This window comes from Glycine max, chromosome 15 (assembly GCF_000004515.6).
Source record: "Glycine max cultivar Williams 82 chromosome 15, Glycine_max_v4.0, whole genome shotgun sequence".
In the NCBI taxonomy this organism is placed as follows: Eukaryota; Viridiplantae; Streptophyta; class Magnoliopsida; order Fabales; family Fabaceae; genus Glycine; species Glycine max.
The window spans coordinates 12218605-12290045 of NC_038251.2; the positions used below are offsets into that span (position 1 = coordinate 12218605).

At 35.4% G+C, this 71441-nt stretch overlaps 5 protein-coding genes across 18 annotated transcripts; 3 read left to right on the top strand and 2 right to left on the bottom strand.

The window, feature by feature from the left end:
- Positions 1-6817: 6817 nt before the first annotated feature.
- Positions 6818-12826, top strand: LOC100780703 (ubiquitin-like-specific protease ESD4). Of its 11 annotated transcripts, XR_005888831.1 has the most exons (12): positions 6825-7768; positions 8132-8214; positions 8295-8388; positions 8524-8622; positions 8936-9028; positions 9125-9244; positions 9638-9741; positions 10493-10565; positions 10798-10910; positions 11086-11142; positions 11279-11341; positions 11434-11698. XR_005888831.1 is itself a non-coding variant. In XM_003547329.5 (9 exons), exons 1-9 carry the CDS (start codon positions 7085-7087, stop codon positions 10858-10860), a joined length of 1413 nt encoding a protein of 470 aa, XP_003547377.2. In that variant the 5' UTR covers positions 6818-7084; the 3' UTR covers positions 10861-11698. The 11 variants fall into 11 exon arrangements, 2 of the variants coding, with proteins under 2 accessions (XP_003547377.2, XP_014623710.1); XR_005888828.1 differs by having other exon boundaries at positions 10798-11142; XR_005888829.1 differs by having other exon boundaries at positions 10798-11142; positions 11439-11698.
- Positions 12827-16983: 4157 nt separating this feature from the next.
- Positions 16984-31244, bottom strand: LOC100819897 (kinesin-like protein KIN-13A). 2 transcript variants are annotated; one of them, XM_041010036.1, is made up of 14 exons: positions 31180-31244; positions 30859-31035; positions 30534-30766; positions 29772-29990; positions 28716-28895; positions 27763-27867; positions 27547-27624; positions 27306-27387; positions 26334-26496; positions 25592-25921; positions 18670-18888; positions 17740-18562; positions 17503-17568; positions 16984-17290 (listed from the first exon to the last, which is right to left on the bottom strand). In XM_041010036.1, exons 3-14 carry the CDS (start codon positions 30699-30701, stop codon positions 17105-17107), a joined length of 2619 nt encoding a protein of 872 aa, XP_040865970.1. In that variant the 5' UTR covers positions 30702-30766; positions 30859-31035; positions 31180-31244; the 3' UTR covers positions 16984-17104. The 2 variants fall into 2 exon arrangements, with proteins under 2 accessions (XP_040865970.1, XP_003546359.1); XM_003546311.5 differs by lacking the exon at positions 31180-31244 and having other exon boundaries at positions 30859-31144.
- A 9230-nt stretch (positions 31245-40474) lies between these two features.
- On the bottom strand, positions 40475-42291 carry LOC100499679 (translationally-controlled tumor protein-like). Its single transcript, NM_001251310.2, has 5 exons — positions 42192-42291; positions 41572-41645; positions 41295-41420; positions 41022-41179; positions 40475-40891 (listed from the first exon to the last, which is right to left on the bottom strand). Exons 1-5 carry the CDS (start codon positions 42217-42219, stop codon positions 40774-40776), a joined length of 504 nt encoding a protein of 167 aa, NP_001238239.2. The 5' UTR covers positions 42220-42291; the 3' UTR covers positions 40475-40773.
- On the top strand, positions 42286-49605 carry LOC100781242 (condensin-2 complex subunit D3). The gene is made up of 9 exons (XM_003547330.4): positions 42286-43945; positions 44734-45474; positions 46367-46861; positions 46958-47049; positions 47297-47384; positions 47500-47614; positions 47711-47837; positions 47924-48098; positions 48780-49605. The coding sequence occupies exons 1-9, from the start codon at positions 42494-42496 to the stop codon at positions 49476-49478; spliced, it is 3984 nt and encodes a 1327-aa protein (XP_003547378.2). The 5' UTR covers positions 42286-42493; the 3' UTR covers positions 49479-49605.
- A 10046-nt stretch (positions 49606-59651) lies between these two features.
- On the top strand, positions 59652-65560 carry LOC100820432 (chaperone protein dnaJ 49). 3 transcript variants are annotated; one of them, XR_005888832.1, is made up of 3 exons: positions 59698-61056; positions 64538-64627; positions 65028-65560. XR_005888832.1 is itself a non-coding variant. In XM_003546312.5 (2 exons), the coding sequence occupies exon 1, from the start codon at positions 59969-59971 to the stop codon at positions 61052-61054; it is 1086 nt and encodes a 361-aa protein (XP_003546360.1). In that variant the 5' UTR covers positions 59652-59968; the 3' UTR covers positions 61055-61056; positions 65028-65560. The 3 variants fall into 3 exon arrangements, 2 of the variants coding, with proteins under 2 accessions (XP_003546360.1, XP_040865971.1); XM_003546312.5 differs by lacking the exon at positions 64538-64627 and having other exon boundaries at positions 59652-61056; XM_041010037.1 differs by lacking the exons at positions 64538-64627; positions 65028-65560 and adding an exon at positions 63400-64191.
- Positions 65561-71441: the final 5881 nt, after the last annotated feature.

A 71441-nucleotide genomic window follows, 5' to 3' on the forward strand; every position in this document is an offset into this window, starting at 1 on the left:
TCACGAAACCACTCAAACTAGTTTATGTTGTGACGTAGATCATGTCTAAGGGCAATATGTAGCTTCGCCTAACTTAAGTGCACTCCATCACATTAAAAAAATACATACATGGAACAAATTCTCAAAAGGTGCACCACATCTACTACACGTGGCATTATGCTCAACATGTCTACGAACTAGGAGTTGTTTTGTGGGTTAAGCCTCTTGAAAAAATCTGCCACATAAAAAAAATTATGTTTTCAAGTAGAGATGCCTTCCAAACCCAATTCCAAGAAGCTATACCCAATTTCAAGTAGACGATGTTAGGCAATGAACTATGAAGACAAGGAACAATAGTTTTGATTTTTGCTCGAACATCTCGAGGGATCATCATCTTGAGCCTGTTCAAATCCCATTTTCCATTAGTAAGAACATCACACACACACAAATGAAGATCAGGAATGTGCCCATAATAAGACACTCTAGTGCATGGAGCTGAGATTTTAAACCAAATATCATACCAAAGATTGAGTTCGTAAAAGTCATCCTACCCAGTATATAATTAAGTGTTATGCTTTAGAAAGAAAAAAAAGAAAAGGATAAGGCAATCTAATAGTTTCTGGGGAGGATCATGCCATAAAGGTAGAGGATGTCCTCTTCATAGAACTTAGTTTCCAAACTGTTTTTCTTTTTTTTTTGGATAAAATGCAGACTTATATTATTTCACTATAAATATGAGCAGCAATACAATCTGGTAAAACATCAAAGTAACAGGGACTAGCAAATGAATTTGTCACCTTAGCCAAGCTATGAGCAACAGAATTTGCTTGTCGCCTAATAAAACCAATAGAGACATTTAGTATATCTAGAAGGAACCTACGACACTTGTTAATTAATGATGCTGCCAAATTCCAAATCGTCATTGTTCCAACACTGAAGGTTTCTAACCACCACCTGACTGGCAATTTCCACCAAATTAAAGTGTCATGAAAACCATTATTCTTAAGGTATTCTAAAGTGTGAAGAATTGCCAGCGCCTCATCTTCTTTCATTGTTGGTAAGTAAGGCTTCAAAGTCGTGAATGCATGCACACAGTGTCCTCTATCATCTCGCAAACAAGCACCAATACCCATCCTTCTACCACCTTCCCGAAATGCCGCATCAATGTTACACTTCATCCTCCCCTTCGAAGGAGGCATCCATTTCACTGGCAGTCTGCTTTGAATAGCTTCCTCCGGTCGTCCATCAATTACTACTGCATGCCTCCAATCATTCAAGAATTGACACGCTTGATTTACCACTTGCTCATGAGTACCCACACAACTTCATTTCTTCTAGCCCACAAATTCCACGTAATGAGGAAAATATCTAGAGCCACTTCATATGGGAAATCATTACACACTTTAAAACATAACTGTGGGGATCTTTATAAAATACCAATATAATCACTAGGAACACATTACATTAGATTTAATAAGAGTTTTAAGAATATCTGAATCCGTATTTGATTTCTAATCTATGTACTCTTATTAGGATCTGTTTCGGAATATATAGCCGGCTAACAGCATAACCGGTGACTTCATGATTATTCCTCAATTAAAACCTCTTTATTTTCTGATATATGTGACTACCATAACTTTCTTGTAGCGTATATCCCTTAGTGACCAACACTAACATATGCTTATTTAAGTCCATATCCTTTTATTTAATTGTCACGTAAATAATTAATATAATTATCTTATAATATTAGTCTACAGTAATTATTAGAATAAAAAATTCCAACAAATTGTGCTAGGCCTTCACAGTTGTAGATAAGCCTTTCAATTTTCGATCACAAGCCCACTTTCTTCCATGTAGCATCCTTAAATCCACACCTTACCCGTACATGCCAGGCATTCTCAATATTTGTCTCACAAAGGGGACATATACTTTCACAATGAACTCCACGAGATTGCAACTTAGCTCTGGTTGGTAGACATCCACTACAGACCCGCCAAAGAAACGTTCTTCACTTTGGGGTAGGGATGGGTAAACGGGCCCAGGTTCATGGACTGGCCCACGGGACCCACGATCCGCGCGGGTAACGGATCAATTTTTTTAAACGGTCCATGATTATGTCATATTTTTTATCTCGTCCCGCTTAACCCGCGAATTATACGAGTTTGGCCCACGGGATCCGCAGGTTGCCCGCATTAGGTTTGATTTGTGTGACCAAGTTACAAGCAAGACATTAGAATTTTAAAAAAACAGATAAAGAACTATATTAGATAAGATAAAGATTTAAAGATAAAAATAAAAGGTTTAAATTAAAAGATGATAAAGATAAAAAAGATAAGATAAGTAAAAGATTAAGATAAAAAAGATAAGTGATATTGTTGCGACCTCACATGCTAAAAATCTTCCTTTTTGATATTTTTTCGATCATTTCCTCTTTTAATCTATCATTTTCATATTTGCAAGTCATAAATAATAAAAATATCAATTCTTATCATTTAAATAAAAAATAACTGCTAAATAAATATTTTTAAATATATTTCAATATATTTTTATTATAAAAAATAACTCATATTTAACACTTATCATTGCAGCAGGCTAAGAACACTTTTTCTTCTCCACCACACAGTCATATACGCGTGCAGTCATACGACTCTTTCCCTTACAAGGAAAACAAAACGCGACTCACGCTTATGTAGCCACACGACACACCACAGTGGCACAGTCTCGGCCCACCATTGCGTCACCATGCAAAGTACATCTCTTCTCTCTCTAGAATTTGTTTTTATCCTATTTTTGTTGAGACTGATTCATTGTTGTTGTACTCTTAAAATAAAAGAAAAATGTGAAAAACCTATAACTGTTGTAGAGATACTTGTTGTTTTCACAAACTTACTACACCCATTACACTTCACTTGTCAATTATTTATTTCCTTTATATTTCTACAATATTACATAGAGATCAATTGAATTATACTTAGTTGATTCTTTAATATGTTTTCTATTACTAGTGATTATTTAATTATTATTATATGATAAAATCATGGGATAAGGGAATGAACCACAAAACTCTTGATCTGCAAGTTATGAACATGATGAATTGAGTTTTTGTGTGATTTATTTGAATTTAGAATTGAGTTCATTTAATTTTATTATTTCAGATTTTAAATATGGATTCTTTTGAAGTTAATGTTGATGAGAATGACAATGAGAGTATTGATGTGGATGTGCATAAAAAATGTTATTCATGAAGATGAGCCTATTGAGTCTAAAATGTCAAAAAAGAGGGCTAGAAATTATTCATCACATGTGTGGAATTTTTTTGAGAAACCTGTTATGCATAGTGATGGAAAAGTGAGGAGTAAATGCAAATATTGTTTGAAAGATTATGTGGGCGGTGACAATAGGAATGAGACTTCAACCTTACAACGTCATATGAGGAAATGTGATGTATATTTGAAGACGTGTTCTAATAGTGATGTTGGAAATATTATTCTCGATCATGCTGGGAGATTAAGAAATAAAAAAATAGATCAAAGTGTGGTATATGAGATGATATCTATGATGATTATTGAGCATGATCTTCCATTCTCTTTTGTTGAACATAAAAGGTTTAAAGAATTATTACAATATTTGCATCCTCATGTGAAGGTACCCTTTAGGCGTGTTGCTATCATGAATGTGAACAATCTGTATGAATCTGAAAAGAAAAAAAATGAAATGCATGTTGTCTAAAGTCCCTAGTAGAATAAGCTTGACATCTGATGTGTGGATATCTTGTATTTTTGAGGGTTATATTTCATTAACTGCACATTATGTTGGTGCAAATTGGAAGTTGAATAGTAAAATGCTTAATTTTTCTCATTTTCCTCCTCCACACTCGGGGTGTGAGATGACTAAAGTTATATATGGTTTTTTGGAAGGATGAGGGATTGAGCATAAAATATTTTCATTAACTCTAGATAATGCTTCTTCCAATGATAAAATGCAAGACTATTTGAAGGAAAAACTTCTTTTGCATACTAATGGTTTAGTAAGTGGTGGTGAATTTTTTCATATCCGATGTAGTGCTCACATTTTAAACCTTATTGTTCAAGAGGGGTTGAAAGCAGTCGATCCTACTGGAAACAAAATTAGAGAAAGCATTAAGTATGTTAAGGGGTCAGAGGGTAGAATGAAAGTTTTTAAAGCTTGTGTTGCAAAAGTTGGTGGGATTCATACAAAGATGGATTTGCCCTTAGATGTCATTACTAGGTGGAATTCTACTTTTCTGATGCTTGAGAGTGCCCTTGTATATCGACGTGTTTTTTGTAGTCTTGCATTTGATGATAGGAGCTATTCAAGTTGTCCTACTAATGAAGAATGGGAGAGAGGACACAAAATGTGTGATTTTTTGCGTCCTTTTTTTTGTTCAAATCACTGAGTTGATATCTGGTTCCTCTTACCCAACGTCTAATTTGTATTTCATCTAAGTGTGGAAAATTGAATGTTTATTGTTTCAAAATTTGAGTAATAAAGATGAGTTGATTAGAACAATGGCAATTGATATGAAAACAAAGTTTGATAAATATTGGAGTGATTATAGCAATGTACTTTCCTTTGGGTGCATTCTAGATCCATGCTATAAAATCAAACTTTTGAAGTATTGTTATTCAAAACTTGGTCTTGATCCAATATCTTGTCAAGCAAAGTTGAAAGTTGTGGAGCACAAGTTGTATACTCTATATAATGAGTATGTTCAAATGTATTCCAAAGAAACAAAAAGCAATGTTGGTTTAAGTCAAGGTTCATCACAAGAGACTATAGCTACTACTAGTACTATTAGTATTGCTCAAGTTGATGTTATGGATGTAAGTCAAGGTTTCTCTTAATTTTTTTGACTACCAATCATTTATTCTTATTTACTTTGACTAACTATTTTTTATTTTTGTGGAATTAATGTAGGAGTTTATACAATTTGAAGATGAAGATATGTCACAAGTGGGTAAATCTCAACTAGATACATATTTGGAAGAGGCAAATCTTTCAAATAAATATCATCCCAATCTTGATGTTTTGCAATATTGGAAGTACAATAAAGCTCGATTTCCAGATCTTTTATTGTTGGCTTGTGATATTTTAAGCATTCAAATTACAATGGTGACTTCCGAATCAACATTTAGTATTGGCTCACGGGTGCTTAACAAATATCGAATTAGACTTCTTGTTGACAACGTACAAGCCTTGATATGTACTAAAAATTGGTTACTAGGATTTGATATGCAAGGTAAACAATGTGTAATAATTGTTGTCTTTTAATCACTTAACTTGGCTTTATTTTAATATTTATTATTATTTTGAGTTTTAGGAAAAGAAGATGAAGATGTGGAGATGGAGAAGGTTCAAACTACTTCAAATATAAAATCATTTGTTGTTAGAGATGTTTAAGTTTTATATTTTAGATTTATTACTTGAATTTTTTTGTTAAGAGATTATTTATTTTATTGATGTAATTGACTAATTATTGAGATTTTATTTACATTTGTATTGAACTTAATCTAATTGTGTTGTATTTTTTTATTAAAATTGAAATTCTTTTAAGACTAGGCTTGCGGACCGGCCTATTTGACCCACGGGGTCCGCGGGACGGGGACAGATCAATTTATTTGATCAATATAAGAATGCGGGACAGACTGGTCAGTCCGCTGCCAATGTGACTTATGCATGCGGATCTTACGCAAGGTGAGTCGACCCGCTTACCCACCCCTACTTTGAGAGATGCTCGAATTTTCCAAATACTCATCCGGTCACCTAGCATAACTAAGTGGACATTATTTACAAACAACTTCCTATATAGATTATAGGCATATTTCACATAATACCTTCGATATCAACTTGTCCTCTTAGGCTTATCATCTAATGGAATTCTGAGAATTTCACAAACCTCATCATGATCTATAAGGTTTCCTACCATGATGTCTAGCGGTATACCTTCAGCTCGAGGACGCACATAAAAGGGATTCCTTGTTACGAAGCCACAGGTCCTTCCCACCCTCCACCGTGAACCTTCCATAACAAGAGCTTTTCCTGACCAAAGGCTTCTCCAAGTATAACTTGGGTTATTTCCCATATATCAGAAGCCTTGCCGCTAAGGTATGAGGGCTAGCCATTAGAGACCAACCTTGCTTTCCCAAGAGGGCTTTCAAATCTCTGAACCCGAGACCCCTCCTTCATTGATCCTTACGCATTGTCAGCTTCTCTCACCTCATCCAATTGATCCCACGACTAGCCTCCAGAATTTGTTGAACATGTTCTGGATATCATTTATAAGAGAATCTGGAAGTTAATAAAGGTTCATATAATAGCTAGGAATGAATTGAATCACTGATTTTATCATAACCTCCTTTCCTGCCCAAGATAACCTAATTTCCAAAGTTAACACTTTTAAAATTAGTTTTCAAAAGTATTTAATCTGAAATAATGTTAACAGAGCTTAAATCCAAGACTTTTATATAAGGAGATTGAGGCTGAGATTGCTCAAATCAATTGATGAATTTGATTCCTTTAAAATAAGTAAACTGATAATATTTTAATATTCATCATGCATACAATACGCTTTGTTAATTTTTTATTAACTATTAGAATTATTTATTAAACCGAATTCGTTTTTAAATGTGACTGGGAAAATGAGGATACCTCACCTTTTAAAAGAAAAGAGCCAAAATTTAAATTTTGTGCTAGATTTTCTACAATTTCAAAAACAGCAAAAAAAAAATGTTTCATACATACATACATATATATATATATATATATATATATATATATATATATATATATATATATGTTCTTTTTTTTTTTCCCTTCATTTCAAAAGCCAAAACCTCCTTCATTTTAAAAGAAAAAAAATCTGATTTTTGAAGTTAGTGAAGAGAACAACACTCGCACACCAATTTCTGCACATTCATTCAAACGAACCCACACCACTGCATACTAGTACATAAATACCAAACCCCGCGCAATTTGTGTAGGATTTTAATTTTCTTTCCCCTCGTCGTAACAGAAGAAACCTAATTCCTCAAATTCTCACGCTGGACATGCTTCAATCACTGCGCGTTCTCAATTTGATCAATCAATGGGCGCGATGACCATCAACCGCAAGCGCCCTGAAGAATGCATGAATGTAAACCACACCAATTCCGATTCCCAGAGAAAACGTGCCAAATTCTCGACCAAACCCGTGCCGTCCGCCACCAGCGCCGTCGCGAGACTCTCCCGGTACCCGGAGGTTCACGCGCCTTTGGCGAGGGAGGTCCACGCGCCGTGCCGGCAGCGAAAATTCGAACGCGCTAGGGTTAGTGTTAGCGTCAGTGCCAGCGACGCCATGGGGAACGTTCTGGCCGCGAAGTTTAAGGAGGCGAAGCGTTCGGCGGCGGCGAAATGCAGAATCTTAGTGGAGGAGGGGAAGGAGGTGACTGAAGTGGACGCGGAGACGGAGAGCGAAGGGCGTTACGAGAATTCGAGTGTGGAAGGGGCGGGTGGCGATGGTGACAAGGTTGTTAGGGTTCAGCAGCAGTCACAGTCAACGCTGTCGTTTGATTCGGAGGTGACGAATGCGAAGTTAAAGGTGGCGAGTGGAGAGAAGGTGTGGGGCTATGAGACGCAACGCGATTTGGAAAATGTTCATGTGTATAAGAAGTTGCTTGAGGATGTTGGTAGGAGAAGTGACACGCTTCAGAGGCTGAATTTTGAGATTGATTTGCATGAGAAGCGCAGGGACTATTATAATTTGGTGCGGCCGAAGAAGGAATTGGTTGAGGTGATTATGATGACTTGTTTAGCATTTAGCAATCACTTTGTTGTCTGTTTGGTTGTTTAGGTGTTATTATTGTTGCTTAGTAGTGGTTTGTTCTTCTACGGGGCCGTGTTTTGTTTCTAGACGGCTATGATTTTTTTTGTTTTCGCCATTTTTAGTGTGAATTTGGAAAATGGGAGGAAGTAAAGTGAGAGAATGTGGTATCGTTGTAATTATTAGTGGAAACAGAACAGAGATACACGGAGATGTTTGTTATGTCTAATTTTTAGTGCTAATGGGTAGGGTTGGGTTGATGTGGTTGATTGAGGAATGAGAAACAGGGTAAAAGTTACAGCAGTTTACCCAGTGTGTTGCCATGGATTTCAGGAAGAGGAAGTGCCGCAAGAGCCTTTTGTTGCTCTTACAAGTGAGGAGGAAGATGAGGTTGAACGTGCCTTTTCTGCCAACCGGTATGATTTGATGATCTGGCTATATGTTAGGAGGGAGAGTGCTATCTGTATTGTAGCTCATTGAGTGCTTGCTTATGCAGGTGGAGGATCCTGGTTACCCACAAGAATTCTAACATTGAGATCACGGGAGAGAAGTTTCAGTGCCTTAGACCGGCTGGATGGTTAAATGATGAGGTAAACTTGTTTGCTGATTATTAGTTTACCCCTTTGTTGTTGAGTTGCTGAAGAAATTTAGTACCTAACTGTATCATGATTTGACATTTTTACACCTTGAAATTCAGTGATGGATCATGTACCTTTATTGTGCAGGTTATAAATTTGTACCTGGAATTGCTTAAGGAGAGGGAGCAAAGAGAACCACTGAAATTTCTGAAATGTCATTTTTTCAATACCTTTTTCTACAAAAAGGTAGAATACCCCTTCACATAATTATTTAGTGTTGACTTTGAAAAACCATTCCACCCTCAGATGATTGATAACCATTGTTAAGGAGAGGGGCCATTTTCCTCCTCTTCAAGCATTGGTTTCAGTTGAGCAAGACTTTCTTATCATTTAATATATAAATGAGATACCTCATCCAGGGCACAAATGGAAAAAATTGAATGTCTTACATATGATATACATTTTATTATATTTGTAATTTAGTTTATAACAAAAAATATATGTAATTTAGTCATATTGGTCAGAAACCTATGTTTTTTAATTTTGAATGTTTTTGCAGTTAATAAGTGGTCCGAAAGGTTATGATTTCAAATCTGTCAGAAGATGGACAAGCCAACGGAATTTGGGATACAGTCTACTTGAATGTGATAAAGTAATTATGTTGGAACCAATTTTTCATTTTACTTCTAACCATGTCAATTGATTTTCATACTGATCGATCTTTCACCTGATTTATTGTTATTACCAGATATTTGTACCTATCCATCAAGAGATACATTGGTGCTTGGCAGTTATCAATAAGAAAGATAAGAAATTCCAGTATCTTGACTCAATGAAAGGAGAGGATAGTTTTGTGCTAGAAAAGCTGGTAAATTTTTGTTCTATGTAATTTAACTGTAAATTCCGTAATCCAAGATCTAAAATGCTAATTAAAGATATTGAAAGTAATCAAATTGCCTCGGTGAGGTGCAGGCTTTTGTCTAGCCTTTGGTGCTTAAATGTACCTTACACTTCTTAAAACACCAGAGGTAGCCATTGTGGCCAGTGCTGTTTCTTCTTAGTTTAAGTTATAGTGACAAACTTTTGAAGCTTTGAAATTTCATAATTATGTCATTATTTTGTTTCACCAATGGCCTGAGTATTAATACAATAACACATTTCTTGTTGAAATTTATTTTATAATAACTGAGGAAAGATATACAAGTGTTTACATGTTGTAACGTGTAAGGTCTATTTAATGTTTTCCATTGATGTCTCTCAGGCTAAATATTTTGCGGATGAAGTAAATGACAAGACTGGAAAACATATTGATGTAAATACCTGGAAAAAAGAATTTGTGAAAGACCTTCCTCAGCAGAAAAATGGGTTTGTATTCTATTCTGCAAATCATTTAGTTTAGTATTTTTTGCATCAGTTTTTCAAAACAGAAGAAATATGCAATTAATAATGAGTTGTAGCTCTTACAACATTTTTGAAAATAAAACACCCATAAGTATGTTTTCCCTCACACATAAATGAACCTAATAGAATTTTGCAAAAAAAGTATCCTGAAGCATATAAATTTATTTCTTACAAATATGTTTCCCTTGTATAATGAATCTATTTTCCTTACAATTTTAAATTTAATCTTTAAGTTTATTGTGGAGATAAGAAATATATATTTAATAAAGGGACTGATTTGATTAATAAGAGGGAGAAACAGTTCTTTATTGAATGGCTCTAAGCAAATTATTAAGTGAAATATATATTTTAAGCATTGGCCTTTTGAACTTATATCAAGCTCTGTTTGACCTTGTCTATGAATTTCTTGACTGATTGTCGTTGAGATATTGCTTTTAAGAGTTATTCCCTTTTCTTACTTCATGAATATATGAAATATATTGCAACTTTATCTGCACTTTCTTGGAAGTACTTCTCAAATTTAACTTTGAAATGAATGAATATGAAACGTTTTGACATTAATAGTTTTCCAATACTTGCTCTATTTTTATTCCTTATTTTTCCCCTATGCCTTTGCACGCCCAAATTTCCGGATTTGTTGCAGGTCTGAACAGTCGAGCTAGCAGCAGTTTTTGGTGAATTATTTTCTAAACAAAAAGTTTTTTTGTCTGAACAGGTATGATTGTGGGGTGTTTATGATAAAATATGCAGACTTTTATAGCAGGGGTCTGGAGTTGTGTTTTAACCAGGTAGGACATGGAGCCTTAGATTTATAGCAGAAAAATTATGTCTTTATTTTCTATATATTTGGTTATGTTGAAATTTTTTTCTTTTACTCCATGTCTATCTCTAGACATTCTCGTTTTCAGTAAGTATGGAACTTACGCGTTTCAAATCTCTTTGAATCAATAACTCTGTAGTCACTTTCAAGAAATATTTTTTATTGTTTCACAATTGAATTATTACTCTCTTCAATTCTAGGAAAACATGTCTTACTTCCGGTGTAGGACAGCTAAGGAGATCTTGAGATTGAAAGCTGAATGAGGAAAGAAATGACAGAGCAGCATTCCAATATATTGCTGTCGATTTTTGGTGTAAGATATTTTGAAAGGTCGTTATTATTTTTTTGGCAGCACTTGGCGAAAGGATACAGCTGAAAGGATCCTTCACATTTGGCAATGTCTTAACAATAACCATCATACAGTTGGAGCATTTGTTAGCTTGGATACTAAATTGACTATACATATATGGTTGTGTTGAATGTTGTAGGTTGTATATTGCTATACGAGAGTTGATTATTAGACGAGGCATAGTTTAACGGTTAAGGTGTTATTTCTTTCTCCTCAATCCCATTCTTTCTATTCAGTTTGATCAATAATGTTCGTCCCTGATGTCCTGTGAATTAAGAGGAACGTATTGGTAGTTATTAATAATGTTTGTCCCTGATGTCATGTGAATTAAGAGGAAGTAGAGTTATGCAATTCTGGTGTATTCGTTGTGTAATGTTGGTTTCACGCCTAAACTGGTACATCTTGTTCCAATTTTGGTGTTTAATAATATTATCTCATGCTTGTTCCAAAAGAAAAGTTATTATGACAGACTCCTTTTATATGATAGGACAGTGGAACTTAGCATTCTATAACTATCTGTATTAGAGGGAGGGAGTTTTTGGGTTTTGAATCAAGAGTATCCATGGCTTCAAAGGTTTGATGGCAAATCTGTAAGATCTGGTCAGGAACAGAAAGTGGCTTGGCGATTGGACCACCTACATCCTTATTATTTTCTTTTCTTGGGTCCTCATTCTCTGTAAGGCGGTGCTCATTTTGCTGTATCTTTCTTCTTTTTTTATTTTTTCTTAAATGAAATTGAATTATGGGTCTTTGATTGTTGCCTTGTTGATTTAGCTTCTTTTCTTTCATGATTTATCCCAACCGGTGATAACCCTTTTGGACACCTTGTAACTAAGGCTTTAGGGTTATGCGGGTTGTTTGCCTTGTCTTGGTTGAATCTTAGAGTTTCACTTGCCATTAGCCTAGGAAGATGGGAGAGACTGTATCTGAGTTGCTATTCCATGTGGCTTAATAATAAATTGTTTTAATATTCGGAAACCTTGATGATTTTAAGCTTTATTTTCCATGGTTGAGCTAATCAACAGTAGCTAGCAGAAAGAAAAAGCATGCTACAACAACGGTCCTCAGAATACATACACAGTAGTGTAGTATACAACAACAGTAGTAGAGAGGCGTTTAATCTCTTAAATGTGAAATTAATTTCGAGAGTGCATGAGAGAAGACATTAATTCAAAGGACCATCATTGTTTTGAGAGTGTTGGAGAGAGAAGGCAGATAGAGAGATTCATCTTTGCATTAGAGGGTAAAGGATTTGTTAGAATTGTACAATTATATTATGTTAAAGATAATATGGTTTGTTAGAATTTTAAATAAAATAGAATTTAATTTGAACTTTAAGATAATGGTAAACTTACAATAATAACTAACTTAATTTAATTTATAAGTAATTGTAATTTAAAATAAACTTATAACATATATAATGATAATTATTTAAGTTTAATTAAAAATAGATTTAATGTAACTTTGGGATAGCTTTTTATGTTTTAACGGAAAAGCAAGAGAGGTACTCATCTAGGGAACAAATGAGTTTATTTAATATTATAAATGAGATACCTCATCCAGGGAACAAATGGAAAAAATTGAATGTCTAACATTTGTAATTTAGTTTATAACAAAAAGAAATATGTAATATAGTCATATTGGTTAGAAACTTATGTTTTTTATTTTGAATGTTATTGCAGTTAATAAGTGGTCCGAAAGGTTATGATTTCAAATCTCATAGAAGATGGACTGGCCAAAAGAAATTGGGTTACAGTCTACTTGATTGTGATAAATTAATTATGTCAGAACCAATTTTTTTATTTTACTTCTATCTAAGTGTATTGGGTTTATATTGATCTTTCACCTGATATGTTTCTACGTTCTCTCTTCCTTTCATATTTGTTCTCTTTTTTCTTTTCCAAAATCCTTTCTTTTACTCGCATACCCCAAACTTGTTCCATTAAAATTACAATATTGAATCATCATGAAATTTGACACTACCTTCAAAATTCATTTTTGCACATTCCCACCATTGAAATTTGCAAAATAATGTTTATATAGAGAGAAATGTCCCTCGCACGAAGAGAGTGAAATTGAGACTCCAATCTCTTCTCCTTCTCTTTAACGCTTGAAAAATCTAGTAGAGCAATCAAAGGAAAAACTTGGGAAATCTTAGGAAACTGTTAGAGACGTGGTTATCGCTGTTGAATTACACACGTGAGCCCACCTAGAGGCAATGGATGAGTTTATCGCAGTTGGGGTTAGAGTGAACATGTGTTGGGATCCTTAAAGGATCAAATTAGGGTTAATTTTGGAGTGTTTTATGCCTTTTAATTTTGTCTGTACAATGACAACTACGAATTGCCCATGTTTGATTGATCAATTGATGTTGTGATGTAAATTGAATGGTTTAATTGAACGTTTGGCTTTGAATGTTAGAAACCTAGAAATTTGGGAATTCTTGATTCTTGCATGTTTTCTTGAAATTGATAAAGGAGTTTTGTTCCCCATGATATGATCACATGTTATGTGCTATTCATTTTGAATTTAGGTGTGTTTTGAGGTTTGAATTGTGCCTCTTTTGTTTCACCAAACAGAGATTTTTTGCGAAGCACGACCGTGATTGGTGAAAAATCATAGGTTTCATAAAAAATTATATATGTAAACAAATTAATTATTAGATCAAAATTAATTGTCACAAAATTTATTATGTAAATTTACATATGCATTAAATATGCATTAGAAATTTTAGTGTTATATATAGCGACATTAATTATTTTATAACATAATTGACTTATTAACTTAATTGGTTAGAGCGTCATGCTAATATCCTAAAAATGAATCTGTTTATTAGCAGGGATAATTTTAGAAAATAAACGAAAAAGTATTAAGTGTACAAGAAAAATGTTGGATGCACAAAGAAATTTCCTCTCTTCATTTGTAGGAAAACATATCTTACTTCCAGCTTAGGCAGCTAAGGAGATCTTGAGATTGAAAGCTGAATGAAGAAAGAAATGACTGAGCAGCATTCCAATATGTGTGGATTTTTGGTATAAGATATTTGAAAGGTCATTGTAATTTTTTGGCAGCACTTGGAGAGAGGATACAACTGAAAGGATCCTTCATAGTTGGCAATGTCTTAACAATGACCATTGTAGAGTTGGAGCATTTGTTAGCTTAGATACTAAGTTGACTATTTATATATGATTGAGCTGTTTGGATACAGCTGGTGGGTTGTGTAGAATGTAGTAGGTTGTATATTGCTATAAAAGAGTGGATTATTAGATGAGGCATAGTTTTAAGGTTAAGGTGTTATTTCTTCCTCCCCAATCCCATTCGTTCTATTCAGTTTGATCAGGCAACAATAATATTTGTCCCAGATGTCATGTGAAAATTAAGAGGAACGACGTGAATGATAAATTTATTGGTGCTTATTATGACAGACTCTTGTTTTATATGATGGGACAGTGCAACATAGCCTTCTACAACAATCTCTGAAAAATTATGTGATAAAATAATTTTATACGGTCATTCAATCACAACTTATATGATAAATTTATTAATTGTTATAATAATTATCTTAAAAATCATACAAATAATAATTTGTGATTAGATAACAGTATAAAATTATTTTTCAGCATAGTCATTAAACTTATAATTTTATATTTTCAGTAAATTTAGAAAATCCTCATTTTGCAAAATATTATAATTCCTAATTATGCAAGTCAGATAAGTATACCATTATCTTCAAGTTCTCATGAAAGTTTTTGGAAAATTTATGATATTTTGCAAAATCAGGAATTATAGTGAAAGTTTTAAAGTCAGATTAATAATGTTTCCTATCTCAAACCAAAATGGAGAATTAATTGGAAATATATAACCCACTGTAATAGATATTTTTCTAGTCACTATTGTAAGTTAGAGATTAATGATGTTTCCTATCTCAAACCAAAATGGAGAATTAATTGGAAAAATATAGCCCAATGTAATAGATGTTTTTCTAGTCACTATTTAGAAGTACCCAATCATCTAAGACATAATTAATTTCTCATTGTTCGACAGGTTTAATGCCCGCCTATTTTAAAGATGTAATGCAGGAGTTCCATAATAAATTCAGATTGTCTTAGTAGAAACAGAGAATAAAGAAATGATAAATAAACAACACAACTAAACAATTTCATGGCAGCCTCACATTACATTAGGGATTGGCTTAGTTGAACTAATATAATCCAATGTATTTTCTTTTATGCGAATTGTTATTTTTAAAATAATGCAAGTTTGAAATATATTTAGATTAATGGTACAGAAATTGTGATAAATATTTCATCTTTCACTAGTAAATCTAAATTGACATGGTCTACCAAATTTACCTAAAAAAAATCTACCTATTGCATTTCCATACTATAATTTACAAATCGAGTCATACTTAACCACATATTTTCATCTCTTGTAATAAAAAATATGATAAATAGTAATTTTTGTCCTTAAAAGTGTGTAGCGCTAACAAATCTGTCCCTAGAAGATGGAAAAACAAAAATTAGTTGCCGAAAGTGTAAAAAGTGAAACAAATTCATCCCATCGTTAATTTTCGTCTGCTAATGTTAGGGAATTTACCTAGGTGGCATCCATAGATGAAAATGTCATGAAATAATTGCTCACATGACATTCATTGGTTGGCACTGAGGCGATGACTCATAGGGACGAAAATGTCAGTAATATTTTTGTCTTTGTTACTACTTCAGTCATACTTAAACACAAGGTTGTTTACCCTTTGTTACTTCTTCTCTTTTCACCTTTTCCTTCCCGCCTTTTGAGACTTTTGACAACTTCCATAGCCATTGTGAAGAAATATCGTTCTTCCACCGTTGAAGACAAAGCTGTCATTTCGTGTTCTACTATGATGCGAAAGGTAAGAAAGCAATCCTCTTTTGAAGGACAAAAATATCAATAAATTATTTAATCTAGTGACCTATTTGTCAGTAACTTAAATAAATGGAGGTGAGATAAAAAAATAAGAAACACCCAAAGAGGAAGAAGAGGGAGGTAGAACAAGAAGCTCAATCCTTCATTCATGGAGAACAATATATAAGATGAGGAAGAAGAAGTAGTTGTTGCAAGTCTAACGGTAAAAAAGAGAAGGGATAAAAAAATCCTTATCAACAAATTAGTCTCTATATCCACATAAGCAATTCTTTCATGATATTTTTGTCCTAACATAGGCAAATTGACTAACTTTTTACAGACAAATTTGACTAACTTTTTATATTTTTAGGAATTAATTTTTATTGTTTCATATTTTAGGGACAAATTTATCAACGTTATACACTTTCATGAACGAAAATAACTGCTTACCCTAAAAAAAACTAACATACCCGTGCTAAAGGTTTCACATAATGTAAATGTAAAAGAGAGGTTCATATAGACTTATCCTTCTATATGTAAACAAGTTTTTTCGGATTCAAACCCATGACCTATCGATTACCAACGCACAACTTTGCCATAACAGAGTTGGCCCTCTAAAAGGTGTACCAAATCTACCTAAAAAAGTTCTACATACTGCATTACCACATTATAATTTACAAACCAAGTCATAGTTAACCACATATTTTCATCTCTCCCAATAGAAAAACTAGCGTAACCGATGCCAAAGGCTCCACATAATGCAAAGGTAGAGAGAGGATCATGTACATAGCCTTATATGCAAAAAAAGAAAATTCGAATTCAAACTCATAACCTACTGGTTTACCGCACAACTTCACCATATCAGAGCTGGCCCTCTAAAAACATATGTACAATTGCACCCCCAAGATCTCAAGAACGAATATATATGAAATTTTCCGTATAGATAGAAAAAAAAATATAAAACACATCAATTAAGTATCAGCATTAAATTCTATTTTATTTATTACTTTGCCCACAAACTAAAAATTTTGGGGCAGACAACTTTTTTTTTTTTTTATGACAACGAAGCAGATAACCTACATAGATAACACCAAATTTGCAAAGGCAAGAGGTGGCCCAAAAGTCACACGACTCACACAAGGGCATATACATGTAAGTAAATTCAATTAGAATATATTCAACAAAAGATTTGTTTATATCAAACAAAACCTTTCAACTATATTGCTAATAAACACGAGAATACAGATGACGTTGAATAAGAGAAACCGAGTCTCTTATTGACGGGGAACTCTTTTTCTACTTAGAATTTCTTGCTCTTTTAGTCGATGTTGGAATCTTGCAAGACGAGCTTGAAGACCCACGAGACTAGCTGCTTTGCGAGAAAGCACAAAGCTCAATTTGGTTACATAGTTGTCAATAAGGCTTCCCGGTTGGTCCACCTCTGCCAAGAGTTTCATTTCCTGAAAACCAAAAGGTGAACACAAAATAATAAATTGTCAAGTTATCTGAAATTTAATTTTTTTATTAATTTCCCCTTTTACTATTTTATAAATAAATTTTAAAAATTGAACACAAAAATATAAAGCATAGTAGTTCATGTCAAGGCACTAGAAATTAGAAATTGAATTTCACATGTTATATGTAACCTATAGAAGAACATGTAATAACTCACTTCACGAACAATCTCCATTGTATCTTCAATTTCTTTCCTATGAGCAGCAATTAGCGCTTCTTCCTCCTGCATAAATACAACATAGAAATGAAACAGACAGCATAAACAAGTTTCTACAACAACAAAATCTTATCCTGTTAGATGAGTTTGTTGCATGGATTGCACAATGCCAGCATAAACAAGTTTATATTCAACTAAAAAATGGTAAAAGAATAAGTAATTCCATATTCGACAAACCTCAAGTACTGCACTGACATTCCCATCAGGAGAGGATTCTGTTTCATTAAGCCTGGATCCAGTGGTGATATTGTTATAATTCCCGGTGCTCTGCTGCTTGGAGCTTGTAGTGAAGGTATCAGAGCCGTTGGCATCCCTTTTAATCCAGTTTGCAGGCCTTTCAGACTTTTCATCCTTAGACAAAGTGCTATAACTCCCGGTGCTCTGCTTGGAGCTTGTAGTGACAAGATCAGAACCATTGGCATCCCTTTTCATCCAGTTTGCAGGCCTTTCAGACTTTTCATCCTTAGACACAGTCCCATAATTCCCTGTGCTCTGCTGCTTTGAGCTTGTAGTGAAGAGATCAGAACCGTTGGCATCTTTTTTCATCCAGTTAGCAGGCCTTTCGGATTTTTCATCCTTATAGCCTTTTCTGCGCGGGGGAGACACCTTTTGCACTTTCTCATCCGTATCACTTTGTGAATAAGAGTTCATCTTTTGACTGGTAGAGTCACCATGTGAGTTCTTCACTTCATACCTCTCCCTGTCCACTGAAGCTGAAGGAAAGCCTTTTTCCTCTCCCCCATTTGATAGGTAATTTGAAGAATAACTTAATGGCTGTTTGTCAACAGCAGCTGCTGCAGAGCTGTGCAAAGAATTTTCCTTTTCAACAAATTTCCTGCCCATATCCATTGTTTTCTCTTGACGTTGATCATTCAAATCCTCTGCACCAGCACTGGCTGGAAAGGATGATGTGGATGAAACCTCCTTATTATTAGTTTGTGGTACAGCATTTGGGACCTGGTCTTTTCTAGGATTCCCACTTTTGGATAGACTTTTAACCCTGTTCACATTATGATAGAACAGGCAATATAATCAAACTTAATTTACATAAAAAGGGACCCTGTTTATGAAACATAATGTTAGAGCACATTATGGGGTAACACATACCGATCTGCATATCTCAAGGTATTAAGTGTGTGTTCACATGACCCGGCACCTGGAGATATACAAGAGATCATAACAGTCTTTGAATTACCCACAAAGGAGTCACGAAGCACTTCTGTAAGTTTGCTTCCTCGAAATGGAATATGGATCTGGTCATTGTCTAAAGCACGAATACACTCCTTCAAAGCCAAAAGGCTCTTATTGATTTCTGCTCCTTCAATCCTATAGCAGACATACACAAATAGCATTGAGAATTGATTTGTTAATATAATATGATGTGCTTAATCTGAACAAATAGAAGGATGCCACCAAATCTTGTTTTCAGCAGTTACATCAAAACAACATACTAGAATTTATATAACAAATAACCAAGATGTTGTGTACATTTCGTTTATATTATTAAAGTAATCCTGCATTATCTAAATTTTACAAATCTATCCAAGAAGGAGGCCACCCGCGATTCCCTGTGCCATTTTTTCCTGCTTAGCAAATGCGGCTTTGATGTGATTATGTTGCAATTATCGGCGTTTTAAATTGAAGCATTTTGGGCTCAATTGTGCAAAGAACAGGCCTATTATCTAGTTATAATAATTTGTGCAACTTGGTAGTCCTCAGTTTATATTATTAAATCCAGTTTGAAGTATGAAATAACATCAAAGCAATAACTCAAAATTCTAAGACAGACAACTAAGAAAAATACATATGTAATTTTGTTGTCAGTCCCACATTAAGTAGAATAGGAAGCATTTTGTGGTACCTTATGTCTTGAAACTATCCCACTTAATGGACTAGTCTTTTGAATTGGTCTCTCCTTGGGTGTTAAGTGATAACAATGGTGTTGTTATAATCTCGCATTAAGTAAAATAGGAAGCTCAATGTGGTACTTCAACTATAGGGCACTCTTACCTAATGGACTACTCTTTAGGATTGGGTTCTCCTTGTATGCTCATAACAATTGGTATTTCAATTGAAAGTTGGGCAATGAAAAGGGCTACCTATAGGCAAAGATTAATATGTAATGTACCAAATTCTGATAGGCGAGTGATGATGCAACGGGCGATCATTGAGTCAATGTCAATAAAGTAAAGCCGCAGTGAGCATTGACTCTTAAAAGGGGTGCCAATGTTGTGAGTCCCATATTGAGTAGAATAATGTGGTACTTAAGCCATGAGGATCTCCAACCTAGTGATGAGAGCCCAGCCTAAAAGACTTTTTTTTTTATCAGCAAAAATAATATATATATATATATATATATATATATATATATGTTGAATATTTTAGTATTTATCTATGTTTGGTAGCTTAGTTGGTAAGCTTTATTCAGAAGGCAGCAGTGAATTGTCGCTGTCATAGTCCTTCTCTCTCTCATATGTATTGTATATATATGTATCATTTTGAAATCAATAAAGGTTAAGAGAGAAAGTGAGAATATTACTCAACTCACCTCAGTCTTCAAGTTGGCATCAGAGCAGGTGTCGTCCGCCGCCCGCCGCCGCCATCATTTCAGGCGGTCATTTCTCCGGCGAGACTAGGGTTAGGCTCGCCTTGAAAAGCGTGACCCAGCCCTGGGAAGCGCGTCGCCAACGGAGCCGCCACGCGCCGTCCTTGTCCTGCGCGATCTTCGACGCGTGAAGTCCATGCGCCACCATCTCGACTACGGAATCGTGCCGCGCCACCACCGTTCCCTTCGTCGGCCCCTTCTGAGTCCGTTGCAACCCTCAGTTTTCAGTTTCGTCACGTGGAACGTATCATCCCTATTCTCCTCTCCTTTTTACTCCCTTAGGGTTTCATCTTGTGGGTCAAAATGGCTTCCTTTGGACCTATTTTCTCCTTCTCTGGGACTCCAACCATCACGACTACTAAACTAAACTGGAAAAATTACCCCTCGAGGTCTGCTTCCGTGGAACTTTGGTTTCTCGGTCAAGGACATCATGACCACTTGGAGAAAGCTTCCGATTCCGTTCCAAATGACAAAAGACCTGAATGGGAGAAGTTTGACTATCAACTCTGCACTGTGTTGTGACAATCAGTTGAGCCGGATATTTTGGATATTCTTAGATCATTTAAAACGTGTCGTTCTTTTTGGAAGAAGGCCCAGGAAATTTTTGCCAATGATATCCAAAGCTTGTTTGATGCAACCATGAAGGTTACAGCCCTCAAGCAAACCAGCCATGACATGATTGCTCATGTGGGTAAGGCTCGGGCTGCCGTGGAAGAGCTAAGAAAGTTCCTTGTGGCTGATTGATTGGAAGAAGTGAACAGAAAACTGGAAAAGTTCTACATGGTCCTCATCTTGAGAAGCTTTCACTCAGACTTTGATCATGTGCGTGATCAAGTACTCGCTGGGGATCAGGTTCCATCAATGGATTCCCTCATCACTAGGCTTCTCCGCGTGCCTTATGTATCGAAGGATGAAAATCCTGTTGATGGTGTAGAGACGTCAGCCATGGTTGCATCTCGTGGTATAGGAGGCGGCCGCAACAGTAGAGGAGGCCACAGTGGAAGGGGTGGACGTCCTCATTGCACTTACTGAAAGAAGATGGGTCACATCCAAGAGAATTGTTATTCGTTGCATGGGTTTCCTGACAAGGTTGCACAGGTTTCTAGATCAAAGAAAGCAGAGTCTAAGTTCTCTGATGAGGAGTATCTCTCATCTATACCATGTTTTTCAACAGCATGTATCTCTCAATCCATTGAAGGTCCTAGTCCTTGGATACTCGAATCAGGTGCCTCTGATCATATTTCTGGTAATAAGTCCTCCTTTTCATCCTTTTCCTTTCCAAAAATTCCTCATCTCGTTACTGTAGCTAATGGCTCCGAGGTTGCGTCTCAAGGAAGTGGTCAAGTTTCATTGTCTCCCTCTTTGAAATTAAATTTTGTATTATTCCTTCCTCAGTGTTCCTATAATTTAATCTCATTAAGTCAGTTAACTCGTTCGTTAAATTGTTCAATAACCTTTACTGCTAATTCTTTTGTTATCCAGAAACATGGGACGGAGCGACTGATTGGAGAAGGACATGAATCACGAGGACTTTACTACTTGGAATCCAGTCCACCTGGGTCTTGTTTTGCATGATCGTCTGGGTCACCCAAGTTTACCAAAATTGAAGATGATGGTTCCTAGTCTTAAGAATCTTCGAGTCTTAGATTGTGAGTCTTGTCAACTAGAAAAACATGTCAGGTTATCATTTTCTCAAACTGTACAAAGATGTAATTCGGCTTTCTCTACCATTCATTCTAATATTTGGGGACCACGTTGTGTTACATCTTTTGGTTTTCAATATTTTGTAACCTTCATTGATGAATTCTCCAGATGTACTTGAGTTTATTTAATGAAAGACAGATCTGAACTTTTGCCTATATTCGTGTCATTCTACAATGAGATTGAGAATCAATTTGGAAAAACAACTAAAATTTTCAAAAGTGATAATACTAAAGAGTATTTCTCTCACAATCTTTCTTCTTTTTTGTCTTCCAAAGGTATTCTACATCAGTCCACATGTCCTCACACACCACAACAAAATGGTATAACAGAAAGGAATAATCGTCATTTTCTTGAAATTGCACATTCCCTAATGCTAAATTCAAATGTTCCTACACATCATTGGGGAGATGCGATGCTTACTGCTTGTTTCCTAATCAATAGAATGTCCTCTTCTTCTCTTGAAAACCAAATCCCTCACTCAATTGTCTTTCCTCATGATCCACTATTTCATGTTTCTCCTAAAGTGTTTGGTTGTACTTGTTTTGTCCATAATTTGTCTCCTAGTTTAGACAAACTCTTTGCTAGGTTAGTCAAATGTGTCTTCTTGGGTTATTCTCATCTTCAAAAAGATTACAAGTGTTACTCTTCAACCACGGGACGATACTACATGTCTGCAGATGTAACCTTCTTTGAAGACACACCCTTCTTCTCACCCTCCGTAGACCATTCTTCGTCCCTCCAGGAAGTTCTTCCTATTCCTTCTCCTTGTCCTCTAGATTACTCAGACCAAAATGTCAGTGTTGTCCCATCTTCCTCACCAAATTCACCTGAAGTTGCCTCTCCACCTCTGATTACAGATCAACACAGGACAAAGCAAATTGGATCTTCAGTACCTGAAGCCTCTCCTCATGATCCTCATTCTTCTTCAACCAGTCCTCCACTCATGGATCCTTCCTCTCCTTCCACTTCTTCTCCTCATTCTGACTCACATTGGCCCATTGCCATCAGGAAAGGTACTCGCTCTACTCGTAATCCTCATCCTATTTATAATTTCTTAAGTTATCACCGTTTGTCTCCTTCATATGGTTCCTTTGTTTTCTCATTGTCTTACCTTACTATTCCTTCCACTGTCCGTGAGGCACTTGATCATCCTGGCTGGTGACAGGCTATGATTGATGAAATGCAGACTCTTGAAAATAATGGTACTTGGGAGCTCGTTCCTCTTCCTCCTGGCAAGACAACTATGGGTTGTAGATGGGTCTACACTGTTAAAGTTGGGCCCAATGGTAAGGTTGATTGGCTTAAGGCTCGCTGGGTAGCTAAAGGCTACACACAGGTATATGGCATTGATTATTGTGATACTTTCTCTCCTGTAGCCAAACTCACCACTGTTTGTCTGTTTCTTGCTATGGCTGTCATCCGTCACTGGCCCCTCCATCAACTTGATATTAAAAATGTTTTCCTCCACGGTGATCTTGAGGAGGATATTTATATGGAGCAACCTCCTGGGTTTGTTGCTCAGGGGGAGTATGACCGTGTGTGTAAGCTTCGCCAATCTCTCTATGGGTTGAAGTAATCTCCTCGAACTTGGTTTAGTAAATTTAGTCATGTTGTTCAAATGTTTGGACTGAAACGAAGTGAAGCTGATCACTCTGTATTTTATTGTCAAACATCTACTGAAAAATGTGTTTATCTAATGGTCTATGTTGATGATATAGTGATTACAGGAAATGATACTACTAAGATTGTCCAGCTAAAAGAGCACTTATTCAGCCATTTCCAGACCAAAGATCTGGGATCTTTGAAGTATTTCCTTGGTATTGAAGTGGCTCAATCAGGAGATGGTGTTGTGATCTTCTAGAGGAAGTATGCTCTTGATATTTTAGAAGAAACAGGTATGCAGAATTGTAGACCTGTTGAAAGCCCTATGGATTCAAATCTGAAGCTCATGGCAAATCAAAGTGAAGTTTATCCTGACCCCGAGAGATATAGGAGGCTTGTGGGAAAACTCATTTACCTTACCATTACTAGACCCGATATCTCCTTTGCTCTGGGAGTGGTTAGCCAATTTATGCAGAATCCTCATTTGGACCATTGGAATGTTGTCATGCGTATTCTGAGATATGTTAAGAGAGCTCCTAGACAAGGGTTGTTGTATGAAGACAAGGGTAATACGCAACTATCGGGATATTGTGATGCTGATTGGGCTGGCTGTCCCGTGGATAGGAGGTCTACATCAGGCTATTGTGTCTTCATTGGAGGAAATCTTATCTCTTGGAAAAGCAAGAAACAGACTGTTGTCGCTCGGTCCAGTGCAGAAGCTGAATATCGATCTATGGCTATGGTTACTTGTGAACTCATGTGGATTAAACAATTTTTGCAAGAATTGAGGTTTTGTGAAGAGTTGCAAATGAAGTTGTATTGTGATAATCAAGCTGCTCTTCATATTGCCTCAAACCCAGTCTTTCATGAAAGGACTAAGCACATAGAGATTGATTGTCATTTCATTTGAGAGAAGCTTCTGTCCAAGGAGATTGTCACTGAGTTCATTGGTTCTAACGATCAGCTAGCGGATATTTTGACTAAGTCCTTAAGAGGACCCAAAATTCAGACTATATGTTTCAAGCTTGGTGCATATGATTTATATGCTCCAGCTTGAGGGGGAGTGTTGAATATTTTAGTATTTATCTATGTTTGATAGCTTAGTTGGTAAGCTTTATTCAGAAGGCAGCAATGAATTGTCACTGTCATAGTCCTTCTCTCTCTCTTATGTATTGTATATATATGTATCATTTTGAAATCAATAAAGGTTAAGAGAGAAAGTGAGAACATTACTCAACTCACCTCAGTCTTCAAGTATATATATAAAGGAGTACCAGAGGTACTAAATTACAGAAATAGGAAAAACCATACGAATGGTGCCTGAAGACAGACTGAACATAGTCTGAGAAGGAATCAAACTATGGCTACATTTTAGAATCTACCCCTAGTGCTATTGTATTTGTTCTGTCTTCTACCGATAAAGGAAACCATATCTAATGTTACTTGACCATTGATTAAAGTGTATTGTGAAATCTTTCTCAAAGCCTCTAAGCCACGTCCAAAGTAGGAAAGTTGCATCTTCAAATAATTTGTTGCCATTAAAACTTTCATTTGAGAACAGTATTTTATTTCCAAGCTGCCATATAGCCCAAGTTAAGCCCAGCCTAAAAGACTAATCCATCAAGTGGGAGACATTGACTTAAGTATGACATTGAGCTTCTAATTCTACTCAAGTGAGACTCAACAAATTTACTTTAATATGCACATTACAATGATATCAAATATAAATTCAGTAGCTACCAACGAAGGCTTTTAAGAAGTTCACTCTCAGCCAGAAATATTAAGAAGCAAATAGAATCAGAACAATTAGAGGTTTCATTTTCCTTCAATCAAAACACTTGTTTTTCTAATTGCAATAATCATTTTTACGATAGTTTTGACAATTTTGAGTAAAAAAGCTGATAAAAAGGAAAAGAAGTATATTTTCAGTTCTACAGAAAATTTCAATATTCATCCACCTTAATACCGTCTAGCCAAAAAATTCAGATTATGCACCAAATTGTCAGAATGCAGTGAAATGAGAAATCTTCATGCATAGACTATTCTAGAAAACCCCATCAAGCAGTTGATTTTTCAGGAATTTGAAAAATTAGGAAAACAATTTAGATGTAAAAGTACCGTGTCTGACGATCGTTATCAGTAGTGTCAGCACCTCGTTCACTTCCAGCAAGATCAATAAAAGAAATTTTTCCCACAACCTTCCCACTTCTTGCCTCATTCCCATCATTGTTTCGCTTGCTCGCTTTAACTTCACTGTGCTTCTTTACAGCCAGTTGCAAGATAGCATGTGACCTGGAGGACTCCTCATTAGCACCAGTGGATCCTGTACTTCTTGCAGCACTTCCCTTTTCAATGAATTCTTTGACAATTAGTACATCACAAACTTCAAATTCTTGCAGTCCTACAATACAAACTTGCTGCCGTCCATCTTCCCTCATGCAAAGTTTCCTATTCATATATAGTAATAAATACAGCCATTTAGAAACTGATTTACACTGTATCAAAGAGCAAATAAAACATGCAGGTTGATGCACTAAGTATGGAGACATAAGTAAATGTATACAATTGAGACAGATAGATATTTACATCCATTTACAGCCAAAATCAGAAATATGAATGCTTTATATAAGTTAAAGTTACAAAGTAATACTTGATATTAGAACAGATATTTAGTAAAGCAGTTAAATCCCCAACACAAACATTAAAAATGTGGCATCTTAATTAATGCCCGGATCAATATATAAGGAACTTATACCAAAGGCACACATAATGGCTTCAAGACAGACCATATGGCAAAACTATCATCACATGCATTTACATAACACACCCAACGTAGTCATATAAAAGATTGAATACCCACTTTCTGTCACTAAGAAGATCATAAAGTTTTCCACCATATATCTCAAAGTAGCTAAGCCACAATTTAAATCTCTGATCCCGGTAAACTGGCTGATGCAACTGTCGAACAAGGTCTTCTGCAGCTCTGAGTGGTAAAGGTTGCATTGTGTATGTTTTGCCACTTCCTGAAAGCAAAGCATAATTAGCATCATAATAATGAATGCAAGTGGAGTGGCTGTCTGAGGATCAAGCACAGCAATGGAACATGAATGAACAAACTTATATGCTGCAAACAATTACACATTCAGCTTTATTGAAAAATAAGTATTTCCAGGATAAATTTCACAAAGAAGAATTTGGGTTTGAAGGCCTAACTCAATTCCACAAAATTGGCTTGTAAGGTAAGGATTACCCTAAGTCATATCTCTAGTCAATGTAGGACTAAACACCCCCCCCCCCCCTCGGGGATGCAATTAAGGCGGGTCAAGAGTGACCGAGAATAAGGCAACTTTTCAACATGCCCCTCATGCTAGGGCTATGCCTAGAGCATGGCAATGTAGGTACCCAACAATGGATATAGGATAGGCTTTGATACTATCTTAGAATTTTTGACTTAGGTAATCAACCCATCAATATTAGCTTGTACAATGAGGACTACATTGGTCATAACTTTAGTCGATGAGGGATCTCAACAAGTGATCATTTTTTAGATGTTGAATTTATAGGACTATATCAGACATGCCAGCTATGAACATCACACCCTCCCCTCCAAAAAAAAAAAGACTTAAATGCATTCCTTCCTTGTTCACTAGGTTCTCACACTGAGAACCAAAAATAAATGCTATAAAGCATAAACAAACTAGTAAAGTTAAAAAAAGAAAAAAAAGTACACATTGATAGATAGTATGAAAAAGCTAAAAGCTTTGAAATGTGAAACTGGGTACTGATAGTCCAGCACTAGTATGATATCAATAGCATACAAAAAATTTCTAACCTGTCTGACCATAAGCGAAACAGGTAGCTTTGGTTCGCTCAAATATTGTAGGAATAATTGGTTCAACTGTGCTTCGGTATACCTGTTATTATAAAGCAAGACCAAGATGCACATTCACTTTCATAAACCTCAAATAACAGCAATAACAAAGAAATGAATAGATGATATCAAAACAAATGAATAAGTCATTAATATTAGTAAACAGCAACAAAAATTAATATTGGACAAGACATAGCCTTACTTCATCATTGGTCACATGCTCATCAAGCACAGCATCAAAACAAAACTCATGCTTCTCCACATAAGCTGTCAAATCAACCTTTTCATGATAGAACAAACAGATTTTTTAGTAGTAAAATAAAATGAAAACATCAATGTTAAGATAATTCAACCTTTGAAATGAATATAATTATAATTTATAAATCATATAGTGCTTAAATCCAATGTCTAAACAAACCTTTAGTTTCGGTTCATGGACTGTCAAATATGCATTGCCAGTTACGGTTACAACATCATCCTCCTTCTTAGCAAGCTCCTTCTTGTTTAAAGGCCTTTTGCGTACCTAAGACATGCATTAAAAATGAATTTTTTTTAAAAAATTTAAATAAAAGTAATTACAAATCTCCCTCAAATCTTAAAGAATCAAAATTGCATTTAAAAATTTATTCTCTCCCTAATTATAAGACCCTTTTAACTAATTCACGCCCCTTAAAAAAAGTACTAAATTTAATTAATCACATTAAATATGTCAATTATTTGTATTATCATTCCCAAATTACCCTTTCTTTATCTCTCTATCCACTTAATTATTTCTCATTAATGTTTGGAGAGAGAATAATTAAGTAAGGGTATGTAAGGAAAAAAATTATTAAAGCATCTAGAAATTAGAAAAGAGTCTTATAAAAAGCGACAAACAAATTTTTGAAAAGGGTCTTATAATTAGAGACAGAGGGAGTACAAATTAAAAGAAAATTATTTAAGAGAAATAATGTTTATAGTTATAATGTTATAAACAAAGTATGCATAATTAATTCCCATATAGAATCTTAAAAATATATGTTAAACGAGAAAAGTATTTAAGATTATACATAAGATATGTACAATTAGTTCAAAAGAATTCAAATTAAAAAAAAAAAAAAGAATGGCATATGTCATTCTTTACGGTAGTGTACACCATGAGCATACTCTAATTTAATATATAAATGCAGATTGAAAGTAATTAATATGAGAGAATCAGTAGCTGAAATATTGAGGGAATGAAGGACAGAAACCAAACTTCCAATATGTATTTACTACAACTTTCAATGCATATGGAAGTCCCCAATGCAAAACGTGAAAAATAAGATCTTTCTACAAGTTTTAATGCATAAAAGATTAAGTTATGCATGTGTCTATAAAATTTTGACATACCACAACTTTAATCTTAGCAACATTATTTTCCCTTGTGCTATTCATAGGTAAGGAAATTGATGCATCAGTATCTGCTTCCCCGCTTTCCAGCTTGCTGTTAATTGGATCGAAATCGTCTTCAAATACTCTAGTATCTCCAGGCATGAAGGGTGATGGCTCAAAAGGTTCTGAAACTACATGCTGACAAGAGGGGAAAAAAATTAAAAACAAACACATGCAAGCAAAAATGTGCTTGAAAGCTATTTTAAAGCTGAAGTTAAAAATACAGGGTTTAAATTAAAAGTTAAGCTTTTTGGTAATTTTATAAATTTTTAAGCTTAGAAATACTTATTAAGTTAAAATTTCTTGAGTAGTGTATCCTTAGATCTTGGGATTAGGAATGAAGAAGGAGAAAGAAAAGTAGAAGCCAAAAAGCTCCTAAAACTAAGGGGTCATTTAGTTTGAGAAAATATTTTTGTTATGTTGTTTTCATTGGGTGTTTATACAAAATTTTGATACATGACATTCTTGTAATTAAAAGTGAAAACAAAAAACATTTTCTCAACCTAAATGCTCCCTAACCTTTTTAAAAAACTTATTTTTTATAAAATTCCATTTGGCTTAACTTGTCCTTTTAAGGAGAAGAGTGGCCAGAATAAGCTCGATCAAACACTACCTTGCACTCATACTAAAAGAAAGTTAAGCTAAATGCAAGACTACACGGGATCACAGAGAATAAACATGCACAATTACAAGAAATAACTTCAACAAAAGTTCTAAAGGAAGGTTCAGACATTAAGAATCAAGATTACTGTCTCAATTGCTGGTTGTATAGCCTACAATTTTCTCCATCACCAACACAAATTGTTGCATAAGATGATATAAACAGTTGCATAACTTTTCATGACAAACTGGTAAATTACATGGTCAATTTTACCTGATACATAAATGACATAATGTCAAAATTACATGTTGAACATATTTTCCCTATATACTCTAGTAAATGAACCAGTCTATGGGCTTACTTGAATGAACAGGCCACTATGATATAGTAACTATTACGAATCATATCCATACCTCAGACAAAAGCTCTGTATCATCCATAGCATGAAGATCCAAAAGCCCAGCTCCAAACTCCCCCCTGAACTCAGGAGAATAAAACCCATCCGACCCAGCCACACCTAAAGATTGAGTGGTGGGTGTATATGGCTCCGAACCAGATTCCCCATTAAAATTGAGGTTTCTCATTAACTTTAAAAGCCTCTGCTTCTCCTCAGTAGACTGTGCTCCATAACCCTACAACAACATCACAATCACCCAAGTCACCTCACAAACTACCATCACAAAGAAAAACAAACAACATTTAGCAAATTTGACCTACACTACACTCAATGCAAGCTTCTAAGTTCTAACCATAAGAAAACCGTACCATAATCATCCCTCAAAATGCAGGACAGCTCAAAATTCATAGAGTAATACACCCTAAAAGCAAGCGCTTCAAAATTTCAACTTACTCAAACTTCATCCAAAACAGAAAAAAACCTCACGACACGCATAGTCAACCAGACTCCCCTTTATCAAGCAAAGACCAAATAAAAAATAAAAAAATTCACATAATAATAATTATAATAATAATAATAAATATTAATGTCAATTAATAAATAAATACATTACATAAATAAGAAAGAAATCAAGCAGCAATAGCGTGATGTGCTACTCAACACGTTCCAAACAAAAGAAGGAAATGAAAATTATTATTTATACAAGGAATAATCTCAAGAAAAGGAAAAATTGAGGAATTGCAAAAATCAAAGAGGTTGATTTACGATAATGCGATACCTGCATGAGAAGGTTAGGGAGGAGGCGATGATCGATGGCGGTGGAAGCGAGGGGAGAGGCTAGATGCTGCAGGCCAGCGGACTGCAACCACCGCGCCATTACGGCGTCGCCGGCATCGCCGCCGTGGTCCAGCAGCGCTGCTGCGGCGGCGGCATTGCCCTGCGGCATCTGGCCACTCGCGTGGCGCTGCGAACGTCGTTGAGGCGCCAATTTTCAAGATCTGTTCGCACGCGCTTCGCACCAAACAAACAAATCATCAAAATTAGGACCACAAAAAAAAAAAAGTGAAACGAAAACGAGAAGAGAGAAAAACAACGAGGCTCACGAGAAGAACATGAAAGGTGGGAGAAGTGAACGGAGAACGCAGCCACTGTGGATCTCTTCAAACGATTGCGGTTCAGATCTGAAACCGAGTTCTTCGAAGGAGTGACCGCAACGAAATGGTTTTCGCTTGATTATGGCAGAAGAACGAGAATTCGCGACAAGAAGAGAGAGAAACCCTCTGAATGCAAATTTTGGAGATTAATTAAACGTTAAATATCATCATAATCATAAATATAATAATTATCATAAATTCATAGTAATCGTCTAATTTTCAAATTTATAAAACGGCTACGTTGAACTAACACGCTCGTGGTACTTTTACCGAAAGGTTTTGAAATGTCTAATATGCCCTTGCACTCTCCCTCTCCCTTCCTAACATGCATAGTTGGACATTATGAACCAAACAAACCGCACCGCAACCATCTTACTTTACCATTCCTTTTTTATTTTTATTTTCTTTTTGGCTGGTGGGTACTTTATTTCAGATCAACAGGGGTGGTAAAGTATTCAGAAAAATTAACTAAAATGGTAAAGCGAGTTCAACCTTTTGAGTCAATTCATTTAATCTGTTAAAGATAATGAAGTAGATTAGGTAATTCAACTTATCAAACTCGCTTCCGCCTAATCCATCAATATTTTATATAATTAAAAAATTATATATATAACGAATGGAGTGTTAAAAAGAAATAAATTATTATGTTTTTAATATTTTTTTAAAAAAAATTCTCTTTTATTTTGTCAACTTGACATTTCATGACCAATTCACCTCTAAATTGGGATGGTAGTATTTTTCAGAAGACTTAGTCAACTCATCCTTGTCTTGCTATAAGTGGGTTAATAGGGAGTTGGAGTGAATTGGCCCATTTTATCACCCTACAAGTTATAATGATTGTACATAAATTTTATTTTATTGTTTAATTATTTTTTCTTGGTTCTTAATTCGACAATAAATCATGTGTATCCCCACAACTGATAACTACCGACTAATCTCTTGATAATGTAAGTAATAAAAGAGTAAACTATTCTATGTACAGATATTGCTCTATTTGCATAATTAGATTTCACATATCGAATTATTATCATTTGGTTAAAAACCAAAGTTACTAGTCACTTGTCCTGCATCATATAAGTTTATCTTTTTTTTTCTTATTTCCCTCCTTACTTTTTATTTAATAGTTCATCATATTTATCAATTTCTCTTTTTTTTTTCTCTTCTATCTCTCCTCCTTCTATTCATATACCTAAAAAAATATTAGAATACACATTTAAAATTTTCCTTTCTTTTATCTACTAGAGCAAGACATCTATATCAAGAACTCGTGGCACTTATTGTTGACTCTCATTTTTATATTTCTAACGGATAATTAAGTAGTGATCTAAAAATATGTTCAATGAGGCTAACATTAGGGAAGTGTTTTTTTAAGGGATTTCATACTAATTGGACAAAAGTCCTTTGTTTTGCTGAAGACAAATGTACTATTTTATGTCTTATTATAATTTGATGGTATGGTAATCTTTGGATACAACAAAGATGTTATGTCCTGTGAAAGTACATATGGGTGTCACATGATTTTTATGATGGGAAATTTAAAGCAAAAGAAACAATCTTGTTGTCCAAATCTCCTTTTCCTCTATTAGGTATCACAATTTATCTTTTTTTCCTTTTCATTTAAAATCTAACAAAAAGTACTTCATCCATTAAAAAGAAGTAAAAAAACAACTATCGAAGTTTATGGGATTTCAAGGGTGAGCCTAACGAGGTGAATATAAATTTCAATATCTTATTCAATTTTAAGAGTGTTCACAAATTGAAATGTATCACTATTCACTAACATAACATGTTGGTATGAGTAAAAATTAAATTTAGATTTCTTGATAAAGAAGATATTAGGTTCAAGTTTTTGTGAATGAAAAAAATATATAATTAAAAAGAAAGATTTCATTAAGAGTGTGTTTCGATAGAAAATTTTAACTAAGAAAAGTAATTCAGAGAATTTGAATTTTTATAATCTTGAATTCATTATTTGGATGCTTTATGTGAAGAATTTAAATTTTTGAAATTTTAAAACGGAATTTTAAACAACTAAAAATATAGAATTTTAATTTCCTTTTAAAATGTGAGAAATTCAAATTCTCTTTTTACAAAAGAATCTTCTAGAACATTCGTGTATTTCCTTAATAACTTCATCATATCTTCTACTTGAAAGTTTTCAAAATCCTTAAAATGTTGAAAATTTTCAAATTTAATTTTTTTATTCAAACATAAATTTTAAAAATAAAAGAATTTATATTTTTAAAATTTCTCAGAATTTTAAATTTTCCCATTTAAACACACTCTAAAGATGATTAATGAAGTTTTTTTAGTTTTGTATTTTAATGTGATTTTGATTATTTAACTTAATGTTCAATCATATATGAGGAGACAATAGAGAGGGCGCGAAGTTGGATGAGTGAAATGTCTCAAGATGCATGCACACAACATAATTATTGACCACGTTGTTCAGTTCTACAGTGTTAGTATATTTTGTCAAAGACACACGCTCTAGTGTATAAAAAAAATGAGCATCTTTCCTCTTTTGTTATTTCCCTGGTCCTGAAATTCACGTGAACACGAGTGCTACTCCAAGCAAAGGATAAATGGAAGAATGAAAAATAGCAGAAACTGAAAATTTAAAAAATGATTTTTTTTTATCAAATTGGTTTGAACTTCAAAACTTACTACATGTTGAAAACTTATCCAATTCAAATTAAATTTAAATTTGTTATATATATATATATTTGAGATTATCACATATTTATGTATCCAAAAACTTATACTATAAATAAAGAATTTATCATCTATTGTGTGTTATTTTTTGAGAGATTATGAGATTATCTTTAACGCACAAACATAGAAAATTGATGCAAGTAAACTTGAGTTCACCTGAACCAAACACTTATATACATATGTACTAAACGTAGGTCTAAAGTAAAACATACTAGTACTGCTTATACGCCTATGATCCTATTACTACTATCTACTGGAATGATCCTGAACGCAATAAATGTGGTTATTATGCCAAAAAGGTCAAGGCTGCGTAAGCCTAAGGTCAGGACCAAAGATTTTTACCTCAAATTACTTACAAGCATTTATTAATATTTGGTACAAGTAGGTGTTACCACAAATACCAAACCAAACCGGACATTTTAACCAATTGCACGATGGGCAAGATACACTTTAAACTTTAAAGCATTTCAAACACAATTTATTTCCCAAGCATTGATAATTTGTTAGTGTAGTGTACTGCAATTAATTATGACAACAGTAGTACTACATTGTTAATAAATATAATTAATGTTGTTCTTTTTTGGTGGGTGGTCATCGTGAATTATTAAAATCCCTAATTTGATAAAAGAAAATTCTAAATTGTAGTATGTCAAAAGAAATCGATGTAAAATACCCATGAAAGCTTTCTTAGATGACGCACCTGTTGTCACTTTCACATAAAATAACATTTGGGTTTTTATTTTATTTTATTCTCAAACATGGAAATGAAGAAAGAACACAAAAAAGGGTGTCTTGTTTTGGTCACAATTTTGAAGGAGGATGACGCACATGGATTTCAAAGGGGGCCAGCCGTTTTTCTTTTTTCTTCAAACGAGATAAAAAAAATTATATTAATTTGTGCCTAACTTGTTGTCATACCTTGATTGCAGTTCACTTATAATTGCTGTTTAACAAAAAGTCTTTGCTTTTGCTTAAAGCATGTGAGGTTAATTAGGAACACAAATTTGAAAGATGGATCCATCACTGTTTTGATTTTCTTGACCAAATTAGTTGTTGTATCCTTTCTAAATGTATATCCCCACACCAACATCCAGTGGCGGATTTACAACCAATCAAGAGTGTATATTTGCATCTTCTCATTTTTTAAAATTCATCAAATTTGTAAATAAAATTTTATATTTTTATATTTTATTTCATTTATATTTATATAATTAAACCTATTAATTTTATTTTTTATAACTTACGTCCACTAATTTAGTATCTTGAATCCGTCACTATTAACACTGCATTTTTCGACAATCCAAGTGGGTGGCATGGCCCTCTGCATTAGCTCCTTTCAAATGCTTTTGTTTCTAACCTCATTTTGTTTCCACGTTAACGAATACTATAATGAATCTATCAAAAAGCTACTTAATAAATGATTTAACCTAGAGCAGTACGCCTGTACCAAACCCCTTATAAAATATCTCTTTTTTTCCCACTCTTTAAATGTATTTATGTTTAGATGCTACCAACGATCAGTTTTCACTTTATTATCTTTTGCTTCACAATATTTATCATTTTCCTTTCTATTTCTTTCTTCTTCCTACCTCGACTCACTCATAAATAAGATAGATGCTTATCATTACTCAGTGAAAAAACGAGTTAATATCAACTTTGACCTCAAATGATACTATTTTATTAAATTATATAATAAAACAAAGAAGACTTGATACCATATCTTTGACATGCATATCCTAGTGTGTGCACTGTGCTTGCTTTCAGAAAAGTATAGATAGTGTTACTCAGTTACTGATTCAAAATAAATTTTCCAACACGCCCAAGGCAATGAGGCATGTTAGACGAAAGCCATTGATGTCCCATCTCTTGCGCCCCCAACCCCTCGTTTACAAATAAATTATCTTGCATGACTATGAACACAAAATATTGAATACAAGGTAATAATATTAGATATTTTATAATAGCGTTAACCAAATTAATCTTAATCACCACCAAATGCATTAATCAATTGAGACACAGCTAAAGTTTGAATCTCTGTATGCACTCACGTTAAATATTCGGATGAAGGACTTTATTGTTCACAATGATCCAATTTAGCTTGAGCAAGATTACTTTCCGTTAAGAATATTTGTATGTAGTCTACATCAATATAAAAAAAATTACATAAACTTTTTTAAAGATTTAAAAAAATTACACATCTTTTTTTTTAAAATTCATATAAATCTCTCAGTAAAAAAAGAAGAAGAAGAAGCTAAGAAAGTAAAGGAGGGAGAGAGAAGGAGAAAAAAAAGTAAACCTGTAGGCTACAACTCACCACCAAATGACAAGTCAATAACAAAAATGGGTTCTGCACATATAGATTACACACATCTCCCCTCTATTTTATAATACATCTAAATTTAATGTTATTATTATTGGTATGATGTTAGTTCAGGTAATTTTATGTTGCATCATTGATAGTCTAGTTGGGTAATTTCATTTAGTTTATGAACCCTCTAATTATTCATTTGGCTTATAGGTTTGCTGGAATGAGGCCAATTTAATGGTTTTGTTACTTATTGTGGTATTCATTTAGCTTAAATGTCACATGTCACTTGACTTGTTATTATCAAATGTTTAGTTGACATTTAAGGGGATTAATTTATGTAGGATTTAAAAATTGAGAAAAAATATGTGTAATTTTCTTAAACCTTAAGGAAGGTTTGTATAAATTTAAAAAAAGAGAAACATATGTAATTTCTTTAAACTTTAGGAGAGATTTATGTAATTTACTCATAAAAACATCTTAATGAAGTAATAATATCAATCAAATATAAATGTACTTAATTAGATTAATTATTGATTTGGTTTCTTTATTTTAGAGTAACAATTGTTATTTACTTTTTTTTATAGATACATAGCAAACCAAATAATCGTATGTGTAATGTTCTTAATTATCGACTTCTCAGTTACTCACATTTTATTATATTTTACATGGTGATATTTCACTCAACTTTTTTGTTGATCAGAACCCTCCATAGATAGCACCGGTCAGAATCCTCAATAGGTAACACTTTTTGAGATCTCGATAATATGCTTATGTTGCTTCTAAGATTAATATCTGTCCTCATAAAACAACATGAGACTTTTCAATATCTTTTGTCTTCACTTACGTTTTTTGAAAAACTTTTCAACAAGTCACGTATCTCATAATTACTCTAAATCAAATACGTTTAATTGTAAAATTCTTAAGTAATGAACTAAAAAAAAATAAATGTATTTTGTTGGTATAGATGATACCAATTAATTTCTTTAACACATCTTCAATTTACAAACTCCTACCTACACAATCTTTGAATCTATCTCGTTTTGGTGTGAATCGCACTTGTTATTACAATATGCAAATGTTGAAAATATATAATTTATAAACAAACCCGTATCTAAGAAAAGAAATAAGCTGAATAAGAAATTATGGCTCATACCAACTTTAGGCATGCCGAAATCCCATCAAAATTTTGAACTCTTGGCCTTTTATATATAATAATAATAATAATTAAAATGAATCAAATAATTAAAATGAACAATAAAAAAATGTATAGAGACTTTTCATTGTCTTGTACCTATTACTCATTGTTCCTTATTTCGTGCCTCAACTTTAGAGATGCCACCACCTTTTTCTTCTTTATTTTCAATGCTAGCTAGTGTCACCATTATGACTGTTGTTGCATCCTCCCCTGTCCTTCGGTGTCAATGACTTTTCCCAACCTACATCTCCTTCGGTGACCGATCGGGGAAAGTTTTAGTGTGAAGCAAACGCATGTGAGTATGGTATGCTGAGAATATAGCTATAGAGGTAACTAATGTTTTCTGCATATTCATGTCCGATATAAATATGACATGCGTATGTTTATTATTTTTTGTGTCTTTGTAGTTCAATAACAATCACACGCAATCCAAAATTGAGATTATTTAAATGCTTAGTAGGATTTTTAAAGAAGACTAGTATAAAATACTATCAAGTAAAAAACTATCAATATAAGGTGACTAACACTTATATATAGGTATGGGTACCCTAAATGCCCTGCATATATCAATATATTTCATTTTGCAGATTAAAAAAAACTATTATGCCCTACATATATCAATATATTTCATTTTGCTGATAAAAAAAAAAACTATAAAGTAACAGTGCAACAATACTCCTACACGTAGTGTACGCTCCCAAAAAGTACTACATGTATATATTAAACCCAAGTATCCAACATTTTCTTTCATTTTTTTAGAGACACATGTATCTTTCATTGAAGTTAATATTTTGTTCAAGTCTAATAAAATTATTACAAGTGAAAAAATTTTCTTTTTAAATATATAATGTAACTGCATACACATGATTTAAACTTGAAAATACTAATTAAACTAGAACAATCAGTATCAATTACTCTACCAAACTCGGTGATAACACTTTCCTAAGTTTATTCAAGGGTAGCCTGTTTAACACTCTTTTTTGCACCTATTTTATACCTATAAAATTAAATTTGTACTGAAAAACTTATGATGAGATATTTATTTTAGAAAAAATAAAGAGAAAGGCAAAGAAAAATATAAAAATGAGTGTAAAAAAAGTGCGTTTTGTTTGAGTGAGATAGATACACAGATAGTGATTGCTTAATGAATTTGCATTGTTAGTAAAGTAATCATGGATAAAAACCAAGAAATCCATTGATGTTTTAATGGGAAATTCGAAATTGGCAAGAGATGGATAGCAAAGTGACGACTGTGCATTTTTCATACTAACAAAGGACGGAAAGGTTGAAAAGAATAGTTTTTTTTTTTCTTCTTCTTTTCTATACATTATCTGAATTTAGACAATTACTGGTAATTTGCGTTTACAACATAATTGTGGGTAGTTAACCACTTAAATAGAAACTGCCAGAAATGTAGTATCCGTTATTCTGCAGGATGATATCGTTGCTAGATTTTAGCTTGTTAGTCCCTTCGCTTTGGAATAGGGTTTATCCAGTTAGGAACGTAGTTCAAGTCCTATAATTCATTCCTATCTAACATGTGACATTTATGGATAAGCGTATGATGGTAGTTTCAACTAGGTAGAAATTATAATAAATGTTGCATATCTATAATAAGATAAGAATGTAGGCATGGGAAATTGATGTGAAATCAGATGTTTTCGGATAATGAAATTGATTAGTAGTTAAATACTTGGTTGGATGAAATTGTATTTTTCATGGTGGGGAAAGGTAAACCTGCCATGCAAGTGTACCTAGAACAGGAGGATATTTTTATACTGAGTTAGTTATAGGTGAAAATAAGAGGCTAAATAAATAATAAAGTAATTATAAATTATAGTTTCTGGAACACTTTAACAGAATTATTCATAAAATATTATTTGTCCTCTTATCCCTTCCTCTATTGGTTAAGCGACAGGAGATAATAGAAAAAGTAAATAACAATAATTTTTATTTAATTTAAAAATAAAAAAACTAATTTATAGAAATATTTTAAAATCTCATTTCCCCTTCTCATTCTCTTCATTTAAACTAAGAGTTTAAGAAAATATGTATTATCTTTGTTATGAGAAAATTTTATAAGTACGAGAGTTTTGATGAATTTTGATATGTATCATTTTGTTGACGAGAAATATATCAAGATTAACATTAGACTAAATTTGGATGAATGTCAAAATGGTTATTTAAATAAGAAGTTTCGATCAGGTTGAAATTTCGAGAAAATGCATTAAGCATGTAGAAGGAAAAAAGTTCAAATTCAAAATAGTATAAGGATTAGGAGAAGATATTAGATGCTATTAAATTTAGGTAATTAGGAACTTATACACATGTTAAAAATATATAATTGACTAGTGGAAATTTATAAATAAAGATATGTGACAACTATTTTGTTGGATTGAACAACCATTCAAATCCTCAAATACCAACAATGACACACCTAAAAGTGACTTTCAATTTAAAGATTATCTATTTATCTCACTTTTTAATGAATTTTTGTTTTATTTAATTTTATACATCTTTCTAAATCATTTACTCTTTTCAATATTTATTTATTTTCTAAACTTTACTTTTATCTAATTCTCGTTATCATCAAATCCATAAGAGATTGTATATTTAGAATTATTATAAAAACTATTACTTTAAAAAAACATTATTATCAAAAACTATTACTATAAGGATTACTAAAGAAACTGTTTATATAATACCATTTATTATAGATACCACTATTAAAATTATTATCATTATTTTCATCGATACTTAAACAATTCTCATAAATTAAAAAATTATAATTTTTTGTTAACTAAAAAGAACTTACAATCAAAAATAAATTTTATATCTCACTCTTAAAAAATTTATTTATTAATAAAATCATTAGCAGTGAAAATTAACTTCTTAAAAATATAAAATATTTTCAAAAACCTATTTATGATTTTCACAATTAATAATATGATAAAAAAATTATTAATAACCAATTGTAAAAAAAGAAATCATAACTACCTGTTTCCTTCCCTATCCCTTAAACAAAGATATCATTTTCCTCTCCTTCAATCAAACCCAACAAGCCTCCTTTTCCCTCCCTCCCCTTTCCTCATTTAAACCAAACATAGGGTAAAAACTTGCAAATAAACAAAAATGTAATGCGAAAAATAATAACAACGCTGCTGTACATATCCGTAGTGTGATTTATAACCTTATTATTCCGATAGTAACCTTATTAGAAGAATTCCATCATATTTCAGCACGAAGGTTCTTTAGCTTTCTTCTAAAATCTATGATACTATGAGCTAGTCAACCGAATCTACAAATAGGAAGGGGTATGAAATTCAATTAAAAATTCAGGTCGCATATTAAATTCCCAACTCGTATTCAATTCTTATTGATAAAACTATTAAGTTAAAATATTTCTAGTACACATCCAAACATTCTTCAAAAAAAGAATCCTGGAAGCCCTTCCAGCACAACCAAAATCATAAATTAATGAAATTCTAACCCATCGATAATTAAATTTGATGGGAATTATGATGTAGCACAAAATGTCTCACCATTAAAATCAAAATAACAAGTCGAAGTTTTAAGTAACTTAGGACAGAACTTAAAAAAAAAAACTAGGTAAAATGAGAGTAGATAACTTGGTACATTATGTCACTTAGCACTTAACCTCCTTTAAGGCATATGCAAAGTATAAGAATGTTGGATCAGCAGCACCATCCTTGTAGTATGCAAAGACCAAGCAAGCATCATCATTCATGCTCTCCCCAACAAAACTGCACATAAAGATTTCACATCAATGACCTTTTATTCTCATAAGCACTAACAACAAATTATATTAATTGATGACAAAAAAACACTGAAAACACCGAATTCACCCATGTGTGTAATAAAGATGGCACTTACAACTGGAAATCCTTAATCTTAGAGAGCAGGTATTTAGTTGCTCCCTCAATGTGCTTCTTAAACAACTCTTGTTTCTCTGCATCGAGCTTGGGAGTCAAATTCTTGATAAACCTCTTCATGAAGGTAACAAACTGTTTCTTATCAAAAGCGGGTTGCTCCTACAGAAATTAAGTAACTATATTATTCTCATCTGAACTTAATATTCAAGACAAAATAATTAAAAAAATGTGTCCACCAAGGATAGAAGAAGAGGAGCAGCAAGGTTGCCCAAACCTGAAGTCTGAATGTATCAACAATGTCAACAACCTTAACAGCTGCGTCATCGACTCCCTCATCTTCTCCACCCTCAGCAGAAGGGTTTGCACCAATGTCAACATCAACTGCTCCCTTAACAACCCACTGCACACCAAAAAGAAATAGTTTTAGCTTGTCACCCATGTGTAACCAAACTGTTTCAAAAATGAATCCAAACAGCCATAGAAATTGAAGCAGGTTTTTGGAATATTACAATCAAATAAAAATCAGCATAATTTCAGAACATTCAACTAACCTTCCCCTCAACTTCCCACAGCATTCCATTCTCAATTTCATTGTAACGGAAGGAGTCCGAGAGAAGCTCATCACCTACACAAGGCAGTACACATAGTCAATGTTACATGCAAAACAGAAACCAACAAAAAAAATAAAAATCAAAGAATGGCACAAAACAAAATTCCTTCATAAATAATATTTTATACACCACACCACACCTAAATATGTAAAGCAGAGAATTAGTCTAGCTTTAAATTATCACTCGAATCATAGGCAATACTATTAAAAACAATAAAACCAATAAAAACCTGGAACTCACAATCACTGACTAAAGGCTTCCCATAACTATTGAAAATCAAAGCGTTTTACGTTAATCAAATCAAACAACATCGGTAAAAATCAATAACCTAGCTATAATTAACGACAAGAAATAAAATAATAAAATAATCAGATACGCGTGAAACAAACGCTTGTCCACAATCAGTAATTAAATCGAGAAGAAAAAAAGCCAGATCCAAGCGTCGATAAAAGTTTAATACTCTACAATGGAAAAATCAGAAGCGCAACCTAAGCAGATCTTTGGCAATAGATCGACAAGGAAAAGCTGCGATAGGAAAAAAAAGAGAGAGATTAGTTTACCTGTAAGGAGGTCCTGATAAACCAACATGTTTGCAGAGTTTTCTCTCAAATTTATGCAGTGAAACTGGTACGGAGCAGCGACGCGAGAGCAAGAGGGACCGAAAATTCTGTGTGCAACTATTTTTTATAGTCCAGGGTTTTCAGTTTCTGGTTCCACACCCACACAAATTACCAAAAACCCCCTTCTCCTATTGGGCTTCTGTTTCGGCCCATAGAATAATAGGCCCATAATTGAAAAAGCGGGAATTTGAAATTGAATAGAGAGCGTGGAGTGTGTGGACGAAGACTCGGACACACACAGCATGACGGAAATGGAGGAAACGGTGTCTCGCATAATCTCCGAGCTAGAGGATCTCCGTGGAAACCCGCAACCACCGCCACCACTCTCCGAACAAACCCTAATGGATCTTCAATTTCTCCTCAAACACTCTCTCACAGAGACTCTCTACGATGAGCTTCCATCGAAGAATCTCTCTCCGTCTTCTCTCATTCCTCCCATTGCTTCAGCAATGGACTCTTCACCACCGCACCACTCTCTTCTCGCTTCCGACGTCTTCCTCTCGCTCCTCCTCGCTCCAAACGCACCCGTTTTTACACTCTTTACACCCATTTCGTTTCTTTCTTTCCTCCGCTCCCTCCGCCGCTCCTGCAAGGCCCACTCCCACCCCGGCCCGGCCCAAGACAACTCCATGAACCGGAAACGGAAGCGGCCGGGCCGCGGCCGGGCGAGTAATCCCCAAAACGACGACGATTCGCCGGACACCGGTTCCCAACACGACCCCCGGGTGCTCCTCCGCGTGCTGGAGAAGCTAGTCAAAGTAATGGGATTGATCCACTTGAACCGCTTCCCGGAGACTCTCAAGTCCCTGATTCAAACCGTGGCTGAAATCCCCGTGACCTCGCTCGATACGTGCGGGAACGCGGCGGTGTATAGCAGATTGCTTAGCCTGTGTTCGCACGTGCTGAAGGAAGTTCTCAAATCTGAGCACGGAGAACCTTCCAACACTGCTGCCGAGGTGTTGAAATCGCTGTGTTCGCTTGTTCTCATGGCGAAGTCGCTGGCGAGGACATTTGCTATTGGATTTGTCACCGGTCTTAGTAACCAATGCGATGGTGTGAAGAAGGCGCTGGTTAATTTTCCGAGGTATTTGGCCAAGAAGGCGCCGGAGAAGGCCGAGCCTAGAGCATTGGCGGTGGACTCCATCATGGAGGTTGTTAAAGTTATGGAATTTGATGATCAAATTGCGTTTGTGAAGTATGTTGTGCAGATGGCACAGGGGAAGTCGAATCTTCGGCTTTTGGCGGTTGATCTCATTTTGAATCTGGTGACGTCATTGAGGGATCCGTTGGGCGTGGAGAGTGAAGGGAGTGAGGCGTGGGGAGTGTGGTGCTTGGAGGCACTTGTGAAACGGTGTTCTGATGTGAGTGGCGCAATTCGGGCGCGGGCTTTGTCGAATTTAGCGCAGCTGGTGGGGTTTTTGTCTCGTGGTGAGAGGACTAGTGCGGTTCTGAAGGAGTTTACGGGGTTTGGGAGGGTTGGTGATGGGAATGTTGGAGGTGGAATGAATGATATGCTGAGGAGGAGGTGTATGGATGATAAGGCAGCTGTGAGGAAAGCTGCATTGCTTTTGGTTACTAACTTGACTTCTCTTCTTGGAGGTGCAATTGATGAAGTGGTGCTCAAGACAATGGGAATGGCTTGTTCTGATCCACTTATCAGTATGCGGAAAGCTGCAATTACAGCTCTATCAGAGGTAGTTTATTTACTTTTTACAAGTTATAAAGTTTGGCAGTATAATATCTATTAGACAGAAATGAGAAAGTTTTGCAAAATTTAGTGACTTAACATGAAAATTTAAGATATGATGTGGGTAAAGGCTTCTTTCACATGAGTAGTTACAGAAGAATCTTTTGTCATGACAACTGTAGGGTTTGCTTTTGTCTGTTGTGTGGTTGGCATCTAGTTTTCCCGGAAATGGATTTGAATAGAAAAACAACAATGCAGGAAATTTTCTTCTGCATATTGCTCTTCTGTCGGGCAGTTTTATATGTTGTGTTCTCTGCTAACTGTTTCTGCCTTTAAGTTGAGTAGATACAATAAAATTCAGTTACATTGTTGCTTATGAAAGAAAAATTAAAAAATGCTATATCTATACATGAAATCCATATGGAGAGCATAATGTAACATCGATCGATCTGTTGTGATAAGTTTGTTCCATATGACTAAATAAATACTCGAATTATATTTTTCTGCATGAAGTACTTATGTTAAACATTAACATTCCCTTATTATAATGTTTTAAATGTCAAATTGTTAAGTATGCTTTAGATAGTTGCTCAGCTTGTGCAGTGTTTATCCAATTCTGCCTGAAATATTTGGAGAATTTGATGTTTTAAAAATTATTTCTATAATCTTACTATACGTGAGAAGTTATGAATCTCATTGGTTCTCTATATTGTCTTCTCTTTTTCTAGGTCCCTTTTTACTAATGTAAGTAAAAACAGATAATTAATTAATGAAATTTACTTAAACAAAATGTAGGCTTTCAGAACATTCTCTGCTGAAACAGTAATAACTGAGTGGCTACGTTCAGTTCCGCATTTAATAACTGACAATGAATCAAGCATCCAAGAAGAATGTGAGAACATGTTTAAAGAACTTGTTTTGGACCGGATATCTAGAGCTGCAACTGCTACTTCTTCATATAGTGAGCCTTTGTCTAATAGAAAGATGAAAGGAAAAGGTGTAGACAATGAGATGGAGAAGCTTTTTCCCAACGGGACTCTGTATCTTCTGAGAGAGATTTGCCATGGGGAGGTGAGCCCTTGGGTGAAGAAAATTTGCACAAATCTGGGCAAAAAGAAACGTATAAATCACAAAATTGTTACTGCACTTCAAAATATAATCAGGGCATCAGAATCTATATGGCTAAGTCACTCCATGCCAATAGAAAAGTGGACTGCCCCACCAGGTGCTTGGTTTCTTTTGTCAGAGGTGTCAACTTTCCTTTCAAAAGTAGTAGACTGGGAGTTTCTTCATCATCATTGGCAACTTCTTGACAAACATGAAGTGGAAGGTGAGTTCAAAAGCCCATTTGTACAAAGAAATGCATCTGCAGAGGAAGAAAGCATAGAATGCAATCATGTTGCCTGGGCCAGTGACCGAGTTTTCCTTCTACAAACAATTTCTAATGTTTCTGTGGAGCTGCCCCCTGAACCTGCAGCTGATTTGGCTCATAATTTGCTCAAAAGGGTTTTACAATTCAACATGCATTCAACAGAGGTAATCATTACATGCCTACATGGTATTATTGATCGAATTCAACATGCATTCAACAGAGGTAATCATTACATGCCTACATGTATTATTCTTCAATGTCTATCTGGATGGTGTGAATGTGTGATATTCTACCGTTGTTAAACATGGCTTTATTTATCCACCAGATTTTGAATTTCATAAAGCTTTTCATGGAGTGCTTTTCTGTCTTGATTATCATCTTTTGCATCATATATTATAATTTCTTAATACCTCAATTATATTGGTGTTAAATCTGTCTATTAATGATGCCAATTTCTTGTGGAATTGACTGGACTGAAGGTTGCCTGGAAATTAAGATTTCTGCATGGTCTTTTGTAAATTGGTGTTAAATCTGTCTATTAATGATGCCAATTTCTTGTGGAATTGACTGGACTGAAGTTGCCTGGAAATTAACACTTCGGCATGGTCTTTTAAGATGTGTAAATGTCTTTCTCTCATTTCTATTTTATGTCTTGTGCCAGGTCTGGGGAATTTTATTCCATCTGAAGCTTAGCATTTATCTGATTTACTCTACTGCCTCCACACAATGAAGAAAACTGGAAACACTTTATACATCATCATTTGATAAAGAAATATTAGTTCCATGATCATCTTAGTTTCTTAAGCAATTAGCCAAGCTATCTATACTTATATATTAAACAGTGTTGTCATACTAGATTTGTTATTGATTGTTAATGGAACAACTATTTTCATAGAAATAATGTTAGTCAGTATTTGAGTTGATAAATCTGGACAGAAAGGTGGACAAGTTAGACTGAGAGGTATAGAGGTAGAACAGAATGATAATGGCTGAGGACATTATAATTATACATTGTTAAAAAGTATACCATATTGACTTGTTACTTTTGCTTGATAGGTTGATGCTCATTTAAAAGCACTAAAAACATTATGCAAACGGAAAGCTTCAAATCTCAAAGAGGCAGAAGCATTAGTCTTGAAATGGTTCCACCAAGTTCTCTCCAGGGCTTCTGGAATAATAGAAAAATTCATTTCAGAGAATTCAGAACAAAATGCAGAAGGCAGCTTCTTCACTCCACCTAGAAGTGGGACTAGGAAAGGCAGGAAATCAGTAGCAAAGTCCAAGGCATTGTCTAAAGCAATTACAGCGATTTATACAGTTGGGTCTTTAGTTATTGTTTGCCCATCTGCTGATATGAGCAATGTAGTTCCTCTATTGCATACAATCATCACTTCTGGGAGTTCTGGTCCTATATTAAATAAACTACCCGGCCCTTCAACTTCTTTACAACAGGAAGCTCCTTCTTTTTACATTCAAGGGTGGCTTGCCATGGGCAAGCTTTGCCTTGCTGATGGGAAGCTAGCTAAGAATTATATTCCTCTGTTTGTACAGGTTGGGCCTGTAGCTTTGACTGTTTATGTTATGCCTGTGGACTGTGATATTTTTCTCACTTCCTAATTAAAATATATTCTGTTTCAAAATATGCAGGAGCTTGAAAAGAGTGGATCTGCAGCTCTTCGCAACAATATTGTGGTCATAATGGCAGACTTTTGTGTCCGGTTCACTGCTCTTGTTGATTGGTAAGCCTCGTTAATATTGCATTTAAGTGAATTTGAATGGGTATAATATTGTAAGGAAATAATGTAGTGTTCTTGTACATATTGATAAACACATAGCAGATTGTATTAATAATAATATAAACAAAGGAGTAATTTTTGTTTCGTGCTGTGGCAGAAATCCAATATTTACAATATGCAAAATATATAAATTGAATGTCAGTAAATATTCTCCTTGCTATTCTTACTTCTTTTTCATGGAAGTTATCAGTTACATAACAAGGATCACAAGGTGTCTCTTAGATCCTTGTGAACTTGTGAGAAGGCAAACATTCATATTGCTTTCCAGATTGCTGCAGGTACTTTTTATGAATCAACTGCTTCTATTTCACAGCTTGTTTTCATTTATCTCTTCTAAAAGGGGAAGAGGGAAAAATTGTATTATTTGCTAAAATATGATTTTCTTTTATCTAGAGGGACTATGTGAAATGGAGAGGAGTGCTATTTCTTCGGTTCCTTTTGTCACTTGTTGACGAATCAGAAAAGATAAGGCAGTTAGCGGATTTTCTCTTTGGAAATATTTTGAAAGGTTTGAATCTTTATCTTGATAGTTATACTTGCCATTATATATAAATTGGAAAATATGTTTGTCATTGGACTTTAATTATTGTGTTTTTCTCACCAGTCAAGTCTCCTCTTTTAGCATACAATAGTTTTGTTGAGGCTGTTTTTGTTCTGAACGACTGTCATGTCCATAATGGGCATCGTGAGTCTCAAGGATCACGAAAGGAAAGCCAAATCTTTTCCATCAGGTAATGGGACCCCAAATTAGCAATTGGCAAGACAGTTATTTATTTGAGATATTGCACTGATATCAAATCTGCATTGTTCTTTGCAGAGGTACTGATGAAGAGTCAAGGTCTAAAAGAATGCACATTTATGTTTCTTTACTAAAACAAATGGCTCCTGAGCATCTTCTAGCAACCTTTGCCAAGTTATGTGCAGAAATTCTAGCCGCAGCTTCTGATGGTATGCTCAATATAGAAGATGCAACTGGACAGTCTGTTCTACAGGTATGAATCTGTACCAACCATGGTCACCAGATTGTGATTAATTCTCAGCACACACACACACATATATATGTATGCAATTGGTAATGCACACACATTGGAATATGAAGGGAGACAGCATTGCCTTAACCACTGTCTTATATCATGTAATTTATGTTCTAATTAGGCTTAAATAAGTTTTTGTCCATATAAATAGGTTTTTTTTTTTAGTCCTTTATTAAAGTTTTTTTTTTGTTTCAGTCCTTTAAAGATTTAATATTTTTGGTTTTAGTCCTTGTTGTCAAGTAACATCAACGCTGACATTTTATTGACATGCAGAGTCTGACAGGGTAATCACATGTAATTTTTTGGGTAAACTGTATTTTAAAATCCCTCATCAAATAGTCTAATTTCATCAATTGGTTTGAACAAATGAGGATTTTAAAACACAGTTTACTAAAAAAGAATTACATGTGACTGTCCTATTAAACTCTTTGATGAGGTGACAAGTTAATGGAGAGTCAATGTTGTTGTTACATCATCATTTACCCTTTTTAATTGACAACAAGGACTAAAACAAAAGAAAATCTTTAAATGACTAAAATCAAAACAAAAATCTTGAAAGAATTAATAATAAAAAAACTATTTTATGGGGACAAAATACTTATTTAAGCCTTCTAATTATAACATTAATTGTGGGATCAGGATGCTTTTCAAATTCTCGGCTGTAAAGAGATACGCATTTCATCCACTCGTGCATCATCTGAGTCAGCAGATGTAGAGGAGGAAGGGGGAGAAAATGGATCTGCAGCTAGAAGAAAGGCTATAACTCAGGCAGTCAAGAAAGGCCTTATCCAAAATACAGTCCCCATCTTCATAGAGTTGAAACGTCTGTTGGAAACCAAGAATAGTCCCCTCATAGGTTCTCTTATGGAGTGCCTCCGCATTATTCTAAAGGACTACAAGAATGAGATTGATGACATATTGGTAGCTGATAAGCAGCTGCAGAAAGAGCTTATTTATGATATTCAAAAATATGAAGCAGCAAAAGCTAAAGCAACAGTTGCTGAGGCTGTGGGCACCAAGCCAAAATCAGGTTCAAATCAATTAGCTGATGTTTCTAAGAATCTGACCAAGACACAAGAACAAACAGTTGGACAAAGCAGTAACGAGCTTCCAAGTGATTCAAGAGTTGCTTCAGCAATAGCAGACACTGCAGCTGCAGCAACAGCCCGTTCTGTGCTCAGGGAAATAAACAAGGGGACGGGTACACCACCACTTAGTTCTTTGAGTGTTCCTAAAGTCAAGTCTTGTACTGGTATGTGTAATTCCAAAGATAAGTGCATGGATGTCATACAATCTTTAAGGAAAAGACAGTCTTTTGATTCTGATGAAGAAAACTAACATCAAAATGTATTTTTAATTTTAGCATTCCAAAATTAGTTTTATGTGGCATTGGAGACTGAAAGACCTGTCTTTCCAGACAAGTATGTTAATGTAAATATAATGGAAACTTGATATTTGATAAGAACTGGTTTTTACTGATAAAAGCTAAAATGCAGATTAGCTCCTTACAGGAACAGAAAGGTGAAGAAAAGGTTATAGGCAAAAATGCTTAGTGGTTTTGTTCAAATAGAGTTCAAAAATATAGTTGGCCTAGCAAATAGGAATATGCTTGTTCCTCACTATGAAAAGCTACAAAACTTTGGAGTAGTGTCTAGTGAGCCTGAAGATAACTTAACTCTTGCCTATCCGTGTTTCAGTGAAGGATGTCTCATCCAAGTAATTTCCTGTTGTCAGAATTGATTAGTTTTTCTTATTGAATTAAAATTTGTTTCCTTTAATTTTCAATGCTTTCTATTGTCTGCTGATTCTGTTGAAAGTAAAGCAGTTTTAATACAACCTTTCTCTCATGTTCTATTGGTAAAATATAATAATTTAGATTATAAGAATGAATTTGAAGTGGAGAATGTTTTCTTTGCCCATTTTCTTGGATCCTGAATTTGATTAAGATTATCTAATAAGAATGATAATAAAATAGATAATTAAATTAAATAGAAATACTATCATACATCAGGTTCCATGAAATTCATGGGGGGGAAACACTTCACCCCATCTAATTTATTTTTTTGAACACTAAACTTCCTTGATGCTAGGTTAACATTAAAATCTTAGTTTCGTGTCAAATGTCAATCAGTCATCCTGTACATGTTGATTTGGTGTTGATATTCTAGAGGGTAAACCAAGAAAATTAACTGTTGTGAGTATGACACACTGGGTGATCATGGTGTTCTCAATGAGCCAAAGTCAAAAGAGTAATCAAGATTTACGCCAGAGCAGCAAACCATAAATTACTACCAATGCATTCGTCTATCATGATTTACACTGACCAGAACTTTAAAATAATCCATCTTCTGTACTAAATAGTCCATAAACCAAACCAACAAACAAGTTATAAGTAACGTGTAAATCAATTAAAACAATACTCCCTGCATTGTACTTGTAAATCGACTAATCTGCAACATAATCCAAGGCATTGATCGGTCATGAGCAACACCTAACCAAACTAACAAGCTCCATAAGTCCACAATAATAGGATTCAGCCATTTAACATGTGCGTCGTTGGTTTTTGTAGAAAAGATAGAGTAAAAGAAAAGGGATTCATTTTGTATTGCATTAGACAAATGTTACGAAAGCCATTGAGTCTCTGTTTCCAATCTAATACATACGGAGAGTCTAACTAACTGACAACTATTGTATAACTGTATCAACTAAATGAAATTGTTCACTCATATACCTTATGCTCCATCCCCCCCCCCCCCCCCCCCCCGACAAACTCAATGGGGCTAAGAAACCAAAGGAAGCTCAGCGACATTGAGTTTGGAACTCAGATAAGTAAACCTAGTGAGAGATAAAGGCTTAGTAAGTAAATCTGCCCACTGATCAGTTCCAGGAATGAGTTGAACTAGTAATTTCTTAGACAAAACTTTTTCCTTAACAAAAAACACATCCAACTCCATGTGTTTGGTTCAAGCATGCAGAACGGGATTGTGCTAATTGAACAGCACTTGAATTGTCACAGAGCACAATGGGTGTGGAGTGAGGAACTGCAAGTTCTTGAAGAAGAGTATAAATCCAGAGGATATCAGCTGTGGAAGCAGCCAAACTCCTGTATTCTGCCTCTGTGCTAGACCTGGAAACAACTTTCTGCTTTCTGGACTACCAGGACACTAAATTTGGACCAACATACATTGCTGCACCAGAAGTAGATCTTCTGTGATCTGGGTCTGAAGTCCAGTCAGAATCATAAAAGGCTCAAAAAGACAGAGGTTGATGAGTTGAGGCAGGATACAGTGCAATTCCTGAATGTAAAACACCCTTAAGATACCTTAAAATTCTTTTTACTGTTGTCCAATGAGACTCAAGAGGTGAAGACATGAACTGACAAACTTTACTTATAGAAAAACTCAATTCTAGATGAGTAATAGTCACATATTGGAGAGCTCCAACAACTGATCTGTAGAAGGAAGCATCTTGTAACATATCAAAACCCTGCTTGGACAGCTTGCAATTAGAGGCCCTATAATGAAATAGACTTTGCTTCCAATATATTGGTTCTAGTTAAATGATCCCTGATGTACTTAGCTTGAGTCATTAAAAGAGCTCCACTGGACAAAGAATGCACCTGAATGCCCAAAAAAATAATCCAAAGAACCCAGCTATTTAAGAGAGTAAGTAGCATTGAGTTGCTGAATCAACTTCTCCGCCAATGAAGATGAATTACCAGTGATGATAATCTCATCAACATAGACCAGGATGTAAATGATTGTGGATGAAGTCTTGTAAATGAACAAGGATGGATCACATTTACTGTTAGTAAAGCCAAGCTGCAGTAGTGTAGATTTGAGTCTCTCAAACCAAGCTCTAGGAGCTTGTTTTAACCCATAAATAACTTTATGTAACTTGCACACAAGAGATTTATCATATGACTCAAAACTGGAGGTTGAGTCGTATAAACTTCCTCTTCTAGAAGACCATTGAGAAAGGTATTATTCACATCTAGTTGCTGTAAAGGCCACTGATTAGAGATAGCTTGAGTAAGAATTACCCTGATTGTAACTGGCTTGATCACAAGAGAGAAGGTTTCATGAAAATAAAACCCAAACTATTGATTAAAACCCTTAGCCACCAATCTGGCTTTGCACTTGTTTACACTTCTGCCAGAGTTTTCCATAACTCTAAATACCCACTTACAACCAATGGTATTTCTGTTTGTAGGGAAAGGAACTAGAGTCTATGTGATGTTTTTCTGAAGGGCATTAAATTCGTCAGTCATAGCAGTATGCTAGTTGGAATCCTAAAGAGCTTGCTTCATAGATGTAGGTTCTGCATGAGCAAGAAGCAAGGATGAATGAACCCTTGGCTGAACTATGCCAGCTTTGGCTCTTGTAATCTTGGGATGAAAATTGTCTGGTCTAACAAATAGATTCTAAGATGAATCCTGTGATCCAGTGATAGATGTTGTAGAATTTAAATTGGCAATACCAGAAGTTTCATTAACAGATTCAGAAGCTATTGTATCATTGATGGGAGGCTGTGCCAGGTCATGATAAGACACATTGTCATGAATAGGAGACTGGGGAACATTAATACCAGAACTATGAGACTCAACATTAGATGAAGAAACTGGATTTTGAGACTGAACAGGACTGGAAACAGAACTAGAGATAAGGTTGTGGAAAAGGGGAAAAGAGAAATTGTGAAAATAGGACCAGTGGTAGAGGTGGAAAACAGTTTAGGATAAGGAAAACAAGGTTCATTAAAGATGATATCTTTTGACATAAATTTTTTGCCAGAAGAGGACATGCACTTATAGCCTTTATGACTAGGTGAGTATCCCAAAAATACACATTCTATGGATCTGAATTTAAGCTTATGAGAATGATAAGGATGCAAAAGGGGATAACAAGAACAGACAAACACTCTTAAGAACTGATAATCAGGATTATTTTGGAAAAGAACATGGTAAGGTGTATCAAAATTGAGAGGATCTAAGGGCAATTTATTGATAAGATGTAAAACTGTAAGGAAAGCATGATCCCATAAAGACAAAGGAAGGGAAGCATGACTAAGAAGAGACAGCCATAACTCAACTATGTGACGATGCTTTCGTTCCACAACACTATTTTGATGATGTGTGTGGACAAGAAAGTCCATGAAATATTCCCAATTCAGTCAAATATGAAGAGGGGCGAAATTAACCTCCCCAATCTTTTTGAATAGCTTTAAACTTTCTGTTAAATTGCAATTCAACAAGAGACTTGAATTGTTTTAAAACAGTTAAGGCATCATATTTGCTTTTTAGGAAATATATCCAAGTAAATTTAGAATAAGCATCAACAAAAGACATACAATAGTGAAAATTGCAATGAGAATTCATAAGAGCAGAACCCCACAAATCATTGTATATTAATTCCAGAGGAGAACTATACACAATTTGAGAAAGCTTGTAAGAAAAACAACCACCAGAATTCTGAGAATCGGAGGAATACACAACATTAGTGTCAAAGGACAGATTCAAACTATCATCTTCAGGAGAACGAGAGGAACTCGCTTGAGTAAGGTTCACAGTAGGCGCAAAGGTATTACTCAAAGAATCAAGTTTATTGTACTTCCTAAGTGGCAGTTCTTGTGCAAGAATAAAGCCTTCAACTTCTTCTTCACCGGTGATATATGGAAGTCGACTTTGAATAAGAGCAATAACAGAATCGAAATCCCTAGGAAGACCTTTAAGAATGGAATCCATGTGCTCGCGATAGGTAGCAACATCTCTTACAGATCCAAGCGCCTTAATGCGAGGAAGGAACTTCGAAACGAGATGATTATCAAGAGTAGTAGTATGACAAAGTTCCCATCGGAGCTAACACGCCTTCATTCTAGTTTGATGATGAAAATAAGCGTGAATCTTCGAGCTCGAAAGTGTGGATTGAAGCCAAACAAGCAGAAATTCAGGGAATTTCTCTGTGCCAGTGTTTTTCTTGTAAATCCAACACTTTTTCGTTTTTTTTTCCAAAATTTCCGCTAGTAAACTTAGGAATCCATAAGCTTGATTTGTTGTCGTCACAACAAAAAATTCTTATCATCTAACTTTTCTTGATTTGATGCGAGAAATTTGTTGTTGGAAATGAAGCGGAAATATCTTGAGTCATTGGAACTGAGTGCACTGAAATCGCACCAGAGTTTGTCGGAATCGCACCACCGAAGTTGTTCGGGATCGCGCCACCTCTGGTTAAATGATAGAAGAAGAAAAGAAGAGAGCTAGCTTCGAGGCTAGTGCCCCCAAATAAGTGAGAAAGAAGAGAATTTGTATATATTTGTCTGTGTTCTGATCATTACAATGTGCCTTATTTACACTAATTCCTCACTAACAGATTTTGTCATTTTGTACAAGGAATATTTGCTATTGATTCTGCCTGGCGGAGTTTGATTATGCTTGTCCCATTGTGATTATGCTTTTCATTATACTAATCCTTGAGATAAGATGGCTTTGTGATAGCCCTCTTGGATCTACCTTCTGTCTACACCCCAATGTTGTATGCTTGCACATTTGTGATTTGCTTTTCAGCTTTCTGTTCTTCTTCCTTTGTATCATCCTTCGGCCCTTGGAAAATCACCTTGTCCTCAAGGTGGTAATCGTTGCATAGTTAGGTCCAATTCTCCTAAGATGTATCATCGGGAGGCAATCCCTGGCATTGCACCAGAACTTCCCAAGGTCCCTGGTCCTTGGTTCTTCGGTAATTGAGTATGGCTAATGGTGTAATCACGGGCTGGTTTTGAACAAAATGGGTTGGCAGCTGAATGTTGTGCACTGACTTCGGGGAACCTTTGAATGGCTTCAGCATTAAGCAGTGAAATACGGGATGGATATGAGTTCCTTCTGGTAGCTGCAAGCAATACGCCATTGCACCTATCCGCTCCAGAACTTGAAATGGCCCATAAAATCTTTTCGCCAGTTTCCCCATGAAAGCTTGAGGTCCCTTTGCTGAAGCTTGTCGATATGATCGCAATTTGAGCATAACCCAATCACCTGGGTGGTACTCTACTTCTCTTCTTTTAGCATCTGCGATGGTCTTCATTTTCTCCTGAGCTTTGAGAAGCTTTTTCCTAATTGTTTGAAATATTCCCTCCCTGTCTGTCAGCATTTCATCAACGACATTGAGTTTGGATGATCCTGCGAGATATTCCGAAAAATTGAATGGCTTGCGGCCAAATGTGATTTCATATGGAGTCATCCCTCTTCCTGCGTTCCATGAGGTGTTGTGAGACCACTCCACCCAGAGAAGGAATTTTCCCCATTGTTTAGGTCTGCCATGGACGAAGGGTCGCAAGTACTACTCTATGACCCTGTTCAGGACTTCCGTTTGCCCATCACTTTGAGGGTGGTAGGTGGAGCTCATGCGCAATTGAGTCCCACTCCGACGAAAGAGCTCTTGCCAAAACTTGCTGACAAACAAGGGGTCACGGTCTGAGACCAGGCTTTGAGGGAGGCAATGAATTTTCCCAACAATTTCCATAAATAATGAAGCTACTGCATGTGCAGTGTGTGCCGCCGGAAACATGTCGAGATGAATCCCTTTGGAAAAATGATCGACCACCACTAAGATCACTGTGTTGTCGTGATAAGGTGGTAGTCCGGTGATAAAGTCCATAGATAGGTTCTCCCAAGGACGATGTGGAACCGGAAGTGGGCACAGTAACTCGGCAGTGCGCTTTGTTTCGTATTTGGCATATTGGCAATTGATGCACTGAGCCACAAATTTCACAACATCGTCGCGAAGCCCTGTCCAACAAAAATTTTCTGATATCCTAGCCAAAGTTTTGGCTACTCCCATGTGGCCGTCGGTTGGGGTGGAGAGGAACTCGACTAACAGTGTGCGAATCAGGGGAAGTCCTTGCGGCAGCCAAATTCGCCCTTTCCTGAGGATCAAGTCATGAACTATGATGAAATTAGGGTATTTATCAGGGGCCGTCGAGATGTCCTGTCGGAGTTTTTGATATTTCGAGTGATGCTCCATTTGAGCTTTTAATTCTTCGAAGAAAAGTGGGCAAGGAACAGAGAGATTCATGAGTGTAAAAAGTTCCTTATCAAAGCATCTCAAAAGGGCATCGACCGCTTGGTTGTGGGTACCAGAGCGGTATTGGATTTGGTAATCGTACCCCATCAAACTTGCTAGTACATGTGCTGCTCAGGCGTCTGAATGACCTGTGTCAAGAGCTCCTCGAGGCTCTAGTGATCAATGATGATCGTAAACTAGTGACCCAACAAATATTGTCTCCACTTTTTCATTGCTGTCGTGATGGCGAATAACTCGCGAACATATGCCGACTCGCGAAGCAATTTGGGGCTGAACGACTTGCTAAAGAATGCGAGGGGATGACCTTTATGAGATAATACCGCCCCCATGCCGATACCAGAGGCATCTGTCTCGATGGTGAATGGAAGGTTAAAATCCGGCAGAGCCAGAATAGGGGCTGCGACCAGAGCCCGTTTCAATTGATCAAAGGCCTCCTGAGCCTGCAGTGTCCAAACAAATTGCTCCATGGTAGTGACGTGGACCAAGGAGGCTGCGATTGAAGCATATCCCCGGATGAACCGGTGATAAAAACCGGCGAGTCCCAAGAAGCTTCTTACAGCTCTGGTTGTGCGAGGTGTAGGCCAATGGATAATTGCCTCGATTTTTAATGCCAGAGGTTCCACACCTTTGCGCAATACCAGGTGCCCCAGATACTCAACCTGTGGTTGCGCAAAACAACATTTTGTCAGCTTTAAAACAAATTGATTGTCAGACAATACCTGGAAGGCCTTCTCCAGGTGTAGCAAGTGTTCATCAAATGACCCACTATAGATAAGTATATCATCAAAGAAAATTATAACGAAGTGGCGGAGATAGGGTCAGGAGATTTTGTTCATTGTGGCATGAAAGGAGGAGGGTCCATTGCACAACCCAAATGGCATTACTCTGAACTCGTAATGACCATGGTGGGTGTGGAAAGCAGTTTTGGGAGTGTCCTTGGCATTCATCCTTATCTGGTGATATCCCTGTAGCAAATCTAGCTTGGAAAAGCATGTCGCACCCCCCAGTTCATCAAGTAACTCATCTATAGTTGGAATTGGTAAGCAGTCCTTGATGGTAATCACATTGAGTGCGCGATAATCCACGCAGAACTGCCATGTCCCATCTTGCTTGCGAACCAGTAGCATCAGAGAGGAGAAGGGGCTCGTACTGGGTTGAATGAGACCCTTTTGAAGCATTGATTCAACCTGAAGTTCAATTTCACACTTCTGAAAGTGTGGGTAGCGATATGGATGAACGTTGACCGACGTGGAGTGGGGAAGAAGTTGAATGTGGCGGTCCATTTCGCGCTTCGGGGGCAAAGACTGAGGGTGTTGGAATAAGGTATGGAACCTATTGAAGAGTGTTTGGATTGCGGGGTGAAGGTCCTGAGTGGGTGTGGGGTTTGGGTCAGCTTGGACCGTGGTGATGTGGCAATAGAGGCCCACTCCTTGTGTACGAGATAACCTGTGAAATTGCGACGGGGATAACAAGCCCAAAGTGGATTCATTATCACCAAAGAGCTCGACCAAGCGTCCCCCATGGAAGAATTTCATACATAGAGTATTATAATCAGTAAGGATCGGTCCCAGGGACTTTAGCCATTGAACTCCCAATACAATGTTCGTGCCGGAAATGGGCAAGACATATAAATCAAACGTGAATTGAGTTGACTGAATGTCGAGGGAAATTGCTTCACACACGCTTGTGCAATGCAAATGTTGACCATTGCCAACCATGACCCGGAGGGGGGTGGTTTCGCGGCATGGCAATTGCAACCGGGAGACCAATTGTTATTGAATAAAATTATGGGTGTTGCCGCCGTCCACCAACATGATCACCTGGTGGCCGGCGATCAGGCCCAACAAGCACAACGTTTCTGGAGCGAGGTGACTCGCCAAAGAATTGAAACTAATTTGGGTCGGGCCCGAGTCACTGGTGTCAGGTTGTGGTTCACTTGGTCCTATAAGAGGCAGAGGGTGCTCTTCTTTGTCTGTGACCAACAGAAAAACCCTAGAGGTACAACGGTGGCCTCTATGGTATTTCTCGTCACAGGTGAAGCAGAGACCTCATTCCCGGCGAGAGGCTATTTCGTCCGGGGAGAGGCGCTTCAACGGAGGCGATGGAGGACGTCCCGGCAAAGGAAGTAAAAGGGGCAGAGAAGCTGTGTGCAGTTGTGGCTGAAGCACTGTTGGTTGTGGCTGAGGTAACGATTGGTGTGGCGGAACACGGGGCAGAGACAACGGGCCTAATCTCCGGAGTGGGGCCGGAACATCAAGCAATTTCTCCTCCTGGAGGCAAGCAAGTCTAGCCGCCTGGACGAGGATCAAGGGTTGATGTGCCTGAACCTCGCGCCTAATCTCCGAAGTGAGGCCGGAAACAAAACAACTCAGGAGGAAGGATGGCGGGAGACCAACTATGTGATTGGCGAGGTCCTTGAATTCTAACAGGTACTGAGCCATTGTTCCCCTCTGTTGTAATTTAAATAGTGTACCTGTAGGATCTTCATATTGGGATGGCGCAGATCTAGTTTGTAGGGCTTGAAGAAATACGGGCTAGGACGTGAATTGGTCGTTCCCAGACATCCACTGGAACCATGCCAAAGCTCGCCCCTCCATATAGAATGAAGCAACAGTGAGTCTATCGTGTTCTGGTGTTCCATGGTAATCAAAATATTGGTTGATCTTGGAGATCCAACCAAGCAGTTCGGTACCATCAAAGCGGGGTACTTCTAATTTCATGCGATGTTGGGTTGCAGGTGTGGATGAGGATGGCGGGACCATCGGAGATGGTGAAGGAATGGGAGAGATGATGAGGGTCATGCGATGAAGCAGATCATCAATCTTCAGGGTCAAGGACTGCATAGACTCCCCTAGCGACACCTGGTTATTGGTGAGCTTGAGTAAGGCCTCGTCGAGTTTCTCAGAAGATGCCATGGAAGAGGTTGGGAGGGTGAGCTCAACGAGAGCACCAAAATGATAGAAGAAAAGAAGAGAGCTAACTTCGAGGGCTAGTGCCTCCAAATAAGTGAGAAATAAGAGAATTTGTATATATTTGTCTGTGTTCTAATCATTACAATGTGTCTTATTTATATTAATTCCTCACTAACAGATTTTGTCATTTTGTGCAAGGAATATTTTGGCACTTATCTATTCTAGGTCACCTCTTCTCTCTCTCTTACTTTTCATTATACATAATCCTTGAGATAAGAGAGCTTTGTGATAGCCCTCTTGGATATGCCTTTTGAAGATCCTTATTAGTAAAAGAATAATCGTTATTTTGAATGTAATAAACTTCATTTAAAAAAAAGTTACGTTTAAAATATTTTTTTGCAGGATGTGTGTTAAAAAAAAAAAAAAACCCTCCCTAATGTGTGTTTGAGTTTTGCATTATTTTTTTTAATCCCCTTTAATACGCGATGTGTGTTAAAAGAACCTAGTTTGGCTATAGTTGCAAATGCCAAAAGCATTCCTATAATAATAACCATGGAAGTTGTTTTCTTCCAATGAGACAGTAATAATAATAATGAGTGACTGACTAGTCTGAAAGTGAAAGTTGGTAGACAAAAGGGACCCCATTCTCCATTCTCCATTCTCAAACTCACCATCAAATCCTTGCCTTCTTTCTCCCTCCAAATCCCTAATTCCCTTCCATCCCAAAAATTCAACAATACTAACATTATTAACTCTTCTCTTCGTTTTTCCCAATTAGGTTTCCGAGTCTCAACCAATTTCACCATGTCCACTCAAATTCCGAGTTAGTTAGTTATCTCTTTCCGCCATGGAAGGTAACAAGGACGAAGCATTACGCTGCGTTCGCATCGCCGAAGAAGCAATCGCGTCGGGAAACAAAGACCGCGCCCTCAAATTCCTCAGAATCGCGCAACGCCTCAACCGCGATTTGCCCCTCCAGTCCCTGCTCGAAAAGTGCGACCGCTTCGATTCGCACTCCGCCGCCGCTGCCGCCTGCGGCGGCAGCGGCGCCTCTCCGGCGAACGGTCACTCTCCGCGTCGCGAGGGTTTGAACGGGGAGAGGAATTACACGGAGGAAAACGTGCAGCTAATTAGAGAAATCAAGGGAAAGAGCGATTACTATGCGATTCTGGGATTGGAAAAGAGTTGCTCCGTGGAAGAGATTCGAAGAGCGTATCGGAAGCTCTCTCTGAAGGTTCATCCCGATAAGAACAAAGCTCCAGGCTCCGAAGATGCGTTCAAGAAGGTTTCGAAGGCGTTCAAGTGTTTGAGCGACGACGGCTCAAGAAGGATGTACGACCAAACCGGAACCGGCACCGACGATTATGAGAGCACCGAGGTAAACACCTTCTGGCGAAGAAGAAGAAGAAGGACGACGACAACGCGCGATTTCTTCGGAGACGAGTTCGATCCGGACGAGATATTCAGGGCGTTCTTCGGACACTCCGACGTGTTCGGGAGAAACAACAATGTTTACCGGACACGCGGGATGGGGAATCCGAATCATCAGCATAGGCACGAATTCAATGCTGGATCGGGAGGGAGGCATCACAATGTGATGCTTCTGATTCAGCTCTTGCCGTTTTTGATTATTGTGCTGCTCGCGTACTTGCCGTTTTCGGAGCCTGAGTATTCGTTACACAAGCACTACAACTACCAGATTCCCAAGACCACGGAGCGGCTCGAGGTTCAGTTCTTTGTGAAGTCGACCGCGTTTGATGCGAATTATCCACTAGGGAGTGATGCCCGTGAGGCGATTGAGGAGAGTGTTATAAAGGATTATAGGAGTATGCTGAGGAGATACTGTCAGGTGGAGATGCAGAGACGGAGCTGGAATAGGAATCTGCCTGCTCCTCACTGTGATAAGCTGCATAACTTTGCAGTCGTGGCATGAAGGTAACTTTTTTTGTCTGTTCTTTTTTCTTTTTGTGCAGGGTATTCTAGAATTGGTTTGTTTTTTTAGTTGATTGCAGTGTGTGTTTGCTTTTTTACTGTTTTTTGTTGGATGGTGATTGTTTTGAAGTAAAAGTAGTTATGATATATCCTTTTTCTCGCTTGTCATGTTGCTGCTTGAAAGATTAATTGGGAGTGTGAGGTGAGTTTTCTAAGGATGAGATAAGAGAACTAGCCTTGGTGATTGCTATCCAGGATTTCCAGATTTATTCTGTACTCATTTTTGGGGTGTGTTCAACTTCTTTGCTTGTTCATGTGGCTATTAAATTGCACTGAATATTTAAAACTCTAATTAGGTTGTATGCTAGTGAAGTGGTCATCACATTTAGCTTTAAAGACTGGAGTTCATTTGATAATCTAGGTTTGTTAAGATGCATCGTGCAAATGAGTTTTCTTAATCTCATATGTCTGCAACTATGGCGTTCTTCAATAAGGTCTAGTTTGCTTATCTAAAATTTAGTTAACAAGAGTAATGCCTAGTCCTCTAGTTTGCTTTTTGTTAGGATATTAGAAACTGTCACAATTCGTTTGAATAGGAAATGAAATTTAGAGGAAAGAGAAAGAAATTGAAAGGGATTTTAAGTGGAAAAATGTGTTGTTTGGATTGATGGAATTAAGGAAGGAATGAAATAAGCTAATTTATTATCGGTTGTTTGGTTATATTGAAAAGTGAAGGAAACAAATAAGAAATAAATAGAAAAAGAATATTTCACCCTTTTTAAAAAGGTTAAGTAAGAAGTGTCTTCAACCAAAACAAAGTAGATGTATTCAGCAATAAGGAACAGAACAAGAAATCTCCAGACACAGTTTTACAACCAAAGAGAGGACGACCATATCTTCTAGCAATTAAGCAGTCAATGCGTAGCTGCATTTGCATACACCAGAAGAAAGCACATACAAAACCCAACCAATCTGATTATTTACAAGTATCTAGAGTATCTATGATGAGTATTTCAGACTTAGTTGGGAGCTACAGATTACAAAACTATCAATTCTTCAAAAGCAACACAAGTGAATCAGAAGCAACAAACTCAACATTTTCAATCTGTGCATGCAACAATTCAAGACAGGTATCAAACTATCAATCCAAAACGAAATAAAAAATGGGCACCCAAAGCTGCAAAGAACAAATAGAAAACATCCAAGCCATCCATGCAATAGCTCAACCCGGGTTATCAATCAAAATCCAAAATTCTTAATATTAGAAAACTGGATTCAACACAAAAGTTCTTGATTAATAAAAGCTGACACCAAAGGCAACAAAAAGGGAACATTTTCAAGCTGTTCATACAAGAATTCAACATGGGTAGGGTATCACATTAAACAATTGGGCACCCTACAAAAAAGGCTATTTTTAAAATAAAAAGACATAGAAAACAATGCAAAAGAACTACCTTACGGTCAACAAGTTTTATTTTCATATGTTCCTGAAGTGGCACAATTAAAGCAAATATAATCCCCCCTACCTGTTGTGTATGAGCAGAGGCCCAAGATCCCCGAAACTGTGTATGTGGGAGAGCCCTCTTCCTTCTGTGATTCTTATCAATATCCCCCAACGGAAGAGGAGGTGGAATATGATAGTATGAGGTTGCCAGAGATTTAGCTTCTTTTTCAGAGGGGTTCTAATTCTGGTGCCCAAATTAACAAAGTGTTGTGTTTGGTTGGATGGAGGTGTTTGGAGGAGAAGGGGAAATTTTTTCAATTTGAGTAAACATTCTCCTTATGTGGGGGGATTTTATAATGGAAGACATAAAAGGAGATTATTATGTAACCTTTAATTCAATCATTCCTTATTCATTTATAATTACTATGAGTATGAACATTTTAAAATTCTCTCAATTTAGGAATGGAAATTATCCCTCCTGACCACTTGTTTCTAACACTTCTGTCCAAACATACCATTAGTGTTTTAGGGTCTTGTGACATTAGCAGTCTTACTTGCCTACATTCACACATGACCAGGATAGAGTCATAATGGTGTTAGTGGTTTGTACTTAGTAAATTTTATTATTTTACACAATTTCTAAACACATTTTGTTTCAATAAAGTGTTAAAGCATTACCATCCTTCATGGCCTAAGCTCATTACTATTCTGCATTGAGTTTTAAAAAATCTTTGACTCTTTTCCCATGTGTCCATGAGTCTTTCATGTTGGCTGTGCACATTAGTGACTTTCTTCACTTTTCCACTGTGTTTTTCCTCTGCTAGTGGTTTCTGTCTTTGGCTCTTCACCTTCTTTGTTGGTCACCAATTGACACACTAACCTTCTTTGTTGGTCACCAATAGAAGTCTCAGCAGAAAATCTCAGCCATGAACCTCCCTTGTCTGGTTGCCCTTTTGCCATGCTCTGGTACATGGAGGAGCATAAGCCTCTCCTTTCCGGGTGATCAACACAGTCAGACACCTTACTCCAGATGTTTCAGGCAAGTCCCTGGCCATAGTTTCCAGTTTCAGTCACTCCTTTGTCATCCTTGGAACTGTTTGACTGTGTCTCCACCACAATTCCCCTGTTTGGTTTTGTTTCTTCTCTGGTTGGCCTTGTTCCTATGCGAGATTTCTCTGCTCATCTATCTTTGGCTCAATTTTTCTCTTTGGCTAATGTGTGCCTATTATGGGGCTGTTTCCTTTCCTGTTTCTTCATGGTCACTGTGTTCTTACCTCTTGGCCTTGTTTTGTTGTTGTGTTCTCTTCTAGCCAGAAGTTGTGATCAAGTTGGCTCAAGTTAAGTCGGATATGATTTTTAACTCTAGAAGTCGACTGCTCATGCATGGCTCAGTATCGTTTCATCCATCTATTTTTTTTCCTGGTTGTGCATCATTGCAGACATCATTTTTTGCCATGCAGCCTCTTTAGTATTGCTTAAATTGCTTCTGCTGTTATCTCTTCATCTGTCATTTATTGCTTCTCTAGTATTGTTTAAATGTGCTTTTATCTTACAAGCTGCTAGCTTAGTAGGTTTCAGGTGGAGTCCTTGAGGGGTAATACTAGATTAGGCTTAAATGAGCTTGCTTTTTTTCCAGTTGTACTAAACTAGTACATGACCTAGATGAATAATATAAATAGATTTTAGGGGTTGCATCTGATGCACAATTTCTCTCAAAAAGTTTGTTTTGACACTTCTGTTTTCGTTGGTATTTAGTAATGATTTATTTGGTGTCAAGTATAAGGAAAAGAAGAGGAAGTGCTTAAGTGGAGATTAAAAGAAAAAAAGAGGGGAATAGTTGTGATTCTTGTTTCAGGATTGATTGGTTTGATGTTATACAGACTTAAAATGGTTCAAACATTATTTATTTGATAAGCAAATAAAAATGAAAAATAATTATTATATGGCATCAATGTTTCTTTACAATTTGGTTCTTTTGCTAGTGTGTTGATATATGTTTAAATAGTGATGATATTTATGTTAAGTTCGATAATGTAAAAGGGTAAAGTCAGAATGAGAACGTGGCTACATCAAGAGGATAAAATCCCTCCGTCCAAATCCATCCATGGCATGATGCTTTGAAATCTTTAGGTACAACGGAAGTGGGAGGATTTTTACACTTCATTGGTTTCATCCCTTGCCTTCTCCCCTAATCTCTGATATCAAGCATACCACGAATCTTTTCCCTTTTTGGGAACTTTGTTTTCCCTTTATAATTTTTATTTTCTCTTAGTGTTTTGAGTACTAGTCATTCCAATTCTACTTCACTACTGTCCTATGCTTTTGTTTTATAATCATAGTTTGTAGTTCTTTGACTAGCCATGAATTGCAATTCTCATTCCTGCACCCTCTCAACAAAAGTAACAAGAATGAATAAAAATCCTCAAATCATATTTTAATAAGAGTCTTTGATGCATAGTTCAGGATCATTTTATTACTTTTAGTACTTTTTGCTGTACTTTTTCTCAGTTCTTATGTCCTTCCCTTGCAGCAAAAGTGCCTACATGGAATTTTTTTCTCCTTGGCTTAAGGAAGTCTTGTATCAGTTGCTGAGTTTTGTTGCACATTTTAGTCTTCAGGATATCTAATATATCCATGGGAGTGGCTCTTATTACAGGCTGTATGCTAACTGAGTAGCTGGCAGTCTAATGCTGTACACTTGCTGTGAGAAGTCTTGGATAAATATGCTTAAAAATGTTTCTGTTATTGTTTGAGGGATATATGGATGGGATTATCTATTATGCTATACAAGATTATAATTGATGCACAGAACATGGCAGCAAATAATTACTCAAGTCAGAGTCACAAGTATCAGCAGTTGGGCATTTGAATACAAGCCCATGATCCGAGTTTTCTATATTACTCTAGGGTAACACGTTATGTGTAGTTGTTGTAGGCATGTGATAAAGGAAAGCAATCTATTGCTTCATTAAAGTGAATTACATCAGTTAAGAAAGCCATGTAATCATCTGATTGAATTTGTTTTTGACCAGGTTTGTGAATTTTTCTTTTCCTGTCTGGTAAGAGTACTACTTTGCAAGTGATTGGTGATTAAATGTTGGACTCTGGTAACATCCATTCTACCGTAAAAAATTGCCAAAATAATAATTTAATGCCTCTTGCTTACTCATTCATGTTCAATTACGTGTGGTTCCCCTTTCTGGATCTCTTCTCTTTCAATATATGAAACTTTCAAATGATTGGGATGTGAAAAATAGGATGGTTTTTCTTTTATTCCCCCTCCCTGGCTCCCCTCTTTATCCCCACCCGTCTTTAGGGATTTGAGAAGAATTATACAATGAAATTGGACTTAGGCCGAGTTCAAATGCATTTTCACGTTTCTAGTTCCTTCTTAGCAAACATTTGTAAGCAGCATACTCTCTTCCGACGTTAGTTGCTCATTAATTTGACACATTGTAGTTTATTTTTTACTTTCTAGTTTTTGTTTTTCTGTCACTGTTTCTTGTAAGGTCAAAACCATGTTTTTATGTGGTGTTCCTTGATGCTTGGTTGCTGATGGATAGGTTGACAGTTGACACTCGTGTTTAAGTTCTGGTCTTTTTTTAATGGTAATTGGTTCGGAAGAAAGAGTCTATGTCCTGATATGGGAAGGGGGAGGATAGGCTTTAAGTTAATGGTGAAACAGCTTTAATACAATTTGATATGGGGACTAAACAGATCTCAAAAAGGACTTCATGCTACTTTTAATTTTCATTTTGATTTTTGGATCTTCTGTGTGAAGAAGATTCTCTTTGTTGATGTTTATGCATAATCTTTGACATGGGAGAAGAATTCACTATATTAGTCAGCGAACAATCTCAAAGTGATAGACCCAAAGGCAGGGTGGAATAACCGCTAGTATGCTCGCACTGCCTCAAACAAAAGTTTAGTAATGATGATTTTTATGTATTGGGTGTTATTTACGAGATATAACATTACTCTAGTTAATATGCAATAAATAAAGAGAAATAAGAGTATTTAAAGGAAAACTGGAATATCATTTCAAGTGTGCTTAGATCAGAGACGAAACGGATTTATTTCTTGGATGGTAATGGGGGGCGGTCAAAAGTTTTATCCAATTTAGAGTCCCACCAAGAATAATAAATAAATGATGAAATCAGTTATCAAGATAATTGCAATATATGAAAAAAGGTTTTCTTTTTTTGCTCTTTGGGTCAAGCTTGGACAGGGGGATAAGGATGATACCTGATAACTTTATGCCCACCCCGGATTTCGACATTTTCAACTTGAAAAAGGGTTTAGGGGTGGGGGAGTTTAAGAAAAGCATTTAATCGGAATGCATTGATAGTTTAGGTATTTTATAATGAAATGCAATATATAGTAATATTGTTGCTTTTTCTAACAATTCTTTTAAAAGTTATATTTGAGATGATTTTGTAAAAATCATTATAGTAAATTAGTAATGTATCAAAATTAAAATTTTAAAAATATGTTGAGGCATGATTTAATTTATGTTATTTTATCAAAATAAACTCTAAAATTTATTTTAAGAAGCTTTAAGGTCAAAATTATAATATAAACTTTTTAGTGATACTAAACTCGTTCATTCATGATTTTTTGTTGTGTTTCAAAATTCACTTTTACTAAAAACTCAAAAAGATATGTTATATATTATAGTAGTACTTTGTTTCATTTTGTAAACAAGCGAGGGATCCACTATAAAGTGCAAATCTAGGGAAGGCACAAAGCAGACAAAGAAAGCATCAAAAAAAGAGAAAGGACGGAAAAAAGTTAGAGAAAGCCATGGCCATCATTCATGCACCGACACGAGATCTGAGGTTCAACAGGATATTGCCCTCTGCTACTTCCTTTATTTTTTTTCCTTTCAACTTCTGCAATTAATATTGAGTTCTATTTCTATTTCTACAGTACCAACAAATAATTTTTTACTGAATTAGTGCCGATAATAATGAATTAAACATACAAAAATTGTAAAATAAAATAAACTTCTTTTTTCGTTAATTACTGTAATTCAGCAATTTAATTTCATTCCTTTTCCTTAATCACCAAGATGGCCTCTGACTTGTATGTGCTGATTGTCGTTTTTTTTTTAATCTATGTATGAGGTGATAGTCTGATACATACAGTATGCTTTTTTAATTTCTTTTTATCTATCATTTAATATTTAATATTACACTATACAAATTAAGAAATTTAATTAATATTTCTATTTAAATAAAAATATTGATATTTTTAATACTACAGAGTTTGATATAAGTACTACAACAAACATACAACTGATACAAGGGTGCATTTCGATAAACAAAATAGTTAAATACTTATTAAATAAATGTTTATTAGGTATGGAATTATGTACAAGTTATTTTTATAATCGAAAAAGAAATAGGATTAAACACTTTTTATATAAATTGTAAGTTATTTGTATAAGTTATCATGTAGAGCTTATATATTCATTATTGAAGTAAGAACATATTAAAAAAATGTTTATGCCATGAGATAAATTTGGATATAAGTTTTTTTCAAATATATTCTAAATCATGTTTCCAGATTAATCATTTATAACTTTGTGATCCTTAACCAATATTTAATATATATATATATATATATATATTGTTGATCTCAATAAAACTTAACTTGAATCTCTTAAAAAAAATTTAAATTCAAGTCTTATTGATAAAGATGTGATTAAGAATAAAAATTAGTCATCTACAAGGTAAATATATACTTTACTACCTCCGATAACATCATGAAAAAAAAAAAAAACAACATTTATTCTTATATAATTTGTTACTTATATCCTTCTCATTTTTTTTAATAATTAAAAGTTATCTATATATAGATCCATTGCCGCCTCCACTACTTTTCTGGGATGAACTTGTCAAAAGGTAATGATTTCTGAAATCAGTAAAAGCTTTCAAACATCCAATCAAACCAGTAAAAGCTTAATCTATATATACATTCTTAAAAATACAATAATGCATACAGTACACACATTTGGTATAATAATAGAAATACGTTGTGATTGTATGGAAAGCAGATCCGGGAACCCTGTTGAGAGCGTGTTGTAGGGAATGAGGATGGTGTTGGGTTCACCAGTTGAGAGAGATGAAAAAGACCCTCCGTGCTTGCTGTGCTGCCATCATGTTTGTATTTTGAATTGAATATTCAAGAGGGATTCTAGGAGTTGGTGTTGTAGGGGCTAATTGGGTTGCATTAATCAATGTGTTGTGGCTTTCAAATAAATGCTTTTGGCACCTAATTTGTGTAAAGAATATTGAGATTTTTTGTTTTCCTATTCTGCCTGTGTGGAATGAAATGAACTTGTCACATGTGTTACATTTGCATGTGCTTAAGGGCGAACGGATAGTGTGAAGGGATTAAATAGGTGGACCAAAAAAATTGGGATACGAGGAAGTTTCGATCAATACTGTGTTGTTGCCTTAATTGCCTCAAAATGAGTGCTGAGATAACAGGTTTACATTGATGTGATGTCCATTTAGTTGTGTTGAGAAATAAATGTTTGACTTTATGCTGAGAAATTAATTATAAGTTTAACATTGATTTATATTTAGAGAAGTTAAATCAAACTATTATGATTAAGGTTGCTAGGTAGAGGCCTGTGCCCGTATTTTGTATTTAGAATTGATGGAGTTAATTAAGAATGACTGCAGATCATGTCATTTGTTTCACAGAAACTTCATAACTAAGACTAGAATATTATAGTAACTCTAAACATACACTTATTTTTAAAATATTCTTAATTGAAACTTAATATCATAAAAAAATATAGTTACAATTAAATGAAAGATATTTTAAAAATAATATCATTAAATAAAAATAAAATCAATATATTTATAATTAAGTCCAAGATACAAAATAATTTTTTTTGTTTATATATGAATTATTAGGGAGTATGTAATGGTACTTTACTAAGCCTTGGTTAGCTCTGCTTTAATTTACGAACAATTTGATGGTTTATCACAGTTATTCAAAATTAAAAGGCAAACACCAAAGAAAAAAGAAAAAAGAAAGAAAGAAAGCCTACTAGCTAGTGCCCATTTAAGCTCTAACTAGCTGTACGAAAGAAACTTGTTTTTCTTCCTTTTATTCAAGTGAAGGTTTGAAGTGACAAGGTACCATGTTCTAGATCTTCAGCTAATAGTTATTGGTTAACAACCATTGAACCAAACTTTTTTACCGAGTGAGTTTTCGTCTCACAAATATCTTTATGTACCATTAGTTAGCTCATGGAAAAGATACATTTACCAAATTTCTACTTATATCCTATGGCAGTGAAATACACGTCAATTATTATTATTATTATTATTCGAAAATGGGGATTTGGGTCTGCGACACACTTGAATTTTGGATTTTGTTACAAAAAACTTGGGAAAAATGCAAGAATCCAAGTGCCATAAAGTTCAATTTTAAGACCACGTATCATATACTGTAAAAAAAATAAAAATTAGGATCACATAGTGGAGCTTCAACTGTACAAACCATGGTTTATTAATGTAGGCACCGAGTATGTCATATTTTAAGATAGTTTATGTTTGGAGTATAATAAATGGGAAAACTATGCTTAAATCGCTTAAGAACGTAGAAATTATAACTAATTGCTTCTAGGTTAATGTGAAAAATGACATAGCAAAGGTAAACGTAAATCTAAGCATGTTACGTCGTTTAGTTTTGGGCGATGCGTGTTTTAAGCAAAGAAAGTTGTACTGAGGGCGAGGGGAAAAAACTCTATTAGCATATCATTAATTATTACGCCTGTTTTTGTTTTTTATTTAAGAGAATAATATACATATTAAAAATGAATGTCATCAATATTTTTGGTTATATTATAATTATTTTAACTTCTCCATCATTTATTATTTCTATTTTATTTATGATAAATGTATAAAATATATAAAAATGAAGAGAGATCAACTTACACTAAAAGTAAGCCTTTTAGAATTACTTTTCATTCTCACCATTTATTTACTTGAAATCTAATTGTTATAATAAATCACTAATTTTATGTATTAGATCTTAAGAAAATGAATGATGAAGATAAAGAATACCTATATAAGAATTAAGTAAAAATAAGGGTATAACTAACTTATCATATATAATGATATTTGATTAATTAGATGATAATGCAAAACTATTTTACACCACATAGTCATTTTTCTTTTATTTATAGGCTAAATTACTATTTTGACCCTCTAATTTATTTTTTAAAGTTCGATTTGGTCCTCTGATTATTAAATGATTTAATGTGGTCATCTTTTAAAAATGATTCAATTAGGTTCTTCCGTCCAAATTGAAGTTAATGGTGTTAATGCGATGTGTCGCTCTCATTCACTTTCTGATAATCTAATAAACCCTATTAAATATAGTGGCAATTAAAAACCACCACTATTATTATTGTAAATTTTTAAATTAAAAAAAAAGTTATGAATTATTGTAAAAGAAAAAACCCAAATCCTTAATTCCTTTATTTATGTTCTTTAAACTAGAACACTTAAAAACTAAGAACCCAACCTAGAGGGCCAGAACCTAGAAATCCCATGCAGCTTTAATGAGATTCAATGTGTTGGATAATCCATGCTCCCACAAATAAAATTATACATACCTACAAATGATCGTGAAAACACAACAAAGATTACGCCGTATAAAAAATAATAACAAACACAAAAATTTAATCTGGTTTGACACCTCTTGCCTACATTCACGCAACTGTCTCAGAAAGTATTTCACTATCACAAAAATGATTACAAAATTATAACTCATCCCAAATAGTGTATCACTCTATAAACCCATGTACCACACTTAATGGTTACAAGAAATAATAACAATCTTACACAAATACATTTTTCTCTCAACAAAGTGACTTTATTTCACAATCTCTCTCTTTATGTGTTGTGTTTCTCCACTA

Excerpts from the sequence above, each read along its gene's own strand:
- LOC100780703 (XM_003547329.5), top strand. The coding sequence starts at position 7,085 with ATGGGCGCGATGACCATCAACCGCAAGCGCCCTGAAGAATGCATGAAT. Across the intron at positions 8,215-8,294 it reads CGTGCCTTTTCTGCCAACCG|GTGGAGGATCCTGGTTACCC; the intron begins GTATGATTTGAT and ends TTGCTTATGCAG. Across the intron at positions 8,389-8,523 it reads CTGGATGGTTAAATGATGAG|GTTATAAATTTGTACCTGGA; the intron begins GTAAACTTGTTT and ends TTTATTGTGCAG.
- LOC100781242 (XM_003547330.4), top strand. The coding sequence starts at position 42,494 with ATGACGGAAATGGAGGAAACGGTGTCTCGCATAATCTCCGAGCTAGAG. Across the intron at positions 47,050-47,296 it reads TTCACTGCTCTTGTTGATTG|TTACATAACAAGGATCACAA; the intron begins GTAAGCCTCGTT and ends GGAAGTTATCAG. Across the intron at positions 48,099-48,779 it reads CTGGACAGTCTGTTCTACAG|GATGCTTTTCAAATTCTCGG; the intron begins GTATGAATCTGT and ends TTGTGGGATCAG.
- LOC100820432 (XM_003546312.5), top strand. The coding sequence starts at position 59,969 with ATGGAAGGTAACAAGGACGAAGCATTACGCTGCGTTCGCATCGCCGAA.
- LOC100819897 (XM_041010036.1), bottom strand. The coding sequence starts at position 30,701 with ATGCCGCAGGGCAATGCCGCCGCCGCAGCAGCGCTGCTGGACCACGGC. Across the intron at positions 28,896-29,771 it reads ATACAGAGCTTTTGTCTGAG|CATGTAGTTTCAGAACCTTT; the intron begins GTATGGATATGA and ends CCCTCTTGTCAG. Across the intron at positions 27,625-27,762 it reads TCCATGAACCGAAACTAAAG|GTTGATTTGACAGCTTATGT; the intron begins GTTTGTTTAGAC and ends TATCATGAAAAG.
- LOC100499679 (NM_001251310.2), bottom strand. The coding sequence starts at position 42,219 with ATGTTGGTTTATCAGGACCTCCTTACAG. Across the intron at positions 41,180-41,294 it reads TTGATACATTCAGACTTCAG|GAGCAACCCGCTTTTGATAA; the intron begins GTTTGGGCAACC and ends TAATTTCTGTAG. Across the intron at positions 40,892-41,021 it reads AAGATTAAGGATTTCCAGTT|TTTTGTTGGGGAGAGCATGA; the intron begins GTAAGTGCCATC and ends CTTTATGTGCAG.